Raw genomic sequence first — 72,089 nt, 5'->3', positions numbered from 1 at the left:
GCAGGAAGAGGAGGAACCAACTCCAGTATTTGATTAAGTGGAAGGGGTATGGTCCTGAAGACAATTCTTGGGAGCTGGTGTCTAACATCCATGCCAAAGAGTTGATCAAAGCATTTAAATGCAGGCATCCAGAGAGGTTGGCCTGGTTGGGCATCCGGAGGCTGCCCTTAGGGAGGGGGCACTGTCAGGGATCCCGAGTCGCGGCGGTGCGAGTGCGCAGACACGGGAGCGTGCCGCCGCGCCTGCGCGGTAGTGCGGAAGGTAGCGCACACGTCACGTCTGGCGGGCTGTTTAAATCTGCTTCATATGGAAATCATTGCCTTCTGGTCTACAGACGTTCCTGCACACATTTCCTGATTCTGATACCGGCATTCTGTTTACCCGTCTAAGAAAGAACTCCGCCTGCACCGACCCCGACTATCCCTGACCATTCTCCTGCCTGCTCCTTTTGTACTTATCTGCCCGCTTGTTACCAACCCGGCCTGCCTGACTCAGCTGTATGATTCTGCCTGCACCTGCACCTGACCTGTATCCTGTCAGCAACCATACGTACCTACCGCTGCACCCACGGCTCTGCATCTGGCCTACCGCCATACCTGTCTGTCACCGCATTCACGCACTGGTGCTCGGTCCCAAGACCCACACCCTGACCACCGCCACACCTGCCTGCTGCTGCACCCACGTTCCTGCAACTGCACCTGGCTTGTGTCTGGAGCTCCTGGGTTACCAGCTACATACTAACAATTGCAAGATCTACACGGCACTCCTGCCCCTCCTGGCTCTGCGCCCCTGTTCCCACTTTCAGGAGCTCCGAGCGGGAGTTATAAGAGGACGCTCTCTCTCCACTTCAGGCTCCCCAATCCGGTACGTGATAGTCACATTGTGCCCTGCTTCCGCTAGCGGTCTCTTCTACCTCAGCTGGGTGTACCGGGGGGGCCGCGACTTGGTTCCAACCTGCTCCAAGTCCATCCCCACCATCAGGGGCCCTGGTGAATAAGCAGACTGGGGCTTAGACCCCGCGCCCTGGGGAACCCCAAGCTGTGGATCTATAGAGCTACCCGCCATATTCGTGACACCTGCCACCTGCCATCACTTAAAAGTGCCTCTGATTAACCCCAAATAAAGTTCAGCTGTTCTAAAAGGTCTTTCCTGACATTTTCTTAGTCATATCCTACAGCAAAAACCATGGCCCGCAGACCACTTCCAAAGCATCAGAGGGATCTCATTGTTAAAAGGTATCAGTCAAGAGAAGAGTACAAAAGAATTTCCAAGGCATTAGATATACCATGGAACACAGTGAAGACAGTCATCATCAAGTGGAGAATATATGGCACAACAGTGACATTACCAAGAACTGGATGTCCCTCCACAATTGATGAAAAGACGAGAAGAAAACTGGTCTGGGAGGCTGCCAAGAGGCCTACAGCAACATTAAAGGAGCTGCAGGAATATCTGGCAAGTACTGACTGTGTGGTACATGTGACAACAATCTCTCATATTCTCCATATGTCTTGGCTATGGGGTAGAGTGGCAAGACGGAAGCCTTTTCTTCTTACGAAGAAAAACATCCAAGCCCGTCTAAATTTAGCAAAAACATATCTGAAGTCTCCCAAAAGCATGTGGGAAAATGTGTTATGGTCTGGTGAAACCAAGGTTGAACTTTCTGGCCATAATTCCAAAAGATATGTTTGGTGCAAAAACAATACTGCACATCACCAAAAGAACACCATACCCACAGTGAAGCATGGTGGTGGCAGCATCATGCTTTGGGGCTGTTTTTCTTCAGCTTGAACTGGGGCCTTAGTCAAGGTAAAGGGAGTTATTAACAGTTCCAAATACCAGTCAATACTGACACAAAACTTTCAGGCTTCTGCTTGAAAGCTGAACACGAAGAGGAACTTCATCTGTCAGCATGACAACAACCCAAAGCATACATCCAAATCAACAAAAGAATGGCTTCACCAGAAGAGGAATAAAGTTTTGTAATGGCCCAGACCTGAACCCAATCGAAAATCTGTGGGGTGATCTGAAGAGGGCTGTTCACAGGAGACTCTCTCACCATCTGACAGATGAAGAGTGGGCAAGATGTGCCATGCTAGACTCATCCCCAAAAAGACTGAGTGCTGTAATAAAATCAAAAGGTGCTTCAACAAAGTATTAGTTTAAGGGTGTGCACACTTATGCAACCTTAATATTTGTTTTTTATTTTTACTTTCCTCCACCTAAAAGATTTCAGTTTGTTGTACAGTTTATAGGTTACAATAAAGATAGAAAAAGGACTGAAATTCTGTCTAATTTTTTTACATCACAGAAACCTGAAATTATAACAGGGGCGTGCAGACTTTTTATATCCACTGTAAATACACTAGACCACTTAACCCATTAATATTCTAATTACTTATGTATTAAACATGCTACCTAATTCTCCTTGCCTGGGATTTAAGCTCACATACTCCTGCTTTTTCAAAATTACGTTGAATTCACTACTTTAAACGTATATTGACCTTTATTAATGAATAATATAGAAATTATATAAAACATTTTTTTTTATGTATTTGGATCCTTTTATCTTTATTTTAATAAAAAAGCAGGATTACACTATTTGCGGACTCTCCCTATCTCACTTTGTGACTGTTTAGCATTACAGATGAAGTAGAGGAGAATGGAGGAATTTAACCATTTGGGTAAAATAAATGTCTGATCTGATGATTTATGAGGTCTCTGGTCTAGAGGAGGGGTTGAAACAAAGAGACCCAGGATGAACCAAAGAAAGCGCTTGCAGACCCACTTATTAATTTAAAGGGTCTGCAATTTTGGTGACTGTTTTAGACATAGGGGTGGTAGAAGAGCACAATGGAGGAGGTGTACTGAAGCAGCAATAGAAGCAAGAGGGGAGACAATCAACAGTGCATGAAGGAACATCACTTCACTATGGAACTTTGAAAATTCACAGATTGTGAAGTAGGGAGGAGGGGTATTATAGTGCTAGTCTAAGAAAGTGTTGGTGTATCAATGGAATAACAGTATTAATGGACACTTAAATTGGGAATCACAAATGGAATGTTCCTAAACACAATTTGATCACTGATATTAATAAAAAAATTGGTTTTCGTTTAGTATACAAGGTGATGTAAGCATGGCTATCTATATACTAAAAAACTAAAACTAAAAACTAAAACTAAATTTTGATTTGATTTAAAGGTCTATGTTTGCGCTGTTTATTTATATTTATCACATTTTGTGTTCACCACATTGCACAGCAGCAGGATAGATCCTGTAGTAGGGTGTTTAACTTGGCGCAGGAAGAATTTTTTAGTTTTTTTGTTTGCAGGGGTTATATCATTTATATTTCGCCTGTTAATTTGATCCTGCAGCCATGGATTTATTAAGTTTTGTTTCTCAAAAAAGGGTGAATGTAGAAGACATTTTTTCACAAAATATAGAGAACACTGATTTGTCTAAGGATTTTAGAATATTAAAAAATTCTTTGGACAAACAGGTGAGAGCGTGGTGGGATGTAGTGACACTTGAAAAATATATTAAAGAAGGAATTACCCCAAGGAGGCTCAGATGGGAAGTTGCTCCCAGTGATGGTCTTGTGGGTAAAGAGTTGGATGAAGAGTGGTTTTCATTTTTCAACCATGTTGAGAAAAAACTTATGGAATTAATTGTACAAAGAAGAAAAAGGAAACTTAAAATTTTGGAAGAAATAATTTATAATCTAAAGGAGAAAATGGCCCCTTTTAGTGAATCGATGGATTTTAAAGAAAAGGCGAAACAAACTCAAGAATATATAAACAAAGTAGATGAGGGTACAAAAAAGAAGAAAATTAAGAAATATGGCAGAGATATACAAGATTATAAATCCCAAAATGTTTATAAGTGGCAGGATGATAATAGTAAGGGAACTGATGATTCTAGAAATTCTTCAGTTGAGGGGGATACTAAAGATCAAGGTTCTAATTTGGGACCATCTGGAGTAAAGACTAAAGCAGCTACAGCTGTTTTTTCTAAAAATGTCCAAAAGAATTCTTCCCCCAGAAAGAACATAGATGAGAATCCATCTTCTAACTATGGGGTGCCCACATATAATAGATTTGGACCTTTAATGGGATCCCCATATAATTATCAAAATGAGGGAAAGGTTTTTCCAAGAGGAGGTTTTGTGGGACCGCCATGGAGAGGGGGGAACCAAAGGGGAGCTTACAATTGGAGAGGGAGAGGGGGCCAGTATCACCCAAACAGAGGGGGGAGGGGTGGATGGAAACCACCTCCAAATTATCAGAATTATCAAAACTACCAGGACCCAAACTATCAGGATCCCTATTGGGGAGGAAGAAATACAGGGGATGTAGAGGAGGTAAAAGGAAAAAGGAAAAGGTCAATGTAAATAAAGGAATTTTCAATTTAAGTGATTATATTTGAAAAGAGGAAGAATTGAGGGTCTTAGCATTAGGTTTGAAGTATGCACCCGATAAAAAATTAAATAAATTGGAGACGTATATAGATCTTCATAGATTTATTAGAAAATTAAATTTAAAAAAGTATTGGAGTAAAAATTCGAAACAAAATGTTATTGATTCTCATAAGGGTGGAATAATGAGTAATGAAGGGAATGAAGGGGTTTATAAGCACACCAATTTGAGAAACAAGTCTGTGTTCAACCCAAAAGTGGGAAATAATTGCTGTATAGATGCATTCAAAAAGATGGTAGAATATGATTTAGAGGTACTATCCGTTCCAAATAAGAGGATGAAGCATGATTTAATCAGAGGAATCCAACAATTAGAAAAAAATAATAATATTGTAATAAGATCAGCGGATAAAGGGGGAGGGGTGGTGGTGTTGAATAGGAATGATTATTATGAAGAACTAAATAGATTGGTGGGTGATGAAAATACCTATGAGAAATTGAGGGGTAACCCTATAAAAAGCTATAAAAATAAATTAATGAAATTAGTGAAAAGAGGTGAAAAAGAAGGTTTTTTAAATAAAAAAGAAGCGAGATATTTTGTACCAAAAGCACCTGTTACACCTGTTATATACCAACTACCCAAGATTCATAAAAGTTTATTAAAACCACCTGGAAGACCCATTGTCAATGGGATTGACTCACTGTTTTCGAGACTAGGGGAATATGTGGACGAATTCCTACAACCCCTGGTATCAGGTTTTCCATCTTATTTGAAGGATAGTGGTGATTTGATTTCAGTTTTGAAAAAAATAAGGATTAAAGAGAACTGTGTTTTGGCCAGTGTTGATGTTAATGCATTATATACTAACATTAGACATGAGGATGCTTTAAGAGCAGTGAGGTGGGCATTGGAGAAAAAATCGGGTTTAAAAGGTGATCAAATTGATTTTTTGCTAGATTGTCTTGACCTAGCAATGTCAAATAATTATTTTTGGCATTCTAACAATTATTATAGGCAGTGTACTGGAGTTGCGATGGGAGCGAAGTATGCTCCATCAGTAGCCAACCTTTTTATGAGCATGTGGGAAGATAAGGCTATATTTGAAAAGATGAATGAGAAATTATTACTCTTTAGAAGGTTTATAGATGACATCGTGATAATCTGGAAGGGAACTAGGAATGATCTAGAGGAATACATCCGTGAAATGGAGTGTAATCCTTATAATATCACTATCACAAACCATATCGGTATGGAATCTATAGATTTTCTGGATTTAGTCATCTATAGACAGGGGGATTATCTTCACACAAAAACATATTTTAAAGAAGTGGACAGGAATGCTTACATCCCAATCCACAGCTGTCATCATAGGAACTGGTTGAGGTCCATTCCTAAAAGTCAATTGATAAGACTTAAACGGAATTGTGATGATAATAAGACATTTCAAGAGCAAGCAAATATTCTGTTAGAAAGGTTTAGAGAAAAAGGCTATGAAGAAAAAATTTTAACAGGTATATTAATATTTAACAGGTATATTAATATTTTTTTATTTTTTTATTTTTATTTTTTATTTTTATTTTTATTTTATTTTTATTTTTACTTTTATTTTATTTTTATTTTAATTTTATCTTTATTTTTATTTCTATTTTTATTTTTATTTGTATTTATTTTTATTTATTATTTTTTATTATATTTTATATTTTTTATTTTTTATTTTTATTTTATTATATTATTTTTTTATTTTATTTTATTTTTATTTTATAATATATTTTTTTATTTTTATTTTTATTTTATTTTAATTTTAATTCTAACTTTATTTTTATTTTATAACCATTATTATTTTTATATTTATTTTTATCACTATTCAGTAGTGATGTCATTCATTACTCATTTAATAAAGAATGTTTTTTGTAATATGTAGGCAATTTTTAAATTATATTTATATATATGTTTTTCCCACTAAGGACATGTGGTAATATACATGTTGTTGCTGGGAGAAAATTAAGTGGTGATGGGAATAATTTAAAAAGGTTTTTAAGTTGTGTAGGTATATGCCTCATTTGTAAAGGACTCTCACGTCACATAACAGGAGGAGTGGTTTTTTGATAATCCTGGGGATGTGTTTTGACCAATTGTAACGGAGGGGTGGGTCCCTGTTGGGTATGTAAGGGAGCTTCAGACAGGAAATGGACGTCTTGAGAACGCCCGATGGGAGGGGCGAAACGCGTTGACGCATTTCCGGTTGTTACCCCGTACGTCTGACATCACTTCCGGTGAGTGGAGCGCACGCTGAGCGGTGCGTTCCAGCGGCCATCTTTTGGGATCTGTGTATGTTTGGTCTCTGTGGAACTTCTGCTGTATCCTGGAGCTGTGATGTGAGATTCCATGGGAGGTTGTCTTACATTCATTGTCCATCTGGAAGAAGCTTGTCCTAATAAATATGCCTTTTTAAAGTGATTTAAATGTGAGTGGCCTTAATCCTTGATTTTATTCATAAATGGTATTTTGCAATATTACACTATCTGAGATTTTTCTCTCCCCGGTTGTATGGTGGAGCCTACACTGAAGGTGAGGATTCCTATAGAGTGGATACGAAAGAGGGTTTAGGATCCCATATAAATTCCTAAAAGGCGTTTCATTCACCTAAATCTGGTGAGTGCATTTGATGTTGGTTTGCACGGGTGGAAGGTGGAAGTTTTTTTCTTTACATTAGAAGAAGAATTTGAAAAATTTTTTTTGCACAAAATATTTTTTTGAGATTTCTGAACTTTTGTTGTCTATTAACCATGATGGACTTCACTATTAATATAATTTTTTATATATGTTTGCACTTTGTATATTGATTTGATTTAAAGGTCTATGGTTGCGCTGTTTATTTATATTTATGGCTATCTATATGTTATTCACACTATTATTTTTACATAAGTTTATGTTACACAGTATATATATATATATATATATATATATATATATATATATATATGCATTGAATGGGGGGGGTATATACAGTGGTACTGATTTACTGAAACCAGAGAGTGAAAAATCTGTTGCAGCTGTGCACGGTAGCCAATCTGCTTCTAACCTCAGTGTAATGCACCGCCTGGCGGTACCTTTAGCAACCCATGGGATAGGATTCCCCAGAGCGCGGAGTCTAAGTCCCAGTCTGCTTGTTCACCAGGGCCCCTGATGGTGGGGATGGACTTGGAGCAGACAGAGACCAGGTCACGGCCCCTGAGTACACCCACCTGTGGTAGAGGGGTCCGCCAGAGGTATATTCTGGAGAAGAGCCTGACGTGAAGAGGCGGATGGATCTGTGCAGGACGGATGGATGGATCGCTGAGAAGCGTGGTCAGACAGTCCGTGTCGGTAACGGTGGGGACAGCGCGGTACAAGGCAGCAGGCACAGAATAGTCGGGTCACTCGCCGGGTCAGTAACAGGAGGTCAGATCCAATGAGGGCATCCAAAAGGGAAGTCAAACAGGCCAGGGATCAGGGCAGGAGAAGTCAGCAAGGTCAGGATCAAGCAGGGTCGGCAGCAATCAAATAACAGGTACACAGAAGCAGGAGCAGGTAGATTAGACCATACGGCAACCAGTGTCAGTGCAGAGCGGATTTAAATAGCGCGCCCTGCACTATCATTGGTGCCAGGCGTGCGCCCGTGATCCGGGGTGCGCATACGCGAGTGCTGCCGTCGTCGCGGCCACCCAGGACCTAGTGCCCGCACGCTAGTTCGAATTGGCACACTGCGCCTGCGCAGAGCCGTGCGCCGCGATGGATACTGACATTGCCCCCCCCCTACGGGCAACCTCCGGATGCCCACCTGATCTCTCCTCTGTGGGTGGTTACAATAAAACTCCCGGACAAGTCTGGGGGCATGAACATTTTGGGCTGGTTCCCATGAGTTCTCCTCAGGACCATAACCCTTCCATTTATTCAGGAACTGTGTCTGGCCACCTCTCTTCCTGCAATCCAGGATTGCTTCTACCTCAAATTCCTCTTGTTCGTTAATGGTTACAGCCTCCGGGGGTCTGGACCTCCGATCCGGGAAGGGATAGTAGCGACACATGAAAGACTGGGTTAATCTTAAACATTTCCGGAAGTGTAAGTTCATACGCCACTTCATTGATTTTTCGTTTCACCCGAAATGGACCCATAAACTTCGGCCCCAGTTTCTTAGAAGGGCATGACATCTTTAAATTTGTCATCGCTAACCAGACCTGATCCCCGGTTGCAGGATTAGTTTGCCTCTTCTTTTGTCGAAAGCCCTTTTACTGTCCTCCTGGGCCTTCGCAATTGCTTCTTGTAGCACCTTGTTGTTAGTAGAAAAAAAATCCAGCATATCTTGTGTAGCAGAAACTGAGCTTTCTGAAATCAGGCCAGGCAAAAACGTGGGATGGAACCCATAGTTCGCAAAAAATGGGGATTGCCCCGTAGCAGAATGATTTGCGATATTGTACGCAAATTCGGCTAGTGGCAAGAGCGCCAGCCAATCGTCCTGGAGAAAAGACGTATAGCATCTTAGGTACTGTTCCAGCATCTGGTTCATCCTTTCCGTTTGCCCATTTGTCTGAGGGTGGTATGTGGACGAGAAGGACAGTCTGATCCCTAAGGCCTCGCATAAAGCCCTCCAGAATTTCGATGTAAACTGGACCCCCCGGTCTGAGACAATGTCTTCTGGGATCCCATGAAGCCTTACCACTTCCTTTACAAAAATTTGTGCTGTTTCCAGAGCCGAGGGCGTGCCTCTCAATGGTAGGAAATGGGCCATCTTCAACAAGCGATCTACAATTACAAAGATTGCTGAGTGATCTTGCGAAGGTGGGAGCTCCACTATAAAATCTATAGAGATCATTTGCCACGGTCGGTCCAGTATGGGCAATGGTCGTAGTAAACCCCAGGCCTTGCTTCTGGTGGGTTTGTTCCTCTGACAAGTGGCACAGGTCTTTACGTACAGTTCACAATCCTTGCTCATGCTCGGCCACCAGAATGTACACTGGAGTAATTCTAGAGTTTTAGAAACTCCAAAATGACCTGCCAGTGGATGGTCATGGCAGTATCTCAGAACTAAGGTACGGGCCTCCTCGGGTACCGCGATCTGTCCTTCTTTCCAAGACCCCGGGGGGTTGGCATCCCTATGGATGCGGTCTGTAACCTGGAGCGTAGCTCAGTTTGGAGGGCGAGGAAGTTTCCTGAGGACAGAATAGTATCTGGTTTAGGGGCTTCGGATCCTCGAACATGCGCGAGAGGGCGTCGGGCTTTGTGTTCTTGGACCCAGGTCTATAGGTGATATGAAACACGAATCTGGAAAAGAAAAGTGCCCATCTAGCTTGGCGTGGTCTCAGGCGCTTGGCTGTCCTCAAGTACTCTAGGTTCTTGTGATCTGTTATTATCAAGATGGGGTGCGTAGCCCCCTCAAGCAGATACCTCCATTCTTCCAGCGCCGTCTTGATAGTCAAGAGCTCCTGGTCCCCTATGTCGTAATTCCTTTCTGCTGATGTAAGCTTCCTTGAAAAGAACGCCACTGGGTGCATAAGTTCCTTGGTACCCTTCCTCTGGGACAGGATTGCCCCTACTGCGTTCTAAGAGGCATCGACTTCCAAAATATATGGCAGAGAGGAATCTGGGTGGCTGAGAATAGGGGCTGTAGTAAATAGTTCCTTCAGGGCCTCAAATGCTGCTTGAGCCTCGGGTGTCCACCGGAAACAGACCCCCTGCTTGGTGAGCTAGGTATTGGGGGACACAAGACCCGAAAAGTTTTTAATGAACGTCCTGTAGAAGTTAGCGAACCCAATGAAACGTTGCACGCCCTTCTTGTCCGAACGTACTGGCCACTCCAGAATGGCGGAGATTTTCTGGGGATCCATCGCAACCCCCTGTGGTGGAGATGATCAGCCCCAAAAAAGCGATGCTATGCTGCTCAAAGCTGCATTTGTCTGCTTTAGCATACAGTCCGTGCTGACGTAAACGCTCCAGCACGCACTTGACATGACCCCTATGGGCCTCCAGGGAAGAGGAAGATGAGAATATCATCTAGGTAGATGACCACAAAAATATCAAGATAGTCCCTAAATACATCATTTATGAAATGTTGGAACGTGGCTGGGGCATTGCAAAGTCCGAAAGGCATGACCAAGTATTCAAAATCCCCGAACCTAGTGTGAAATGCGGTTTTCCACTCATCCCCCTCCCTTATGCGGACCAGGTTATACGCACTCCTCAAGTCTAACTTAGTGAACACTACTGCGGATTGTAACCTTTGGAACAGCTCTGGGACCAAAGGGAGTGGGTAGCGATTTTTTACCGCGATCTTATTTAACTCACGGTAGTCTATACAGGGCCTTAGGGACTTGTCTTTTTTCTCAACGAAAAAGATTCCAGCTCTGGCTGGAGATGTAGAGGGGCGAATGAACCCTTTTTGGAGGTTTTCGTCAATGTACTCCTTGAGTACCCCCAGTTCCCGCTCAGATAGAGGGAATATCCGTCCGAAAGGGATCTCAGATCCTGGTAACAGGTCAATGGGACAGTCGTATGTCCGATGTGGGGGAAGGATGTCTGCCTGCCTTTTACTAAATACGTCAAGGAAGCTATGGTAGGCTGAGGGAATGACCTGAACCAGCTCGGCGTCCCTGTCCATACATAGGAGGGACTGGGGAGCCGGGGAGGTCTGGGCGTAACAATGTTCCTGGCATTACGGTGATCGAAACTGGATAGACCCGGTTTTCCAATCAATCTGGGGATTGTGTGCCCGCATCCAGGGGAGCCCCAGAATAATTGGAAACAGAGGGGATGCAATGGCATCCAGACGGAGGAACTCTCGATGGTGGCCAGCCACCGTAGTGCAGATAGCTGGGGTCTCCTGGTCCACTAACCCTGATTTAATGCGTGACCCATCAGCTAGGAAGATGTTTAACCCACGTTCCCTGGTCTGGAGGGGAATCTTCTGTTGGGTTGCAAAGTCTATGTCCACAAAACAACTACACGCCCCAGAATCAACGATTGCTGTCGCTGACACGGTTCTTCCTTGAAGCTGGAAAGAGACAGGTATGGCTAAGTAGTTTGAATGATTAGACCAGTTAGAGGACACAGTGGAAAAAACAGAAGTATACTTACTAATTTTTGCTGGACACAAACGTACCACATGACCTGCTTCCCCGAAATAGAGACAAAGGTTGTTCACCCGTCGTCTCTGGCGTTCCTTGGCTGACAGTGATGGTCGTGCCAATCCAAGCTGCATGGGTTCTGGTACATCATCAGACTCCGGATTCCGGCTTCCCCCTGGTACGGACTGGAACGGAGCATGAGGGAGTACCCATGTTGGTTTTTGACCCTGGCTGGACCTCTCTAATCTGCGTTCCTGCAGTCTGCGGTCAATCTGTATGGCCAGAGCGATGAGATTCTCTAAAGAGTCGGGTAGGCCCACTCTGGCTAACTCGTTCTTAAGGGACTCGGACAAGCCCATGCGGAATTGGTTGCGTGGAGCAGCATCGTTCCATTGTGTGTCTCCCATCTGAACTCTGGCGCGTATTCCTCCGCTGCCCGGCGACCCTTTCTGAGCGAATACAGGGCCGTTTCGGCTGAAGCTGCCCGCTGCGGATCATCATATAGAACGGCCATTGCATTGAAGAAATCCGTTACTGTCTCCAGATGAGGGTCGTGGGTCTCAATTAATCGGTGAGCCCAGCACTGGGGCTCGTCTTGTAGTAACGAGACAATGAACCCCACCTTCACAGCCTCGGAGGAGAATGTCTGTGGTTGCAGACTAAAGTAAAGCTGGCACGCGTTACGAAAGGCCCGGAATTTCCCTAATGGTACGCGGGGTTTCGGTGGGGGTAACGAGATCACTGCTCTGGAAGAGATTCTGAAGGTTCTCCGGCCGCAGGAGTATCCGGGTTCTGGGACATGGCGGCTGGTGAGGCTGTTTGTAGGCGGTTCTCACGGTGCGTGTACCCCTCCTGTAATGTTTTGACGGCTTGGGTCAGAGCTGCCAGGTGTTGACATATATCATCCAGTGGGGATGGTCCTCTTCCAGGCTCAGTCATGGCCGTATGGTTCTGAAATGCACCACCTGGCAGTACCTCTAGCAACCCACGGGATAGGATTCCCCAGAGCGTGGAGTCTAAGTCCCAGTCTGCTTGTTCACCAGGGCCCCTGATGGTGGGGATGGACTTGGAGCAGACAGAGACCAGGTCGCAGCCCCTGAGTACACCCACCCGTGGTAGAGGGGTCCGCCAGAGAAGAGCCTGGCCAGGGATCAGGGCAGAAGTCAGCAAGGTCAGGATCAAGCAGGGTCGGCAGCAATCAAATAACAGGTACACAGAAGCAGGAGCAGGTAGATTAGACCATACGGCAACCAGTGTCAGTGCAGAGCGGATTTAAATAGCGCACCCTGCACTGTCATTGGTGCCAGGCGCGCACCCGCGATCCCGAGTGCGCATGCGCGAGTGCCGCCATCGTTGCAGCCGCCCAGGACCTAGTGCCTGCACGCTAGTGCGAAACGGCACATTGCACCCGTGCAGAGCCGCGCGCCACGATGGATACTGACGCTCAGCTTGTTCAGATAAGCTTTGACAAAAACAGATGGAAGCGGATTGGTTTCTGTGCAGAGCTGCACCAGATTTTGCGCTCTTCAGTTTTAGTATATCAACCCTAATATGTTATACCACCATATGCGTTATTTATTATTGATCAGTATCTAGGGGGATAGTGTTTTCAGCTGCTCATGGGACCATTATTGAACTTCAAGCACAGAAATCATTATTACAACAGAATGTTGCATTGAAGAGGCTTTGAATGGAACTAGGCAAAAGGAACAGCCTTGAATGAGGTTTCCATAAGGTCCAGGAACCTCATGGAGAATTTCAGAGGGATGCCGTTTTGATCTTAAGGTCAAAGCATGAGATCTTTGAAAGACAAATTTGTTTATTTGTTCACCTAAGTGCACCAGATGAGGTGTGGGCTGGACAGCAAACCCTTGAAGGTTGATTACCCAGTTGAAGGCCTGAAGAATCTGGATAGTCGTTTTGAATTTTGCAGATATCGATGGAAATATTCCAAAAGAATGTCTAGGTATCCCAAGACCTGATCCTATCTGCAGAGCTCCTAGGCAGGATGTAGGGGTGCAAGCACCTTTGTAAATTCAATTACTACCTCTATGCTGACGACACCCAAATTTACCTCTCCACCCCTCTCCTCACCCCCACTATCTCCACCCGCATCACTCACCTCCTAAACGACATCTCAGACTGGATGTCGCTCCATTTCCTCAAGCTTAACCTCTCCAAAACCGAACTCCTCGTCTTTCCCCCTGCCCACACACCCCCCCCCCCAGCCTATCCATCACCACCACCAACACCACTATCACTCCCGCCCCGCAAGCCAAAGTCCTTGGCGTCATTCTTGACTCAAACCTCTCCTTCCTCCCTCATGTCAAATCACTTGCAAACACCTGCAGGCTCCATTTCCGTAATATTGGCAAGATACGTGCCTTCCTCACCCCAGACACCACCAAACTTCTTGTACACTCCCTCATCATCTCACGCCTTGACTACTGCAACTCTCTTCTCACTGGCCTACCCAAGTGCAGGCTCTCCCCGCTCCAGACCATCCTGAACTCAGCGGCCAGACTCATCCACCTCACCACCCGCTCCACCTCTGCCACCCCCCTCTGCCTCTCCCTCCACTGGCTCCCGATTGTCCAACGCATCAAATTTAAACTTCTAATCCTGACCTACAAAGCCGTTCATAACTCTGCCCCCGACTACCTCACCAACCTGATCCCCAAGTACCACCCTACCCGTACCCTTCGCTCCTCACAGGACCTCCTTCTATCCTGCTCCCTGGTCTCCTCCTCCCATGCACGACTGCAGGACTTCTCCAGGTCCTCCCCTATCCTCTGGAACTCACTGCCCCAATCCATCTGACTGTCGCCTTCCCTTCCCACATTCAGGCGCTCCCTCAAAACCCATCTTTTCAGGGAAGCCTACCCCACCCTCACCTAACGGCCTTTCTCCCTCATTCCTCCCACCACTTCATCCCCCTCAGCCACTTCCTATTGTTCCACTACCCCCTCCCTCCTAGATTGTAAGCTTGAAAGAGTAGGGCCCTCTTATCCCTTGTACGCTGTCTGTCTTTATTGTACTGTGCCATGTATTGTCCCCCCTATTGTACAGCGCTGAGCAAACCCTTTGGCGCTATATAAACTCGATGTAATAATAATAATAAATACTCAAGGCTGAAGATAGGCCAAACTAATAAGGTTTGTCTCCTACCCTGAAGAGCAGAAAGCACTGATGTGCTGTGTAACTTAGAATGTCTAGGTAGGCATCTTGGATGTCTATTGATGCAAGATATCCCTCTTATCTCAGAAAGAAAATTACGGATTCAATGTGAAACTTTGGAACACAAAAGTACTTGTTTAAGGATTTTAAGTCCAAAAGAGAACAAATACCATCATTGGGTTTTGGTACCGTGAACAGGTATGACTAGAATTTACATTTGTTCTCTAGAGCAGGGGTACTGCAACTCTCAAGAGGCCTTGCAAGACTCTGACAGCAACAGGCAAGACTTCCAGAGGCATGATGGCACTTGCAGTAATTCAACAACTGTATGGCCATTGTTTGGAGACCCCTGCTCTAGAGAGACCAGAATGACCACTCCATGGGATAAGAGATGGTTGAAGGCAGTCTGCAAATCTGACCTTTCTATTGGAAGGTTTGAGAAAAAAAAAAAAAGGATGAAGGGGTAGAGTCTGAAACTCTATTTTGTACCCCTTTGAAACCACTGATTAAACCCATAGGTCTGGAACATCGGTGAGGACATCCCTTAATTGGAGAGGTTTTTTGGCAGATTCAGTGAGCTTTGTGTTACAAGTCTTGTATCCAAAGAAAGGGATGAATTGTGGCTTTGAAGATGAAGTCTGGGGGAAGGGATGGGACACTCTTCATTCAGAGGAGGTAAAATCCCTCAAGGAGGGGGTTTTGAAACCTTGTACCTTTCCCTCTTGTGACCTCATTAAGAGACATGTCAAATGGATCACCAAAGAGATGTCCTCCTTCAAGGAGGAAAATGAATGAGATGTCTTTTACAAGTAACTTCAACTGTTCAGGCTTTTAGCCATAATATTCTGAACATATGGACAGAAATTAGTCATACTTGAAATTTGTGTCATGACTTGTTCTAGTGCATCAACACTGAAAATGAAGGTGGTAGACAATGTTTGCAAGTGTTCTACCAGAATAAGGTAATGGAATACAGGATCTTGTTGATTAATTTCTCTAGTCAAATTAGCTGCAGTTTTACAAACAGAGATTGTAGCACTAGCTGGTTGGAAAGCTGGGTCTGCAAGAACAAACAGAGCATCTCAAATGTATCTGCAGAATTTTTAAATTAAGGAACATCTTCTATAGGCACATAAGGATGTTTATTTAAGATTAGTAGGATCTACTACTGCAACAGTCAACTTTTCAGTGAATTATATAACTGAATATAATAGCTTGGCAATTATTTTCAGAGGAGTGAAAACATCTTCAAAAGTATACCAATTGTCAAGAGTTGCTCATTCTATTTGCTCATGAATGGGGAATGTCGTTTGAGACTTTCCATGTCTCTTATTACACTGTTCAACAAATTTTTATTTTTTGCCAGTTTTGGAAACAAAAGGATCCATTTCTTAATGAATTTCACATTCTGAGTTCAAATATAACAATTAAATTTGTCAATTGGCTCTAGTTTTTCTGTAAACGGAAAGTTTTCTACTATAGGCGTAATGACTACATAATGCACATTAATTATATAGATAGATGTCTTTCCACAAATATAAAGCAAGTGATATTGACTACATAACAAAGCCTAAATGGCATAATATATTGCATAGGATTACCAAGAAAAATTATAGCCATAAGCTAAGTTGAATCATTTTAATACTTAGGATTCTCACTAGTTTTGTCTTCAGTTTGTGTCGGTTTTGCTTCTCTTGGCTTTTCTCTTGTATTCGAGGAAAGGGCTATCTCTTACAACTGTCCAGCAATAGTCAGCAAGCATTGATGGGCTCCATTTACCTTGATATCTTCTTTCCATAGCTGCAATGTCTTGATGGAAGCGCTCTCCGTGTTCATCACTCACTGCTCCCCAGTTTGGTGGGAAAAAATCCAGATGCGAATGTAGAAAATTAATTTTTAGAGACATGTTGCAACCCAGATTTCTGTAAGTCTGGATGAGTTTTTCTACCACTTTCTTGTAGTCTGGTGTTTTATTGTTTCCAAGAAAATGTGATGTCACTGATACAAATGCTGTCCAGGCAGCCTTTTCCTTTCCACGCAACAGAGAAAGAAACTCATCATCATGAATAAGTTTACGAATCTGTGGCCCAACAAAGACTCCTTCATTTATTTTTGCAGCACTAAGTGCTGGAAATTTGCTAATCAGGTACTTGAAACCTGCTTTATTCTTGTCCATTGCCTTAACAAAGTTTTTCATTAATCCCAACTTGATGTGTAATGGAGGTAATAAGATCTTATTGCTGTCTACAAGTGCTGGATAGTTAACATTTTTTTCTCCAGGCTGCAATGACTGGCTTAATGGCCAGTCTCTTTTGTGCATTTCTCTCGCACGACTGTCCCACTCACAGAGGAAGCAGCAGTACTTCGTATATCCACCTTGAAGTCCAAGTAGGATAGCAATCACCTTCAGGTCACCACAAATCGACCATTGATGTTCATCATAGTTGATGCACCTTAAAAGCTCTTTCAAGTTTTCATACGTTTCTTTCATTGAAACTGCGTAAGCAACTGGAACTGACGGTAGCTGATTGCCATTATGGAGCAAAACAGCTTTAAGACTTGCCTTTGAAGCATCAATGAACAGCCTCCACTCATCGGGATCATAGCATACGCCGATGGCTGAGATTAAACCATGAACATTGTTACATACAGCAATATCACCTTCCTGGACGAAGAATGGGATCAGATCTTTCTGACGATGACGGTAGAAAGACGTACGAACATCACTTGCTAGGAGATTCCACTGTTGTAGTCTTGACCCCAAAAGCTCTGCCTTGTTCTTGGGAAGATCCAGGTTTCTGATAAGATCGCTCAATTCCACTTGTGTAATGAGGTGTGGTTCAGTGGGTGTGGATGGAAGAAAGTCTGGGTCATGTGAGGTTGACGGTTGATGACTACACGCTTCAGGTTCTTCCTCACTTGACTCAACCACGAAGGATTCTGGTGCTTTAGGAATTGGTAGCCCCTCTCCATGAGGAACTGGACGTATTGCCGATGGAATATTTGGATAGTGCACAGATAACTTTTTCTTCTTATTTAGCCCTTTTGTTGGAGGCACCATACAAAAGTAACAATTACTAACATGATCTGTTGGCTCTCTCCAAATCATTGGCACAGCGAAAGGCATAGATGCCTTTTTTCCATTCAACCATTGCTCCAGTGCCGTCCCACAAGAATTGCAGCATATATGTGGTGCCCAGCTCTTGTCCTGGTCTCCTATCTTGCAGCCAAAATACAAGTTGTAGGCTTTCTTAATCATTCCTGTTATCCTCCTTTTTTGTGAGATAAAAGTTATTTCACCGCAGATATAGCAGAAATTATCTGCTTTATTCACACAAGTTCGAGGCATTACTGAGTAGCCTATATAAGCATAAAACGAAATGTAAAGACGCTGTCGAACTACAATCAGCTACAGATACTGCAGCTTTTATGCAGTGAAGTGATGCAATTACAGGCTAATATTGCATCATCTCAGTATACATGCAATTTTCTATTGGTCACCAGTATCAATTGCGCAATATGCAGCTGAAGTTGCATCATAATTTTGAATGGCTTACGTTATTAGATGGGTGAATATATCATGGAAACTAGAGCCAATCAACATTTTTTAGGGTCATTTTCGTTTTCAGCACCCCAAAATTATGTAAGATTAGCTAATTTTATGCCCAAAACTTTTTACCTGTTGAACAGTGTTACCAAAATGGGAGCCTGGGTAAGAAATCTGATGCAGCCTCCTCTAGCATGGACTGTAGGTCCTCTTCAGTCTCCTGTGTCTACAACTTGCAGAGTGGCAGTAACCTGTTGAATGAGCGAGACTCACATAGAAAAGGTAGAGATGGAGAAGTACCTTTGCATTTTGAGCTCTGGGCAGTGATGGCTATTTTAAGGCTGTTAACTCTCCGAGATAGTCTGACATACACTATATTGCCAAAAGTGTTGGGACTCCCCTCCAAATCATTGGATTCAGGTGTTCCACTCACCTCCATGGCCACAGGTGTATAAAAGTCAAGCACCTAGGCATGCAGACTGCTTCTACAAACATTTGTGAAAGAATGTATTGCTCTCAGGATCTCAGTGAATTCAAGTGCTGTACTGTGATAGGTTGCCACCTGTGCAATAAGCCAATCTGTGAAATTTTCTTACTACCAAATATTCCACGGTCAACTGTTAGTGGTAGCAACTGGGAACAACAGCAACGCCACTACGAAAAATGACAGAGCGGGGTCAGTGCATGCTGAAGCGCAGTACGCAGCAGTCACCAACTATCTGCAGAGTCAATAGCTAAAGACCTTGAAACTTCATGTTGCCTTCAGATTAGCACAACAGCGCGTGAAGAGCTTCATGGAATGTGTTTCCATGGCCGAGCAGCTGCATACAAGCCTTACATCACCAAGTGCAATGCAAAGAGTCTGATGCAGTGGTGTAAAGCACGCCGCCACTGGACTCTAGAGCAGTGGAGACAAGTTCTCTGGAGTGACGAATCTGTCTGGCAATCCGATGGACATGTCTGAGTTTGGCAGCTGCCAGGAGAACGGTTCTTTGTAAGTGTAAAGTCTGATTAAGGGGGGATTATGGTGCAAGGTTGTTTTTCAGGGGTTGGGCTTGGCCCCTTAGTTCCAGTGGTAGGGAACTCTTAAGGCATACCAAGATATTTTGGACAATTTCATGCTCCCAAAAGTTTAGGGATGGCCCCTTCCTGTTCCAACATGACTGATCACCAGTGCACAAAGCAAGGTCTATAAAGACATGGATGAGTGAGTTTGGGGCGAAGAAACTTGACTGGCCTGTCCTAACCTCAACCCCTTTGGGATTTATTAGAGTGGAGACTACGAGCCAGTCCTTCTCGTCCGACATCAGTGCCTGACCTCACAAATGCGCTTCTGGAAGAATGGTCAAACCTTCCCATAGACACACTCCTAAACCTTGTGGATAGCCTTCCCAGAAGAGTTGAAGCTGTTATAGCTGCAAAAGGTGGATCAACTCAAAATTGAACCCTACTAAGACTGGAATACCATTGAAGTTCATGTGTGTGTAAAGGCAGGCGTCCCAATACTTTTGTCAATATAGTGTAGTTAGAGACATCTGCCTTGCTCAGATAAGCCGCTTCTAGAGCTAGAATCAGATGTAAAAAGCAGTGTTACAATAGGCTCCTGCTTCAGTGCAAAGGAAGCATAGTCACTCTTGGTGTTTTGCAAACCTTTGACAGTGTCTGCCTGAACATTTGCTGCAGCTCCCTTGTGCCTGGTTTCCGCCACTGCTATCAGTGAGGGTATTCCTCTGAGGGTAGCTGAGTAGGGTGCAGAAATAAGGTCAAAGCTTGCCTGGAGAAGAATACACAGGAACCCAGATGTAGACCGTCCTTTAGCCACGTTCTCATGTCTAAAGTGCGGGAGGAAGTGCCTGAGTACCTTATAAGGGCTCTGGGTGAAGCTGGTGGTACTAGTGTGACCTATGGTGTGATGCAACTTCTAATCATCCACCTCAGAATAAGCTCTGAATGGTGGAATTTTACCTCCAAGCTGGAAAGCTTAAACATTCATTAAGCGAATAAACTCATTTAAGATTCCCGATTTCCTAACAGTTTTTTGCACAAGGCGAATCCTATTCGGGAGATACTTAGGCTGATCTTCACATTTACAGTCCCTTTAAAGAGTTTGTTAGGCCAAGCTGGACCAAACTAATTACTACTCTGCTTGCTGGGCACACAGCATTAAGTGTATGTAGCCTCAGCTACATACAGTATATAGGACTGTAAAGTGGCATTGAGACGCGAACGTCCCATCTTACTCGCATTTTAAAATAGCGTTGAGCTGAGCAACATTCATCCAGTCTTGGGAAGCTTGGTATTCTATGAATGAATGGCTGAGGTATAGAAGAAGAGGGTGACGTTACGATTCCCATCTTAGCTAGAGGAAACCTTGTATGCTTTCATAGAATACAAAGCTTCGCATGAATGGCTGATCGCTGCTCAGCCTGACTTGATTTTGTTCTGGGAGTAGATGGGAAAGTACCCATCCCACTGCTGAAACACAGATCTGTATATGGTATGTAGCTGAAACTACACAAAGTTAATGCAGCATGCTCAGCAAGTGCACCTTTTAGTGCAGTAAATAGTTAATTTGGGCCAGCTTGGCCCAAACTATTTAAAACGGGACATTAAACATGGAGAACAACTTTAAATAAGTGTACCACAAGTAATAAAAGTATTCATTCTCATACTTGCAGTAAGGCCGTTGTATTGGTGTAATTACAGGGTAAACCCGTCTTGCCTTTCCATGTCCCTATATGGGTGCAGGCTTCGCCCACCATAGCAAACATACCCCCAAATGGGTTTTCAGGGTCTGGAAACCACAGGAATGGACCACAGCCCTGGACTTGTATAACACCCTATGGCTAACTACACACACTGCACTAAGTGCCAAGTGTCCACGCAGGATCCAGTGCCCAACACAAAATTACAAAGTGTGGGGTCCAAGTATCATTCCCAACTTACTAACAAAGTGACAACAATCAGGATGCACTGCTTCTAATGTTATAGTAGAATGCAGCAAAGAGTTGACTGAAGAATCAGAAATACAGGAGTTGGGTGAGGTATCCAAAAAAATGAAAGCTGGTATAGCACAGCAATACCTCTTCATAGGAAGAAGAGGTCCATTACCCAAGGACACTAGAAAAAAAACGTATGTCTCACGAAATGGAGAAGGGTTATAGGGGTACGCCCATGCAGAGTGTCCAACAAAGCTTTGCCAGCTTTCAATAATCTCAGGTAGCAGCCTACATAACCCAGGGTCTATGAATATCCAGCCTGTGCCCTGTACTTTATGATTAGGATAACTTTTTTGGTTTTGAAAAGAACAAGGAATAGTTAAAACCCCTGCCAAATTTTATTTTGTTCTCTGTGTTCTGTTGAGATTACCCTTAAGACAGAGAGCTGCCACCTGAACTGGTTTCCCCACTGGAAGACGTACCCTCACCTACTCTCCTATTGAAAAGTGGAAAACTTTATTGGGGGGGGGGGCATGGAAGGTGAAATTTAAGCAGCTCCAGCTTAAAAAAAAAAAGTTTAAAATAATTAGTCCATTCAAAATTGATTGAGAAAATAAAGTATACAAAGTAGGACTTTCTGTATTTCAACAGGCAAATGTAGGGCTCATTATTGACTTGAGGGGACACCATCATTTTGGAGTTGTTGCAGCTAGATTTGAAAAGTGTCTGTTCAACAAAAAAAAGTCTAACAGTAGCAAATACACACTTGAGTTTGATATTCTTTTACAGCTGTCTTTCCATTTCGTAAAGTTCCATTTTCCGTAGCAACCATGAAATCACAAACATTGTTTTACTACATTTGTTTGAAGGAACATCACTTGCATCTGCAAATCCTTAACTCAAGGATAAATGGAAAACTTATTTTGAGCATGGTATCACTGAAAAGAAATGAACTGCAGATTAGACCACTATTATAAAAATGTTTAATCTTCCAGCAAAATACAAATCAAAGGAAAAATGTCTTGCAATACCCCAATCTATTCTTCGTCAAAAAACTATGTAAACAGGTTTTTGGAAACGTAGATGGACTCTGAATCAGTGCCACATACAAGGTATTCACCTAAAACATCCAGGCTATTTACAGATAGTGTGTAGGAGGGCATTAGATTGGTAATTTCTAGACGTCCTTTTGTGGGATCACTGCTGAGCCAAGGTGTCATTAATGACTGGTTAACAGACTGTCCTAAAGTACTACGGGACAAATGTGAAGTTCCTCTTCCTCCTGTAAAAACAGATTTAAAAATAAATAAATAAAAAAATGCATGAGTATGGTTGAGTAGACAACATGCAAAGATCAATTTAAAAAATGTTTTCACATTAATGCATACAACTTTCAGCCAGGATTCACACATTTTATCCATTTATTCCGGTCAACACAAGGTATGAATTCTGAAAGTCATTTAAATCCTTTGAAAACCACTAGGTGTGCAATTTATGTTGATTCAGTTTAACCTCGTGACGCAAAGAGTACACATATATACGGAGTACGGGGTCCCCACTGGACCTAAACTAAAGATCGGCAGCCAGAACTCCCGGTTCCGGGTCACCTGATCACTGTGATCAGTCTCCGATTGGCCATCACAGTGGTCAGTCACTGTGAAGACCACCCCTGTGTTTCTCTCTCTGTGGATGGAGAGAAAAGATATCTCTCTCCTTGCAGAGAGAAAAATAAACAATGTGTAAAAAAAAAAAAAAAAAAAAAAAAATACTAAAATATAAACAAAAAAATAAAGAGAAAACACCTAGATCAAGGTTTGATCTAGGTCAGTGCCAGGGTCATGGTCAGTATATATTGGGCAGGATGTAAATTGGTATCAGTGTGTTTTAGGAAGGGAAAAAAAAAAAAAAGCAAAATGTGCACTATTGATTATGGGCTGTACAACGGGTACATATACATATCTCGCTGTGAGCGGGAGTATTTATATTGGGTTGTTCTTTGGTGGTAGGTTATGGTAACAATAAATATACAGCTAAATTTAAAAAAAAACACTTTTTTTTTTTTTTTTTTAAACTATTTTGGGTCAGAGATGTCCATTACCATTTACCACCAAACGAAAAAAAAAAATGTCAAAGTTGCAAAATTGTGCTTAGGCATTAACATTTGTTTTACCCTTAGGCTGAAAGGGGTTAAGATTTCTGTTGGTAGTAAATAATGATATGCGTGTGTGCAATAAACACAATAATAAATGTTTTACTTAAAACCTATGTGTAAGCAAAATTGAAAAAAATATTTAATACAGCACTCTGATACATGCACTTTTCTCCATTTATGTCTCATAAAAAATGTAGCAAGTGCTGAAAAACCTAACACTGCCAGAAATGCAGGTAGCTTCTAACTTCCTGTAGTGGGTTGACAGCACTGCCATGCTAAAATTGTAAAAGGGGAAGAAAAAGCAGGCAGCTGGTATTGGAGGGGACATACACTCACCTGCCACTCTATTAGGTACACTTGTTTAATTGCTTGGTAATACAAATTGCTAATCAGCCAATCACATGGCAGCAACTCAATGGATTTAGGCAATTAGATGTGGTGAAGACAACTTGCTGAAGTTCAAACCAAGCATCAGAATGGGAAAGAAAGAAAATTTAAGTGACTTTAAACATGGAATGGTGGTTGGTGCCAGATGGGCTGGTCTGAGTACATAAACTGCTGATCTACTGGAATTTTCATGCACCATCATCTCTAGGCTTTACAGAGAATGGTCCAAAAAAGAGAAAATATCTAGTGAGCAGCAGTTGTGAGGACAAAAATGCCTTGTTGATGTCAGAGGAGAATGGGCAGACTAGTTCTAGATGATAGAAAGGCAAAAGTAACTCAAATAACCACTCGTTACAACCAAGGTATGCAGAATAACATCTCAGAGCAAACAACATGTTGAACCTTGAAGCAGATAGGCTACAGCAGGAGAATACTTTTGTTGAATGGTGGAAAGTTAGTACACAATTGTATAATTACTGATTGATTTAATGTGCCCTTTACAAAAAAGAACATAAAACCAAAAATGAAACTGACTCCATAACAAAATACTATGTACTCTCTCACTTTAAAATTAACAACATTACATATATTAAAATATATGCTGTAGCTTTACACACACATATACAGTATTATATACACACACTCTAATAGATTGTCATGAGCCAGTTTGCTGGTTTTATCTCATACAAAAGAGAATTTATATTGCTTACCAAGAAGAAAGGAAGGTCGATCAGCAGCATCAGTTGATGCATCCCAATGCCATAGAGAGCCATCTTCAGAACATGTGAATATATGATCTGGTTTTGAAGGGTGAAAATGGACCTCCCACACTATAAGAAAACACATTGACAGAAATATTACACAATCTAGCCAATGGATGGAAAGTGGTAGGTTACATAACTGACACCCATTTTAGCACTTCATTTTCTGTATTTAAAATGAGTACAGAAGCTAAAGGTGCAAGCCTACTACCAACTTACTTTCTGCGTTGTGAGCACTAAGCAAAGATACTGGAATTTTGCTCTGTCTAACATCCCAAATACATAGCATGCCATCTTGACCACCTGTTGCTACAACATGCTGTTGACTTGGATGCCTGTCCAAGCAGTGTAAAGGGACCCTCTCATTTGCTCTGATAAAAATGGAAAACAGAAAAGATTATTTGTTACATAATTTTTAAGACACACTAATTAAAAAGGTGGACTCAAAGCACAAAAAACCTTCTTCTAAATATATTCCTCAAAAGCCACAAATATAACTACACTTTGTGTGCACTAAATGCCTTACAAACCCAGACGTTACCGAATACGCACCTCAGTGCAGTATTTTGTCAATGCCAATTGACTGAACTCCCATTCATGAGCAGGAGCGACGTTATCTTGGGCCAACCAATTAAAACAGTTGAGGATTGTTTTGGGTGCAAAGCTCCAGGGAAGCATAGGGCTAGAGAACAAGAGAGCATAGTTCCACTTCAAAATCCTTTTGCCTGGAATTCAGCTTACAATATACACTCACTGGCCTCTTTATTAGGTACACCTGTTCAATTGCTTGGCAACACAAATTGCTAATCAGCCAATCGCCTGGCAGCAACTCATTACATTTAGGCATCTAGACATTGTGAAGACGACTTGCTGAAACCGAGCATCAGAATGGGGAAGAAGAGGATTTAAGTAACTTTGAATATGGCATGGTTGTTGGAAAATGCCTTGTTGATATCAAAGCTCAGAGGAAAATGAGCAGACTGGATCAAGATGATAGAAAGGCAACAATCCCGCAAACAACCACTCGTTACAACCAAGGTATGCAAAATACCATCTCTGAACACACAACACTTTGAACCTTGAAGAAGATCAAGACCACACTGGGTGCCACTCCTGTCGGCTAAGAACAGGAAATGGAGGCTACAATTCCCACAGTCTCACCAAAATAGGACAACAGAAGATTGGAAAAATGTTGCCTGGTCTGGCGAATCTCTATTTCAGCTGCAACATTCAGATGGTAGGGTCAGAATTTGGCATAAACAACATAAAAGCATGAATCCATCCTGCATTATATCAACGGTTCAGGCTGGTGTTGGGGGTGTAATGGTGTAGGGGTGTTTTCTTGGAAACTCATACAAATGAGCGCAGAGAGGCCACTCCAGGTGGAAACATGTGAACAGTTAATCATGAGCTCACCACTGCTGCCTTGTTAATCATTTGCATGATGAAGAGAACTGGTAAAAGTAGGCGCTGTGGAAAATGCGCTCAAACAAGCACCTTAGTGAAGGTGCGTCTTTATTGGGTGAGACAAAGTAGCAAATATAATAAAATTGACCAGCCTGAAGTGGACGAAGTGACTCCAATAGACGGCCCGTCCGCTTTGAGGGGAGCCGAGATCAGAGAATGCTCCTGTCGACTTCAAAATCACGTAGTGTCTGCGTACCGGCGTCTTCTTGGCACACTTTGGGCCCCAATTGAGCATCATTTAAGTGCCACTGCCTACTTGAGCATTGTTACTGACCATGTCCATCCCTTTGAGACTACAGTGTACCATCTTCTGATGCCCACTTCGAGGAAAGATAATGCACCATGTCACAAAGCTCAAATCCTCTCAAGCTGGTTTCTTGAACATAACAAATGAGTTCAGTGTATTCCAATGGTCTACACAGTCACCAGATCTCAATCTAAAAGAGCACCTTTGGGATGTAGTGAAACAGAAGATTCGCATCATGGATGTGCAGCCAACAAATCTGCAGCAACTGCATAATGATATCATGTCAATATGGACCGAAATCTCTGAAGAATGTTTTGCAACACTATTATTATTATTATTGAATCTGCCACAAAGAATTAAGCCAGTTCTGAAGGCAAAAGGGGGTCCAACCCGGTACTAGCAAGGTGTACCTCATAAAGTAGCTGGTGAGTATATATTTCCAATGCTGCATTACCAAAGCACTTCTACAAAAAGATATTGCTGCTTTTTGGATACTACTGCACAATTTACAGGGAGGAGCAGGAAGGAGGGCTTATACAAAACCAGTCACCCTTCAGAGTAAGAGCAGCAGTAACGTTTTTTTTTTCTTCTACTTTGGCAGTGTGATATCAGCCAGAGATAGATTAATGTAATTTCCTTATTTTCATTTCACTCCTGACGATTTAAAGCCTAAGCCTACCTAAAACAAACAAAAAAAAAAATAGCACAAAGGACGTTACTTCCTTTCAGCAAGATGTGTCCCTTATGCTGCTGTGTCCTCCTTTCACCAAAATCTTCCTCCTCCAATGCCCTCCCACCCCTGCAATCTTCCATTGTGGCATGGCTTGAGAGAACTAAGGGGGTGTGACAGACACTCAAAGGTGCCAAACTATACCTGCCCTTTCTGCCCAGCTGCTCTGTTCACAGACTCCGCACTACAGTTTTTATAAATGAAACACGATCTCTGAATGGAGGGAAAGAACCTATCAATCGTTTGCCTGTCCTCCATTCCAAGAAGAGTATTACTTGTCAGATCATCATGAAAAAAAAGGAAAAAAAAAAAAAAACTAGAATAAATACAGCCAACACATTTAACAATTGGTAAGCTGCAATATACATTTAATTTTTGTTCAATTAAACTTTAAATAATGGCTCTGCAGTCTGAATGTGGCAGGGTTCACTGGCAGGTTGAAGGCTTCAATATTTGTCAATGGAGACTCCATCCCGCATGTGATCTGCTGATCAGAAACTACTCAGATCGGTTTCTGCCCTTAAGTGAAACCCCAGCTGTCACTGAAAGCAGAGAATGAAAACTCACTACATCAAGCGTCTGCTGCTGGTATTAATAGTGAAGAACATTCAGCAATATTTCTCCTCCAGGGGCCACGCCAGTACTGTATAGGGTTAGCTGCTCACACAGCCCTACACTGACATGAGGATGCTGAGGGACAGTCCACCACTGGAACAAGATGGATCACTGTCTGCCAAGGAAGCAGATTAGTAAAGTAAAATAGTTTTATGCTCTCCTAGACCTAAATGAGCAGCTAAAGCTAACCCTTGCATTGCAGGAACAGAACACTGCAAAGAAGAATTTTGATTTTTTAGTTTAAAATGGCAGAAATGTCAGATTTTTTTCTGGTGACCTGGGTTACTTCAAGGGATTTTCTTAATTTGCAGAGATTTCCTCTCACTTCTTGTTTTGTCTACGGGACAGGAAGTGAATTGTAAATTTCCCCAATGGAAGACAGATGGCAACCCCCCCCCTTCTCCCCCCAAAAAAACAAAAAAATGAAATGAAAAAATAAAAATAAATAAAGCAATACACAACATTTTGCCCAAACCGTTATCACCTTTTGCATCACTTGCCCATCAATTTTAGATTATAAACGGTCACAAGCAGGGTCCTCCCTAACCTCTTGTCTTGAATTGCTTTGTAACTGTGTGGTCTCCCTTTATTTGGGGAAGCCTTGAGCAAACTGTTGGCGCTACATAAATCCTATAGAATAATAATTAATGGAGTTATAGCTCCATTAAGTAGAATCACCAAGAACACAAAATGTAGTGTAGTTTACATACTTCACTCACCGCCAAACTTAATACTTAAAAATTGGTGGTGCACTTTATTATTACCCCCTTCAACTCTTAAAATAAATACTCACACAGAGAATATTTGTGTAGGATCATTGCCTTGTTGTCTAAGATCCCACATCTTCAGCTGCCCAATGGAATTGACAGTCAAAATCTCAGTGGTACGGAGAAAAGTAACTGCATGCATGGCACTGCTGTCTGCATCATCTAAAGTAATGAAGTGAATATAAAAGATGCTTAAATCAATTTCTGGTAGCAACATTTATCACACATTTGGGTGAATATTGTTAGCCGAGTGCAACATATTCTCTTATCCTAGTTATCTATATCAGCGTGAAGAGAGACAAATAAAAAAAAGTAAAGTAATGGAACTGCACAATGAAGAAAAGGGGTGTATAGAAAACTTCAATAAAGTTCATCACAGTTATCTTTATAAAAGGACCACTATATAAATGAGGAAAATATAAAAATATCTGGGAAATAAATGAAACACATTTTGCGCTACATTATCTGTACATCGATTTTAATAAATTTGAGCTTCATATAGGAGATTGCCTGAATAACACTTAACTTTGTTCCTTGGAAAGCAAACTCTCATCAGGGCTATAAAAAAAAAAAAAAAAGGACTGAGCTGCCTTTTACTAAACTGTATATCAGATTTGTGGTGAAAGAAAAGAAAAAGTTGAGATCCCCTTAAAAAGGATGAGCAATGTTTAATACTAAAATGCATGGTTGCAACAAACAATTGAATTTTAAAATAAATCAATGGAACAAACTATGCTGATAGGCATAAGTCCCAATGCTCCACTGTCTCCAAACTGCCCAGTGTGTACACAAGGTTTGTGCAGCATTTACATCAGCTCCAATTCTTAAAGATCAGGAAAAGTTAAGCCTATAGAGAGAGGAATGAAAAGGTGGGGTATGTGCCAGGATGGCTCATATGTCATTTTGGCACAGACCAAGCTTTCCTACATCCATCCCTACATAGCCCCTCCCTCTCTCCCCATACTAAAGCAATATCATCTCTGCCCAGCCCTGCACAGCTTTGACAGCATGAAAGAATTTTTTTTTACATTTATCAGAAATAGAGTATTTGATTGAGATTTTCTACAGAAATGTCATGATTGTTGCACCCCTACATTTATTTGCACTTATCTTCCAAGTTAACCTGCCTCAAACTTAGCCAATTAAAGCTAAGCATATGGTAAAAAAGGCATAAAGAAGAAAATGACCTTTAATGAAACAGTATGCCCAAGCTGAAGCTAATTACATAATCAAAGTTCGGTCATATCATACAAACATACCTATTGTTCTGACTAGGTCTTTGCTGTCAGCTCTGAAAACATTTATTCGGCCATCCTCTCCAACAGAGACAATTTCTGGACTGTTGCAAACAATACCAGTGCAGGGTGCTCCTATACCATTTGAGCCAACATGGCGATGAGCGTGCTCCCACTTCTGCTTTTCCGATAATGTCTTGAGAGAAAAAAAAGCCACAAAATTTTGAATATACAAATGAAATGTTTCATTACTAATAAAATTTAGTCTACCATACCAAAAACATCAAATATATTTCAATAGAAGCTGTCTAATTCTGACAGTTTCTGACATTTGAACTGTCTTAAAGAACTCAAGACCAGCGTAAATTTGAATGAGCATAACTCATGACTACAGGTGGAAAGGGACATGTACTCTAGGACCACCTGTACATTCAAGTAATGGGAACTGAAGTGGCTGATAAAGAAATCCCTAAATGGATCGTTAGGAGACTGATAGTATAAAAGAACTAAAGGCAAAAGTTTTTTTCCCCAATTTTGGAAAGAGTAAGGGAGGGTATAACCCCGTCAGCAAAAAAACAAAAACAAAAAGGATTTGTGTCTCATTGGGGAGATTTCATCTACAACTAAAAAAATTATTTATACTTTAACAGAGACAAATGTAATAATACATCGAGATCACTTGCCGAGGCACAAGCTTTAAAGTGGTTATAAACTTCAGACATGAAATACACACAAAGCATATCCCTCTATAGTGTGTATTTGTCTCAATCCAGATCACCAAGTGTCATTTCTGTCCGCTGCCATGTTCCTTTGCTATCTGTATGAGTCACTTCTGACAAGTTTTCCTGACATCAAGAGAAAAAAGGTGACGGGACACAGTTATTGACAGCCTCAGCTCTGTTCCTGTGAGCTGTGTGGAGGGGGGGGGTCTCTTCCTTCCAATCAGCTCTCAGAGCTCTCCTCACTGAGCTCTGCAGAGTGCAATTTCAGCTCTTCGCCTCCTTTTTTTTCCCCCCCGACAGCTCAGACAAGCTTTATAAAATTCTGGACTTTGAATGTCTGTAGAGAAAAGAACACTGCAAATGAACAGGTACAACTTACGTAGGAGGATTTGTTTCATCAGTCATTTCACTGGGTATATGTAAGGGTTTACAACCACTTTAAGTCCCACACTTTATCTGAGGAGTGGCTCAATAAGAAGCACATTAAGGTCATGGAGTGGCCTAGCCAGTCTCCAGACCTTAATCCTATAGAAAATTTATGGAGGGAGCTGAAACTTCGAGTTGCCAAGCAACAGCCAAGAAACCTTAAGGATTTAGAGAAGATCTGTAAAGAAGAGTAGACCTAAATCCCTCCTGAGATGTGTGCAAGCCTGGTAACCAACTACAAGAAACGTCTTACCTCTGTGCTTGACAACAAGGGTTTCTTCAAAAGTACTAAGTCATGTTTTGCTTGGGGATTAAATACTTATTTTACTCACTGAACTGCGATTCAATTTATAACATTTGTTTTTTTTTCTTGATTTTTGGTCGATAGTCTGTCTCTACCAATTAAGATACACCTTTGATAAAAATTATAGACCCTTCATTTCTCTGTAAGTGGGCAAACCTACAAAATCTGCAGGGATCAAATATGGCGCTTGGACACCCGTCAGCTATCTCCCACCCCATGTCCTCGGCGGGCATCTGTGCCCCGCCCCAGAGTGAAACCCAGCATTCCATGCACCGGTAGAAAACAGAGCTGCACAACTCCAGGAAAGCAAGCCCCCTAGAGAACACTGCAGGACCCCCCTCCCTGGGCCCAGAAAGTGGAGGACGCGGCCTCCCGCACCGTCCATACCACAGAGCCCATCAATGCCACTTTCAACTGAGGCGGTGCTCCCTACCAGAGGACCGGAGTCACCGGGGCCCCCAAGTCCCGCCACCTGTGCGATAGTGGACAACCCCAGTACAGTGCCGACCCCCCCAACCAACCACAACAACCAGGCGGACATCTGGACGAGCCACTGCTGGACAGGAGAGAGCTGTCCCACTGCCCCCTCTGGTGACGCTCCCCCCCCCCCCCATGACAATTCCCCCTCCTGTCCCACTGTCTCCCACAAGTCTTGCTGCCCCCATCCTGTCACCTGACCTAGATTCAAAAGCAAATTTGTCAAGACACACACTCAAAAAAATTAAAGGGACACTTTGAAAACACATCAGATCTCAATGGAGAAAAATATCATGCTGGATATCTATACTGATATGGACTGGGTAATGCATTAGGTACGTAAGGATGCCCCATTGTTTGATGGAAATGAAAGTGATAAACCTACAGAGGACTTAATTCAAAGACACCCCAAAAATCAAAGTGAAAAAAATGATGCAGCAAACGAGTCCATTCTGCTGAAATGTCATTACAGCAACTCAAAACGGTACTCAGTAGTTTGTATGGCCCCCATGTGGTTGTATGCATGCCTGACAACATCGGGCCATGCTCCTAATGAGACGGATGGTGTCCTGGAGTATTTCCTCCCAAAGATGGACCAGTGCATCATTGAGCTCCTTTACAGTCAGAAGTGCAACCTGGCTGCGCCGGATGGACCAGCCCATATTATCCCAGAGGTGTTCTATTGGATTTAGGTCAGGTGAGCGTGGGGGCCATTCAATGCTATCAATTCCTTCATCCTTCAGAAACTGCCTGTATACTCTCGCCACGAGGCCGGGCATTGTTGTGCACCAGCGTACGGTCTGAGAATGGGTCCAAGGTTTTCATCCTGATACCTAATGGCAGTCAGGGTGCCATTCTCTAGCCTGTAGAAGTCTGTGTGTTCCTCTATGGATAGGCCTCCCCAGACCATCACTGACCCACCACCAAAACGGTCAAGCTGAACAATGTTACAGGCAGCATAACGTTTGCCATGGCTTCTCCAGACCCTTCCATGTCTGTCACATGTACTCAAGGTGAACCTATTGCACTGCTCCCCTCTTGTGACGCCTGTCCCCTCCCATGACAATTCCCCCTCCTGTCCCGCTGGCTCCCATCGGTCTTGCTGACCCCCCTCCTGTGACACTGCCCCCTCACCTGGCTCTTAACTTTTTTTTAGCTGGCTCCTAGATTCAAAGCAAATTTGTCAAGCCCTGTCTCCAATGCTCTGGAGTGTGGTGGCAACATGCTTTACACCACTGCATCTGATGCTTTGAATTGCACTTGGTGATGTAAGGCTTGGATGCAGCTGCTCAGCCATGAAAACCCATTCGTGAAGCTCTCTACGCACTGTTGTGTTAATCTGAAGGCCACATGAAGTTTGGAGGTCTTTAGCTATTGACTCTGCAAACAGTTGGCGACTTCTGCGCTTGAGCATGCGCTGACCCTGCTCTGTCATTATATGTGGCCTACCACATATGGCCAACAGAGTTGCTGTTTTTTCCAGTTGCCTCCACTTTGTTATAATAGCACTAACAGTTGACCATGAAATATTTAGTAGTAAGGAAATTTCAAGGATGGACTTTCTGCACAGGTGGCAACCTATCACGGTACCCATTCTTCCACAAATGTTTGTAGAAGCAGTCTGCATGCCTCGGTGCTTGATTGTATACACCTGTTGCCATGGAGGTGATAGGAACACCAGAATCTAATGATTTGGAGGGGTGTCCAAATACTTTTGGAAATATAGTGTATATCTTGCCCTGAACAGTTCTTGAGAAAAGTATTACATTCTTCCTTCAAAACACAAGCCATTATATTATATTTTTAAAAAAGGTGACACAGGCCCGCTAATATGACCTTTGCACTAGCAGGTTTTTTTTTCATTCCAAAGTTTCAATTAGTTTAATTAGATTTTTATTAGCTCTGTAAGATACAAAAAGGTTACAACAGTTGTAAATTAAAATGAGCATTTCAAAGAATACAGTATAAAAGAGTAAAATGGAAGAGAAGAAAAAAAAAAAGGAAACAAAAACAGCAAAACTACTTTTAGGAGGAGGTTACCTCATTTGTCTGATGGTGACGAAAGATTGATACTTTTCCAGTTGATGATGCCGTCACAATTCTTTCTTGATCTAAAAACTTTAAGACAAATGAGGTCAGGTTTAATCTCGCAGCAACTATGAGAAACACTGTATAGGCATTGTCTGTGATTAGAAGTGAGCTTGGGCATCCTCTGAATTCATCACTAATCAGAAACGGGGGTTGTAGGCCAGGAATGACCTGCTCAGTTTATGAGAGTAGTTACATGCAAATATAGCCTCCGATTACCCTGGATGAAGCTAATGTGGGTTCAGGGTTGGTGTTTCTGTGGAATTTCAGCCGTGCCACAGAGTGTTACTATGACCAGAGGCAGTGTTAAGCTGCCTTTGAACACGGAAAACTATCTGCAGCTAAACTGCCATGTAAATGCATCCATACTGATTGTTTGCCCAGCCATCATCTTATATCTAATGAACTACTGGGATCTTGAAAGTGCCTGCAACCATCAGATGGTGATCAGACATGCAAGCACAGTCTAAACAACCAAAGTTCTTCAGAAACATTTATGCCAACAATGAACAAGTATGCAAGCTAATGCCTATGGAAAAAGGAAATGCATAAAGACATTTTCTGCACTACCTTTTCTTAGAAAATCCCAATACATTCTTTCCTTTGAGAGAGGTTTACCAGCAGATGTAGGAAGAGATCAGACAATCTCTGCTAACATATTGAGATACAAAGATTATTTTTTTGTTTGCCAGAATATCTATATTCCAATACTTCTGAGATCTGCTACACTGACTCTGAGGGCCCTTTCACACTGCTGCATACTGAGACACAATTTCCATGTAGTTTGACCATGCAGGAGGGAGCTGCATCTAAAATATCGGCTATTACTGTGATAGGTGTCATTCATACAACAAGTAAATGTTATTCTCAATATCAACAAGGAAAACGCATCCTTAAGCAGATGCCTAGGCACGACTTCAGTATCATTCACTAGATTGTAAAAATGACCTATATTACATTTAATAATCTGGTTTTGTTCTATTTACGAATATATTACTGTTTCGTTGACATAGTTCATACTGAAGTGTACATCTGAGGGAGACTATGTTTACCTGCATGGGGATGGAGAGGTATACCGTGCATTTCTGTGTAGGTAGTCCCACTGATGCCAACTGGCACGCTACAGCTACACAGACGAGGCTCCCAATCTGACATCTGTGTGGGTTCATGACCCAGTGTGCATTTGGGGCTGTGCACTGGCCCCCGCATGGATATCAGATTGGGAGCAGTGTCTGTGCTGATGTGGCGTCCCAATTGAAATCAATGTAACTGCCTACACGGGGATGCAAGGAACCCCTTGAGCATCCCCGTGCAAGTAAACCTGAACCCTCCACAAACGCATGTCCCGTGTGAACGAGACATAATATGACAGAAACTTTTGCTATGATTTATCATCTGATACAGAACTGTGTGGTCATGGTTTCAAATGTTTTCCTGTGATGAGGTATGTTTTTATCTGTGCCACAAGCTGGTATGTTTTATGTTAGATATAAAAACTTTTCTGGCAACTCTGATACAAATATAACTACTGTAGGAATTAATCAGTTCAGTTGCTTTCATAAATTTTGTTATGAATATAGCTTTTGCAGTGGCTGCTTTTCCTCTATATGCAAAAATATTAATATGTGCCAAATGCCAAATAGTCTTGCTTTACATTTATGTACAATTTATTTTTGATCAAATTTTATCTTCAGAACTATTTTTATCTTTACACTTATTTACATCTAATTTTATGAGATATTTAAAATTTATGTGATAATCTTGGTGTCATCTGAGATGAATGAAAAAATTAATTCCTTCACCTATGCTATACAAAGCAAAGGAACACATCTCCCGCTGCAGCTCTTGTAGTTTTGCCAGCTGTAAAAATTGGATGCAGCCGTTGTTCAACCAAAATGTTTTCCAAAAGGCTCCTTTAACAAAAATCAATTGTTCACACAGAACCTGGCAGACAGGGCAACTCACTAGACAAACTTCGCACAGCATATGGCCAGCTTTCAATTTGTATAACACCACAATAGCAAATGATGAGAAATGCCTATAGCAGAGCCTTGGATAGCAGTAAAAAAGACTATCCAGTCCCAATCTATCCAAAACAAAGTTTTTGGTTTGGCAACCTTTAAACCCAAATCAATATAGTTTCTCTATAAAGTAAAACTATCAATAAAATCAAACTATCTACTTTTAAAAAATACACAAAGGGAACCTATCAGGGCAGGACAGCTCTTATATGTTAGAATATACAGTCTTTCAAAGCTGCAAGCCCCATTTCTTGAATGGATGATTATTTTACAGCAAGTGTGCACCTCTACAATGCATTGATTGGGCAATGACAGGCTGAAGCACTGTGCAGCCATCCTGACGTGCGCAATAGGGAGCTCAGGGACAACAAAAAGTTAAAGCACACGGGCTATAGAATCTGCACATCTACAGATACAAAAAGTCAAGAGTTCATTTCAGTGCTGCTTATCAGTGAATTGATAAGGCTTTACAAAAGCAGTTTTTCAATATTTGACAATTTAAAGAAGAACTTCGGGATGATAATTAATTCTGTACAATAGCCCTGTATAGACTGTTAAGCAAAACTGCTGACATGATTTTGATCAACACTGCACATTTTGTTTAATACTTACTGTTTAAAAAGCGGTGATGTCATCATTTTACACAGAAGCTTCCTCAATCCCCAGGAGGAGATATTTTAGAAGTGGTGACATCACTTCGTGTTAGTGTTTATTGCAGCTTACGCAGACTAAACATCCCATCATGCCCTGGGATTTAGAGTCTGAGTGGGCGGGACTGTGGGTGTGTGAAGTAGATTAAGAAGTGTGCTATTCGTAGGCTTGTGACTCCACCCACCTACATCGCTGTGCCCTGCTCTGCAGTCTCTTACTATTTTAGGTTAGCACATTGTACATTGTCTCCTCACAGAGTATTATTGGATTTGGGTGTGATGAAGGGCACTTTCTGTGAGCTGAACACATCTTAGTGTTTGTAAATGTGTGAGGTCACAGGAGGCGGGACAGACCAGCTAACTACACAGCCCAGTGGGTGGATCAGAATGGGAGTCTGAGACTCCTGGGTCCACCCACTGCACCGTGCAGCAACATGATTACATCTCCACCGACTTCACAAAGAACTACAGTGGGGATTGTACAAGACCAGTGGCTGAGGAGATAGAGGGCATATCAGCCACGGGTCTTGTAAACAGGATATGAGAGGGGCAGAGGGTTCTTCACTGAACAAAGAAGGCTGGGTATCTGACAGGCAAGAGAACTATGCACTGTAAGACCAACAAATTATTTAAAGGTACAGAAGCATTTGTACATATATGTAAAATAATACAGTTTCTGCCCGGTGCTCAGCAATAAAGTCAAGTTAGTTTTTTTTGCATTTGGTTTTTGTCACCTCCTGTAAACCTGAGCAGCACTAAATTGTACTTTATATTTCCCCAATACAGATGATCTGAACACAGTGTAGAAGTGATGATACCTGCAGGTCTGTTACATCGCCTTTGTGTCTGATCTCACACAGCAATTTTATATCTGCTACGTAATCTTCATCCATATTAATTGCTCCAAATTCTCCAGTGGACCATATGGACACTTTGTTTTCCTAAAACACATAATTGAGAAACGTTATGACCATAGAATCATATTAGAACAGGGGGATCAATAGTAGATTCAGAATTTCTTTATGGAAAATATATTCCCTATTAACATGCATATGGCATAAATATTACTCTTCTTTAACTATAATCAACTGCATTTCTGGACTTGTCACTCTACAGCAGCCTTTCCCAATGAAAGTTCTATGGAACCCTAGGGTTTCTCCATAAGCTGCTAGGGGTTCTTTGAGCAATGAGCAAATTCCATCTCTCAGATAAGTAATCACGACCAACAAGGACCTTTTTAGCTAAATGTAAGGCCTCATGCACACAGGTATGCTTCCAGAAGTTGGCAGACAAAATACCTCCAATCTTGCAAATTTGCCATGCTTGTATTTGTGTGTCTTTATCTGCATTTACAGGCACATGGCATTTTTAAGTGTATGAGCCATTCTATTGGCTAGAATATTTGTTTATTCTAGTCACTAGAATTTAAGTATGTGTACATGTAGATGCATTTATGAATGTATGTGTGTAAATTATGCTTCTCTAAATGCAACTTTTGGGAATTTTTTTCTATGCCCCTGAATGCTGTGCATAAATACACACAAACACCTGCACATGCATGGCCACATTAAATAATTTGCAGTTCTGTTTATGGGCAAAAAAAAAAAAGCCAGACACCCCTGGCAGTGGCATTTTTTTCGGCTCATGTGCATGAGCCCTAAAGAGGGAAATCTTCACAATGACAGCCACTTCAAGGAGCATTCTTCTAACTGACCATTACACTAATGTACTGTAAACTGATATAGCAAGGCTTCAGTCACACAGCCGGGAAAAAAAAAAAAAAAAAGACCCCAATGCAGCTGCATTGTTTTCAATGGAGTCATTCACACAGGTGCATAAACATGAGCGGCTTTCAGATCCGTAACATAGAATCCAAAAATCTGCATCTAAGAAAATGTGCTTATGCGTATAAATGCATGTATATGTGTTTGTAGGAGCATAAATTAAATCTAAACAAAGGATTAAAATATCATTAACATAAAAACAAATTATGCACATATATGCGTCTTTATGTGCAAGTATTTTACTGATCATTACGGAAGAACTTTTCTCTTAGAAAACATGTAATAACATCAGTAACATTTATATAGCCGTGTGAATGAGACCTAATTATTAGTAGGGGGTCCCTGAGCCTTAAAAGTTAGTTCCAGGGTTCCTTCGTGTAAAAAGGTTGAGGAAGAAAACTGTTCTACAGTGCACACCAACTAGTAGGTTGATGGCACTATACAGGAAATCTCAATCACCCAAGCAGGACAACAATGTCCAGAAGTAGATCTTCTAAATGTTAAAAGTGACAATAAAACGGTAAAATCATTTTTAATTAAAAATAAAAATTTTATGCTCACCTGCTCTGTGCAATGGTTTTGCATAGAGCAGCCCCGAACCTCCTCTTCTGGGGTCTCCTACTGGTGATCTTGGCTCCTACTTTTCTTCATATGCCCCCATAACAAGCTGTTTGCTATGGAGTCACGCAGTGCATACACTCTCCCAAGCTGTGTGTCTATGGAGCCGCGCTCCATAAACATACCCAGGGGTTTAGCTCCACCCCCTCCTCATTGCAATTGATTGACAGCAGCAGGAGCCAATGACCATGTCTTATGTGCGGCAGTACAGTGGCTTTCACTTTCACCTGGCAGTACTAGGGTCAAATCCCAACGACAGCACCACCTGCCTGGAGTTTGCGTGTTCTCCCTGTGCCTGCATGAGATTCCTCTGGGTACTCCGGTTTCCACCCACACTTAAAAGACTGGTGGGTAGGTTAATTGAATCCTGTCTAAATTGGCCCTAGTATGTGTATGTATGAATGTAAGTTAGGGACTTTAGATTGTACGCCCCTTGAGGGTTAGGGACTGATGTGAATGTACAATACATACATAAAGCGCTGCGCAAATTGACAGTGCTATATAAGCACCTGTAATAAATAAGTAAATAAAGAGGAAGAGAGTTGATGAGATGCAGCCATACACAGTGCTGGATATCTTCTCCCCCCTCAGACAGCAATAAAACGTTTTTTTTTTTTACTTTAATGCAGTGAATGCATCAAGGTAAAAAATGTTTTGGCTTTAGAAAGACATTAAAGTATAACTAAAGGCAAAACACTTTTTTGCTTTGGATGGAGTGAAGAAGAGGGATTAGTACCCCTGCCAGTTTTTATTGCTGTCTATGTCCCAGTTTGGAAGATTCACCCTCTCTGTTTGTCCTGTTTACCTTTACCATCAAACATGAAAGCAAAAGAAAATCCCAAATTTTTGGTTGTCCCCAGAACAAGAGTAGAGGGGAAATCTCCCAACGGGGTCACTAGATCTGGTTACAACCAGGGATATCCTCAAGTTAGAGGGATTTCCTCTCATCTTATGTTTAGGCTATGGGACAGGAAGTGAAGAGAAATCTCAATGGAACAAGGATGGCAAAAAAAAACTGACAGTGGTTATAACCCTCCCTTACTCTATCCAAAATGAAAAAAAAAAACAAATAGTTTTCTATGTGCCATGTTTACGCCAGAAGGTTATGCTTCTCTGTGTCAACCGGTAAACACGTCAAAACACGGCTATTACCCACAACAATAGGTCAGAGGAAACAAGTCTTAAAAAAAAAAAAAAAAACCATACACAGAAAAAATGTCCATAACATGCACATGGAAATGTGCAAAAAGGCAATGCACTGGAGGCTCTTATTTATGTGCAATGTAGTGTGAATGGGCCCTAAGCCAGCATCATACAGAATGGGAGTATGGCCTGAGTGGATCTTCCATAAGCAGTAGTATGTTATATTAACAATAGGAGGAAAGTGAATCTACAGTGCCTTGAAAAAGTATTCATACTCCTTAAAATTTTCCTCATTTTGTCATGTTACAACCAAAAACATAAATGTATTTTATTGGGATTTGATGTGATAGACCAACACAGAGTGGCACATAATTGTGAAGTGGAAGGAAAATGATAAATTACATAATTACAAATAACTATCTGAAAAGTGTGGCATGCATTTGTATTCAGTCTCCTTAAGGGTACCGTGGTTGCCACGTTTTCCCACGGTTGATGGTCAAAACATTCCTATACTGAACGCGATTCTTTCGAGTTCAGGAGAGGGAGGTTTAACCTCACAAAAACATGCCAAAAGCTCCTAAACTTGAGTTTAGGAGCTGCTCATGTACATGAAGCCTTACTCTGATACCCCTAACTAAAATCTAGTGGAACCAATTGCCTTCAGAAGTCACCTAAATTAGTAAATAGAGTCCACCTGTGTGCAATTTAATATCAATATAAATACGGCTGTTCTGTGAAGCCCTCAGAGGTTTGTTAGAGAACATTAGTGAACAAACAGCATGAAGAAGGCCAAGGAATACACTAGATAGGTCAGGGATAACGTTGTGAAAAAGTTTAAAGCAGGGTTAGGTTAGAAAAAAATTATCCCAAGCTTTGAACATCTCATGCAGCACTGTTCAATCCATCATCCCAAAATGGAAAGAGTATGGCACAACTGCAAACCTACCAAGACATGGCTGTCTACCTAAACTGACAAGCTGGGTAAGGAGAACATTAATCAGAGAAGCAACCAAGAGGCCCATGTTACTCTGGAGGAGCTGCAGAGATCCAAAGCTCAGGATAGAGAATCTGTCCATACGATGACTACTAGTCGTGCTCTCCACAAATCTGGCATTTATGGAAGAGTGGCAAGGAGAAAGCCATAAGAAGTCCCATTGCAGTTTGAGAGAAGCCATGTGGCTTCTATTCTGGTCAGATGAGGCCAAAATTGAACTTTTTGGTCTAAAAGCAAAATGCTAAACTGCACTTCACCCTGAACACACTATCCCCACTGTGAAACATGGTAATGGCAGCATCATGTTATGGGGATGCTTTTCTTCAGCAGGGACAGGGAAGCTGGTCAGAGTTGATCGGAAAATGGATGGAGCCAAATACAGTGCAGTCTTAGAAAAAAACCTGTTGAAGTCTGCAAAAGACTTGAGACTGGGGCGGAGGTTCACCTTCCAGCAGGACAACAAATCTAAACATACAGCCAGAGCTACAATGGAATGCTTTAGATCAAAGCATATTCATGTGTTAGAATGGCCCAGTCAAAGTCCAGACCTAAATCCAATTGTGAATCTGTGGTAAGACTTGACAATTGCTGTTCACAGATGCTCTCCAACCAATCTGACAGAGCTTGAGCTATTTTGCAAAGAAGAATGGGCAAAAATGTCACTCTAGATGTGCAAAGCCGGTAGAGACATCCCCAAAAAAGACTTGCAGCTGTAATTGCAGTGAAAGGTGGTTCTACGAAGTATTGACTCGGGGGCTGAATACAAATGTATGGCACACTTTTCAGATATTTATTCCATTTCACAATTATGTGCCACTTTGTGTCAGCCTATCACATACAATCCCAATAAAATACATTGACGTTTTTGGTTGTAACATGACAAAATGTGGAACATTTCAAGGGGTATGAATACTTTTTCAAGGCACTGTATAGGGCGATGCTTTTTGCTGGCTGGTCCCCAATGTCTGTCAGGGTAAAACTGGAGAATCCATTGCTGTCTATATCAGGCGCCCAGTTTTCTGTGCAGCTCTCCCCAGTCACTGTGTCCAGTCTCCGGCCATACTCACCTCATTGTCCCAGGAACCAGCAGCGAACAGGTCCGGCTGCTGCAGAGAGGAGGCCGGCTCCGGGCGCCAGCGGGTCTTACTGATCTTCTGAGACACGAACTTGGCTTTGATATTCTCCATGATGACAGGAATCCCAGATCTCCTCAGCGCCAGCACATGGGGCGCCAAATCTTCCCACAACTATGACAGGCGGGCTTCTCTCTGTAATGTCTTCATTGGTGAAGCCATTCCCCACCTAGCGTCTGTCATACACTTGGGGGCAAGATGGCTGGGAATTGGCAGCAACTTGTGTCTCCATTCCATAGTGTAAAACGACCTGAACGGCGGCCATTTTTCTATGGCTAAAGCCTATCCTTATAATAGTATAAGGCTTCTAGAAGATGGCTCCTGTACTAGGGACAGGAAGAGAAAGTTCGCATAGCCTAGCGAGTAGAGAGGCCTTTCAAATAGGTCGCGGTATAATTACATATTGATGAATTCCCCATTCAGGAAAGAGCATGTTTTAGTAACGGGGTTAAGACAGGGAGTGAAGTGGACTGTATATATACATTTGTCATCAATTGTGTGAATGTCTTACAATCTTCTGGGAGAAAGGGAAGGGGTGGGCACCTTTAGTAAACTATGTGGTCAAGGAACACCCTCCCCAATAATATACACCATAAAGAATGAACACACAAAAAATAGTTATATCAACCACTTGCTCTCCTGAGGATTTACCCCCCTTCCTGACCAGGCCATTTTTTGTGATACAGCGCTGAGTTACTTTAACTGACAATTGCGCGGTCATGCAACACTGCACCCAAATTAAATTTACTTCCTTTTTTTCCCACAAATAGAGCTTTCTTTATGGTATTTGATCATCTGTGCGGTTTTTATTTTTTGTGCTATAAACAAAAAAAACCCGACAATGTTGAGAAAAAAACAATATTTTTTACTTTTTGCTATTAAACATGTCCAGTACAGCAATTTTAAAAATCTAATTTTGTCATAAATGTAGGCCACAATGTATTCTGCTACATGTCTTTGCTAAAAAAAAAATCCCAATATGTGTAAATAATTGGTTTACATGAAAGTTATAGCATCTAAAAATGGTGGTATAGATAATGGAATTTAAAAAACTTTTTTTACTAGTAATGACCGCGATCAGCGACTTATAGTGGGACTGCGGCGGGAATTCTGACACTGGGGGGAACTAACTTGGTGTCACTGACATCCACAGTGACACCAATACAGTGATCAGTGCTAAAAAGAAGCACTGAAACTGTTCTAATGTCACGAAGGGGTTAACATCTGGGGTGATCAAAGGGTTAACTGTGTGCTGTGTGTGTGCTTCATTGTAAACACACTGCTTTGTATGGGTCTTCTATGCAAAGCCATACAAAGCAGTGTGCAGGAGCTGACGGGAGAGATTTGTGTTGTTTATGCACAGGTCTCTCCCCCATCGGAGATACTTGGCGATCACCGGATGCCGGCGAGCAATCACCGGCCGGGACCCGGTTATTGAGAGCCGAGGCCGCGAATGGTGGCACAGGTAGGGCCCCCTACCCGGAACTGAAAAATCACGTATATATACCTGATTTTGCACAACCGTGCCACACTGTAGCAGTATTTCTGCTATAGGGTGGCGCTGAAGCGGTTAACCCACACATATTTACCCAGAATGACAATATACATTCACTTAGGGGTTGCATAAGAGGTTTAGTTAATTCTAAGACTTTTGATTTTGGGTGTATTTGTTCTGTGTGAATGGGACCACATTGAATGTTATTGGACTATTTTCTCTCTGGGTCAAATATTATTCATTCATAGAGCGAATCAAGAAAATACCTCATTATGGCCACTAGATGGAGCTGACAATTATATTAAATAATATTATGATCATCAGCTCCATCTAGTGGCCATAATGCAGTATTTTCCTGATTCAATTTATTCTTTGGGAATGAATAACATTCAACCTGAAGAGAAAATAGCTTAGTAACATTTGATTTTGTTTCTATTCACACAGGACAAATGTACATGCAGTTTCACCTGAAATATATCGCTATTGTGTATTTTTTTATAGGTCTTTACCTCAGACCAGGAAGAGGGACATTTGAGGGGTAACAAGGGACAGAGGGATTTGGTTCCAATATATAGAGATAGTTCCTCCAAATCAGGGACAGCTGAGAGGTAAGTGTATGTGCTGACAGTTTCCCTTTCTAGGACATTTACTGTATACAGCTCTGTAATTAGGATCTCTGAGTACTATACCTTCCCAAAACTTCAGCAACATTGGAGAATTTCAGCAAAGTTCATTGACGTCAGTAGGAAATGCAAAATGTAAAGAAAAGTGTAGGATATGAAAAAACAAACATTCATACTCACCTAGGTTTATTCAGTATCAGTTCAATGCTGCATATGTCCCCTGCCACTTCTACACTGAGAACTGAGCGATCAAAGACTACTGATTGCTCAGTTCCCAGTCTTCAGTGAGCAGAGAGTTGGTGGCTGTCAGTCACCGGCTCTCTGCTCTGCCCCTCCAGCAATCACCTTTGCACGGGGCTGTGAAGGCGGTGGGGGCAGCTGGTTCTGCACACTGAAACAGCTGCCGGTCAGGCATCTGGGTAGAGCCTGACATTAACCACTTGCCCTCCTGAGGATTTACCCCCCTTCCTGACCAGGCCATTTTATGTGTTAAGACGCTGTGTTACTTTAACTGATGACTGCGCAGTCATGCAATGCTGCACCCAAATGAAATTTACGTCCTTTTTTCCCACAAATTGAGCTTTTTTTCGGTAGTATTTGATCGCCTTTGCGTTTTTTATTTTTTGTGCTATAAAAATACCAATAAACGACAATTATGAGAAAAAACTATTTATTTTCTTTTTGCTATTAAACATGTCCAGTAGAAAAAAATGTAAAAATCAAATTTCATTATAAATTTAGGCCAAAATGTATTCTGCTACATGTCTTGGTTCAAAAAAATCCCAATACTATAATAGTATAAATTAATTGGTTTACATAAAAGTTATAGTGTTTACAAATGGTGGTATAGTGGAATTATTTTTTTTCTACTAGTAATGGCGGTGATCAGCGACTTCCAGCGGGACTGCGGCAGACATTCTGACAATGGGGGGAACTGACTTGGTGCCACTGAAATCCCTAGTGACACCAATACAGTGATCAGTGCTAAAAAAAAGCACTGACACTGTACTAATGACACTGAGCAGGAAGGGGTTAACATGAGGGTCGATCAAAGGGTTAACTATTTGCAGGTTTTACTATGGGGCGGTGTCAGTGTGCTTCACTGTAATCACACTGCTCCGGATGGCTGTGCTGTGCACAGCCATCCAGAACAGTGTGCCCAAGCTGACAGGGAGGAGAACTGTTAGTAAACAAAACAGTTCTCCTCTTTGTCGGAGAAGCTCGGCAATCACTGGCTGGGACCCGGTAATTGGTGGCCACAAATGGCAGCGCGGGTAGGGCGTGCGCCCCCTACCCGGAAATGCGAAATCACGTGTATATATATATATATGTGATTTTGCGCACTCCTGCCGCCCTGTAGCAATATATCTGCTATAGGGTGGCGGGAAAGCCTGAGAGTCTGAACCGGCTCAGTGATGTCAGCCGACAGCGGGCTTTAGCCCACTGTTGACTGAATCCGGATCACACACAGGTAACAGGACTGCAGAACAAAGTGCTCTTCTGTGATCCCCAGTTTTTTTTTTGTGTGTTTTGGAGAACTAAACTTAACAATTAACCCCTTCATGCCTGAAGGTAAACAAATCTGAAAGTCCAACTCCAGGAAACATGAACATTATCCCTTGCAGTGCAGACACTGCTTGTTTAGTTCTATCAGACTTGTTAATATAAATTTACTTACTTTATGCTCGGTGCTGATGGACCAGTCCTCATAGCGTCTTCTTCATTATGCTCCCGCAGTCCAAGGGGGGGACAGTCCATGGAACATGGGGGGAGCGCCATGTTCCAGGGGAGCAGAGGATCAGGTAAGTAAAAGCACTTTTACCCCCCCCCCCCCAGACTAAACAAGCAATTATTAAAATTTCAAGTTTCCTCAACGCAGTTTTGCAAATTGGCATGCCTTGGTAAAATTGTATGTATCATCACAGCTTCATAGTGTATCGGGTGAATTGTACTGTATCTGTTTGTTTTTTTAAGGACAAACTGAACTTTCATTTTGGTGAAGTAGTAATCTCCTAACTTTTTCTTTAACTGCTTACCGACCGCCCTATAGCAGAACTACTGCTACAGGGCAGCAGCAGGGCTGCGCAAAATCACATATATATATATATATATATATATATATATATATATATACAGTTGCAAGAAAAAGTATGTGAACCCCTTGGGATTACGTGGAGTTTTGCATGAATTGGGCATAAAATGTGCTCTGAACGTCATCTAAGTCATAACAATAGAAGAACACAGTCTGCTGAACATAATACTACACAAACATTAGATGTTGCCATGGTTTAATTGCACATTACACGTAAACATTCACAGTGCAGGGAGGAAAAAGTATGTGAATCTTTGGACTTAATAATTGGTTGACCCTCCTTTGGCAGCAATAACCTCAACCAAACGTTTCCTGTAGTTGCAGATCAGACCTGCACAATGATCTGGAGTAATTTTGGACCACTCCTCTTCACAAAACTGTTTCAGTGTAGCAATATTCTTGGGATGTCTGGTGTGAATCGCTCTCTTAAGGTCATGCCACAGCATTTAAATCAGTTTGAGGTCAGGACTCTGACTGGGCCACTCCAGAAAGCGTATTCTGTGCTGTTGCAGCCATTGTTTTGTTGAATTACTTGTATGCTTTGGGTCATTGTCCTGTTGCATCACTCATCCTCTGCAGAGCTTCAGTTGGCGGACAGATGGTCGTACGTTTTCCTGCAAAATGTCTTGATAAACTCTGGAATTCATTTTCCCATCAATGACAACAATCTGTCCAGGCCCCGAGGCAGGAAAGCAGCCCCAAACCATGATGCTCCCTCCGCCATGTTTTACAGTTGGGATGAGGTTTTGATGTTGGTGTGCTGTGCCTTTTTTTCTCCACACATAGTGTTGTGTGTTCTTCCCAAACAACTCAATCTTGGTTTCATCTGTTCACAGTATATTTTGCCAGTAGTGCTGTGGAACATCCAGGTGCTCTTTTGCAAACTTCAAACATGCTGCAATATTCTTTTTGGACAGCAATGGCTTCCTCCATGGTGTCCTCCCATGTACTCCATTCTTGTTTAATGTTTTCCTTATTGTAGATGTGTCAACAAAAATGTTAGCATGTGTCAGAGATTTCTGTAGGTCTTTAGCTGACACTCTGGGATTCTTCTTTACCTCATGCAGCATTCTGCGCTGTGCTCTTGCAGTCATTTTTACAGGACGACCACGCCTAGGGAGAGTAGCAACAGTGCTAAACTTTCTCTATTTGTAGACAGTCTGTCTTACCGTGGACACATGAACATCAAGGCTTTTGGAGATACTTTTGTAACCCTTTCCAGCTTCATGCAAGTCAACAATTCTTGATCGTAGGTCTTCTGAGAGCTCTTTTCTGCGAGGCATGGTTCACATCAGACAGTGCTTCTTGAAACCAGTCAACCCAAAACAGGTGTGTGTTTTTTAAGGGCAGGACAGCTGTCAGCAACACATCCAATATCATCACACTGATTGGAGTCAAGGTTGGCTCACTCCTGGCTCCAATTAGCTCTGGGAGAAGTCATTAAGCTAGGGCCTCACATACTTTTTCCTCCCTGCACTGTGAATGTTTACATGTTATGTGCAATTAAACCATGGCAACATCTAATGTTTGTGTAGTATTATGTTCAGCAGACTGTGTTCTTCTATTGTTGTGACTTAGATGACGTTCAGAGCACATTTTATGCCCAATTCATGCAAAACTCCACGTAATCCCAAGGGGTTCACATACTTTTTCTTGCAACTGTATATATATATGATTTTGTATTTCCAGGTAAGGGACACGCACGTGTGCCACCCTACCCGCGTCGCCATTGGCGGCTACAGCTGTTGATCACTGGGTCCCAGCCAGAGTTTCCCTGCTGGCAAACAGCGATTGTCGAGGAACACTGGCAGGGGAGAGGTCTGTGTGTAAACAATACAGATCTCTCCCCTGTCAGCACCAGCATGCTGCTTTGTGTTGCTCTGAATAGCAATTGCAGTTCCCATATTTTCTCATGACAGGTATATTTTAAGGCTAAGTTTAGAAGTGTGGCTATCATTGCTCAACCACTTGTGTTTGCCACCCCAACTGCAAGTGTAAACAAGACCTAAATTGCTCTTTCTTTGCTCATGTAGGAAAAAGTGACCATTCCTTGCTCCTGTGCTTTTCTGTTCATTCACTGGAACCAAAAGGAAAGAAAGCCCAAAGTTAGTTCCAAGCCTTATTGTCAGAGCTTACATATAGTCCCTCAATGGTCCCTATGTGACAACTCTGGATCAGTCATTAGGCACCAGTGCTGCCACATGGGAGATGACTGATTCACCTGCTCACCCATGTCCAGAAATACTGGTATTTCAATTTTCACCCATCCGCAAAAAACAGCAGTTTGCTAGCAAGGTAAGGTGAGTACAGGGGCGGACTGACAACTCATGGGGCCCCCGAGCAATTGGGAATCATGGGGCCTCTGTGTCCTTGCCCACACTCAAAACACACCCAAAAAAGCCTATAAAAGGTACCAGGGGCATTTTATGGGGCCCCCTACTGGCCCCGGGCCCTCGGGCAGTGCCCGAGTGCTCGAATGGTCAGTCTGCCCCTGGGTGAGTATATGCTGCTTGGAAGAGGGGGGAGAAGTATCTGGCATGGGCATTTGGTCCTGCTGCTACTTAATAGAAAATGAAAGTCAACAACTGTAGCAAAACAAAAAAGAAGGCACACAGACCTAGTGCCTTATCTAAGATGCATTTAATAAAGTAAAACCAATATTACACTCACAATAATGAACTGGAAGAAATGTTTTAAGAGTAGTCTTAGGATCCTGTATCATCAGCAATAACTGTGGCTATGTAATGTTAGGTATATGTAGGTGCTGGACTACAGAAACATGGAGAAGGAGACTTTGTCCTCTTTACAGTCAGTTTTACTTTACTTTATACTGCTATTCTGGATGTTATGTTGAACTCCTCCAGTCAGCAAGGGGAGAGCTATAGCCAGGAAAGCCTATGCACTTCTATGCAGAACGCTGTGGATAATAGGAATTGAAGTCTGGGACATCAACCATAGAATGGGACTCATGGACTCTTACACTACAGTTCCCATAGGACACTGATGGAGAGGGGGAGTGGTGATGGAATAGCTTTTACCAAACTGTACAAAGAACTTCTTTTGGCAGGACAGAAGGCAGTGCACACATCTCTGCGGGAGACCAGATTGGTGGGGACTGAAGTTTCAAGCCTGAGAGTGGTGACACTGGAACTGCAGCAATTACATCAGTCTTGCCCTTGCTGCAGAAAGACTGAAGAAATCTTTCACTGTCCCCTTCTTCACTTTTGATCACCGGAGCCATCTGTGCAGAAACAAAAGGTCCCCTTTGCTACAGTGGGAGTCTACAGCTGCACCACGGGGACTGGAGAGAGGCGCACTGCCCAATACTTGATAGTGGAGACTGAGTCACTGGAGGCTGGAAACTTAGTACACAGCACCTACACTGTAGGCTGGTTCACCAAGAATGTCGTTAAGTGCATCAATGTTGCTTATGGGCCCCAACAATAACCAGCATAAAATACAACAAAGGACTGCCCTGTTATAAAGCCATTCTACAAGCCCCCCTATTTACTATTCAGATAAAAAGTATCTCTATCCAGTTAGCCTAGACCAAGCATAGCCACTTTTAAAGTGGTCATGAAATCTGATCAAAGCAGATACAGTCATGGCCGAAATTGTTGGCACCCTTGATATTTTTCCTGAAAATCAAGTATTTCACACAAAAAAGGTATTGCATTAACACATGTTTTGCTATACACATGTTTATTCCCTTTGTATGTATTGGAACAAATATAAAACAGAGGCAGAAAAGCAAATATGACATAATGTCACACAAAACCCCAAAAATGGGCTGGACAAAAGTATTGGCACCCTTAACTTAATATTTGGTTGCACACCCTTTGGAAAACATAACTGAAATCAGTCGCTTCCTATAACCATCAATAAGCTTCTGACACCTCTCACCCGGAATTTTGGACCACTCTTCCTTTGCAAACAGCTCCAGGTCTCTCTTATTGGAAGGACACCTTTTCCCAACAGCAATTTTAAGATCTCTCCACAGGTGTTCAATGGGATTTAGATCTGGGCTCATTGCTGGCCACTTCAGAACTCTCCAGCGCTTCTTTGCCATCCATTTCTGAGTGCTTTTTGACGTATGTTTGGGGTCATTGTCCTGCTGGAAGACCCAGGATCTTGGACGCAAACCCAGCTTTCTGACACTGGGCCCTACAGTGCGACCCAAAATCCTTTGGTAATCCTCAGATTTCATGATGCCTTGCACACAGTCAAGGCACCCAGTGCCAGAGGCAGCAAAACAACCCCAAAACATCATTGAACCTCCACCATATTTTACCGTAGGTACTGTGTTTTGTTCTTTGTAGGCCTCATTCCGTTTTCGGTAAACAGTAGAATGATGTGCTTTACCGAAAAGCTCTATCTTGGTCTCATCTGTCCACAAGACGTTTTCCCAGAAGGCTTTTGGCTTACTCAAGTACATTTTGGCAAACTGTAGTCTTGCTTTTTTATGTCTCTGTGTCAGCAGTGGGGTCCTCCTGGGTCTCCTGCCATAGCGTTTCATTTCATTTAAATGTCGACGGATAGTTCGCGCTGACACTGATGCTCCCTGAGCCTGCAGGACAGCTTGAATGTCTTTGGAACATGTTTGGGGCTGCTTATCCACCATCCGGACTATTCTGCGTTGCAATCTTTCATCAATTTTCCTCATCCGTCCACGACCAGGGAGATTAGCTACAGTGCCATGGGTTGCAAACTTCTTGATAATGTTGCGCACTGTGGACAAAGGCAAATCTAGTTCTCTGGAGATGGACTTGTAACCTTGAGATTGTTGATATTTTGCCACAATTTTGGTTCTCAGGTCCTCAGACAGTTCTCGTCTCCTCTTTCTGTTGTCCATGCTTAGTGTGGCACAGACAGACACACAATGCAAAGGTTAAGTGAACGTCTCTCCTTTTTATCTGCTTTCAGGTGTGATTTCTATATTGCCCACACCTGTTACTTGCCCCAGGTGAGTTTACAGGAGCATCACATGCTTGTAACATTCTTATTTATCCGCAGTTGTGAAAGGGTGCCAATACTTTTGTCCAGCCCATTTTTGGAGGTTTGTGTGACATTATGTCGAATTTGCTTTCTTTCCTCCCTTTTTTTGTTTTGTCCCAATACACACAAAGGGAATAAACATGTGTATAGCAAAACATGTGTTAATGCAATACGTTTCGTGAGAAATACATGATTTCCTGGAGAAATATCAAGGGTGCCAACAATTTCGGCCATGACTGTATATCCGTAGTGTCAATTTATCTTTCTCCAAAGCTCCCAGTGTCATTTCTCTCTGATGCTTCGTTCCTCTGTTATCAACATGTGTCACTTTTGAGAAGTTTTTCCAACACCCAAGAAAACAATTATGATGGAGAAGGAGCTCAGCACACAGTTTATCTACTCACAACCAGGGGCGGACTGACCATTTGGAAACTCGGGCACTGCCCAAGGGCCGGGGTCAGTAGGGGGCCCCATGAGATGCCCCTGGTACCTTTTTCATAGGCTTTTTTGAGTTTGGGCAAGGACACAGGGGCCCCATGATCCCCTATTGCCCGGGAGCCCCATGAGTTGTCAGTCCGCCCCTGGTCACAACACAGCTCGGCATGTTCCTTTGTTCCTGTGCAGTTTGTGAAGGGGGGGTGTGGTGTCCCTTTCCTCCAATCAGCTCACACACAGTTTAAAAGAGCTCTGACTGCAGCTGCCTTCCCCCTCCTCTGTGATACTGACAGACTAAGAAGGATTTCATCTAAAATCAGCCCTTTTGAAAGGATGTAGAAAAGTGAAGTCTGCAGATAAACAAATAAAACTTTTATAGGAAGATTTGTTTCACCTTTGTGTATTTCTGTGTATCAACTGAGGCCAGTCATTTCACTGGGTATATGTAAGAGTTTTTAACCACTTTAATGCACTTTGGCAGTATAGTCACCTGAACACAATAAAATTTACCCACATTCCTGTCAATTGCTGCACTTGTGGTGATCTTACTACTGTTTATGCTGATTTTGGTGCATATTGTTATCCTACTTCTGACTACAGTTCCTACCATATGTTGAGCTGTACTATTGCTACTGCTACCCCACTTTCATACCTTTATCGTTACCAGTCATACTGTGTGACAATATATTGAGACTTGCCTTTACTAATTGGCTTGGTGTCTGTTTCCTGACCCAGCATCATTATTGTGTACCAGGTGTTGCCTTCGGTAATTTCTGTGATATGGCAAGCTTTGTTCACTTAACCTAGTGTGTCAGAGGAGCTGAAGTCATTGGGGACATCAAGGCAAAAAAACAGGGAACCCTTCCTATCAAGCTGCTCCTGCGGGGATAGCGCTACATATAAAAATGGTATGATATCACATACAGTCTATTCTCTCAATTCAGTGATATTTAAGACATTTTATTATTTGGTAATTACCAGGTGAGACAAATGTTTGCTGTTTGGAATTTCAAAGGGTAGCAGCAGCCTGGGGTTCAAGGAACTAACATCCACATGTTAGTAACCCTCTGAAAAGTTCCATAGACTTGTGTGCAGGTGAGTGTGGAAAACTGTAGACTTGTCAGCTGCAAACCAAACGAGCGCAAATAAATATGTACAGTACACACTGGGCTCCATCATTGTCTATAAAGTGTTCTTAAGTTTCATTGCTAATAAAGTCCAAAAATATTAGTAACAGAGGGATGGAACTAATTCTATCTGATAGTACATGTAAAAGGCTACATACATATGCGAAACAGTATGTCTTGGTTATAGACAACCCTCTTGGGAACAATAAAGCAGTTATATGGGACCTGCTCTCAGTGCCATTCAGTGTGCGGCAAGGCTGAAGCGCTGATGTTGGAAATCCTACCCAATCATTAAAATTGTCTGGACCATATTACCTATGGCCACTTTAGAAGGCCAGAACCTCTCCTCCCAGCAGGTGAAGTGACACCACCAGAGTTGATTGGCTATGGGTTACCCTAGGTTCACACCATGCGTTTTCTGCAGTGTTTTGCAGTACAAAAAATGCAGTATAGTCCATTTAACATGATTTCCTATGGGACAGGTTCACATCTTCGTGTTTTCGTTATTTCAATGAAATATTAACAGGAAGTATGTATCAATCTAAAGCTAAAAACAATTCTTAAACATGGTAACAGATTACCAAATTATTACAAAACAAGACAAAAAAGACATAATAAGGTTATACAATGTGACAAATAAGTAAATAATAGGTAACAAAATGTCAATTTATGTAACAGTTTGCACATATGTTTTTATGATAAAAACAAAAAATATGATTTCTCAGAACTAAGAAACTCAAGCTCTTCATGAAGATATATTGGAGATAGTGTATTCAATGCATAAAGACAATAGGTGTTTTCATTACATAGGTTACAAAACCTTTTTGACAGGAAACAACTGGATGGTTTCTATAGCTAACACTGTTAGACCCTTAAAGAGGAGCTCCAGGCTCCCCCCCAAAAAATACTGTAGCTGCTAACTTTTAATATAAGGACACTTACCTGTCCTTCACCATCCTCAGGCTCAATCTTCACTAGCCTACGGGTTCCCGGCACCAGCATAGCAAGTACATTTGTGAATGGTCCCGTAGTCTTCTGGGACCTGTGAAATGTCCCAGAAGACTGCGGGGGGAAGGAGGGGGGGGGGGGGCGAACTGAGCCAGAAGTGGGAGTGGGTACCTGTCAAAGCCAGGTAATTGCTCTCACCGCAAAAAGTGCCAAATGTGGCAGTGGAGGGTGCAAACAAGTGGAGCTTCCCCTTTTGGGTGGAGCTCTGCTTTAATAGGTTGATATCTATGATATTATTAGATTTTCATAAAATGGAGGCAAACAATGTGACAACACACATAGTTCAATAAACAACACAAAATAGATAATAGATAATTATCCTTATGTAGCATTACCCCCATAGGAGCCTTTGGCATTTTGCCCAGGCCTTTCCCCAAATCTTAAACTGCAGCCAAGCACACAGTATTTCCTATAGCCAGGTGCACACAACTTCCACTTGTTACTCCAATGATCAGCTTGAGGTTGTAGTTTTTGTTGTTTTCATTTTTTGTAGAACTGGGAAAGGGAAGGGATATAATGGGATTCTCCAAATTAAATAATTCCCAATTGAGGACAGCTTTCTCTAGGTGAATCTGTGGGTTTTCTTAGAAGAACTGTGTAGCAGACTACAAACAATGGAGCAAAGTCCTTTTGTAAAAATGTAGAAACAAAATGGACAGTTGCTCTTTGGGACACCAGTCGGTGTCTCCTCTAGCTTACACCCAGCAGCTGCCTAAGTAGGTCCCGAGGGGGTTAAACAGCACAAGTCCCAGGATCCCTTTTTGGATGGTCTGTACTTAGGCCCTTGCCGCAGGTCATCTTCCTCTGTGATACCAGACAGGATCTGTACACATCCCCTTCAGCCACCTCTCCGAAGCACCCTTGCTTTCAGCATTTCCCTCGGGTTGCCCACCTGAGGCCTCTTGGCAGCAAGTGCCAGAGGAGACAGTCGCCTCAACCCTGGCTGGAACTCCCTTCTCAGGAGAAGAGGAAGAAGAACTCAGATACCATGTGTTCACTGAATATATATACCAGCACCCAGAATGCTTAGGGGCACCACTTCCTCTAATTGGCTGAAGTTGCATCCATATTCATACTTCTAATTTGCATGGTTCCATACTGTCAATCTTCCCTTGTTTACCTGGATACAGATGAACCTTCACCCAGATGCAGCAGCACTGTGAGTCACGCAGAATGAACTAAACTATAGTAGCTCTCTGTTAGGCAGAGAGAGCAGCATCTAGGAGGGTGCTACACAAACAGTAACATACAGCACATGGCTGCAAGTGCTGATCAGTGTTTGTGCCCACAGGGCAATCCCCCCGTTAGAACACAATAGCTCAACGGGGAGAGTGCTGTACTAACATTGCATAGTAAGTACAGTGAGCTGCTCAGTTTTTTTTCGTTCAGCCCACTGGATGGTACGAAAAAAACCTGTCTGTGTATACCTGGCTTTTGAAGCACTGTATGGTGTGCTTGGACTTTTTCAGTATATATGGACCTATATTCACAGATGAAATTGGAAGTCACCATTGTGATTGCACGATATGTGTTTGATTTTTGGTTTATGTATTATTAGATATATTTATTTTGGGTAGAGTTGTACACGTTTATATATAGATTTAAAGGGAATATGGTGTCTGTGGGACCATTCCATGTGACAATATTGTCATTGAAGTAGCGACTGTAAACAAGCATTTTGGATATGAAAAGATTATTTTTCCAAATGTAGTTTTCCTCCCACAAGCCCACAGTAAGATTGCTTGGGGCATAATTTGCATCCATTGCTGTTCCACATACCCAAAAGGAAAGAAGAACTAATCCAAAAAGTAATAAAGAAAATAATGTCAATCTAAAGCTGTAAACCTAAAGTAATGCCTGTTTAAAGTTGATATCAGTGGTGGTAGGTGATAATTCAAAGCACTCAGTCCCATTTCACAGGACTAGAATAATGAACTGACATCTAAAGTGAGCCAGGTATAAGTTGATTTCTGTGAATAATGTTATAAAGTTTCCAGTAAGTATGCAGAACCTCTTATGAAATGATAGAGAAGACTGCTTGTGAGACTGTTGCTTCTAGAAATATTAGGTCTACCAGGTGGAATTTCTAAATTTTTGTGTTCTTTAGGCAAATTCTAGCAGTATGGGGTGTTTTAATGATCTCTATAGGAATATGCCCATTGCTTTCGTTATAATGTTATTCTGAAATGCACCCCATTTTTTAAACCTGTTCTTATATTCTGATCTAGGATCTTTGGGTAGACATTGTAGTATGGCTACATGGCCACAGGTGTATAAAATTAAGCACATAGGCATGCAGACTGCTACTACAAACATTTGTGAAAGAATGGGTCGCTCTCAGGAGCTGAGTGAATTCAAGTGTGGCACCGTGATAGGTTGTCATCTATGCAATAAGTCCATCCATGAAATTTCCTTGCTACTAAATATTCCATGGTTTACTGTTAGTGGTAGGCCACGAAAAGTGATAGAGTCGGGTCAGCGCATGCTGAAGTGCACAGTGCTCAAAAGTCGTCAACTGTCTGCAGGCAATAGCTAAAGACCTCCAAACTTCATGTGGCCTTCAGATTAGCACAACTACAGTGCACAGAGAGCTTCATGGAATGGGTTTCTGTCAGGGCAGGAGCTGAGGAATGGACAGGCAGGCCTAAACAATGTAACGCACTGGCTGACGACAACCACCACCCACAGACCGAAGTCCCTCAGGGTGCGGAGTCTAAGTCCCAGGCTGCCCTTCACCAGGGCCCCTGATGGTGGGGATGGACTTGACGCAGCCAGGAACCAGGTCGCGGTCCCCGAGACACCTCAGTTGCGGTAATAGAATGGTCAGGCAGGCCGGGTCAACAACAACAGGACAAAACGGTAAAGGACAGCAGATGAGAATCACAGGTCAGAAGCCGGGTTCAGCAACAGAGGGTCAGATCAAAGGAGAATACAAAGAATAATCGAGTCACGAGCCGAGTCAGATACCAGGAGAGTCACGAGAGTTAGAACAGAGTAATAACAATACAAAGACACAAGACACAAGTGCAAAGAGCATGTGCAGACCACAGGCTTATATGTCATCAGCCACACCCCTCTGGGGGATAGACCTCAGAGACCTGAAGGCATAAAAGATTCCCAACATGCTCAGCAGAAATCCAAGATGGATGCCAGCACATGGAGTAACATAACCTCTGGGAAAAGGTAGGACCTTGACAGTTTCCATGGCTGAGCAGCTGTATCCAAGCCTTAGGTCAGCAATGCAAAGTGTCGGATGCAGTGGTGTAAAGCACGCTGACACTGGACTCTAGAGCAGTGGAGACATGCTCTCTGGAGTGACAAATCACGCTTCTCTGTCTGGAATTCCGATGGATGTGTCTGGGTTTGGGGGTTGCCAGGAGAATGGTACTTGTCTGACTGCATTGTGCCAAGTGTAAAGTTTGGTGGAGGGGGAATTATGGTGTGGGGTTGTTTTTCAGGGGTTGGGCTTGGCCCCATGACTGTGAGCTAGGCCTTCTCATCCAACATCAGTGCTGGACCTCTCAAATACGCTTCTGGAGAATGGTCAAACATTCCCATAAACATTCCTAAATCTTGTGGACAGCCTTTCCAAAAGAGTTGAAGCTGTTATAGCTGCAAAGGGTGGGCCAACCCAATATTGAACCCTACGGACTAAGACTGGGATGCCATTAAAGGCAGGCATCCCAATACTTTTGGCAACATAGTGTATGTGCACTCCCTATATATCTATATTGCTTTCTATCTTAAGAGGAAGGGGTTCAAGAACTAATGGAAATAACAATGGAGACAGAGAAAACCCTTGCCTTGTACCGTTATTAACAGGGAAAGATTTGGAAAGAGTGCTGTTAACCCTCACCTTAGCCTCTGGCTTCTGATGGGGGAAAACAGATCTAACACAACATTCTAGTGTACAGGCCAAGAGTTTTGAGTGTTTTAATAATACAATCCTCTAATTAGTGATGACTCAATAATATATAGGTGATAATATGGAAATCCTATCAATATATGTGTCACAAATGGATAACTGCATACAACACAACTGTTACGATATGCACAGAAAATAGGAAATCATTACAATTCCAAGCCAGCAAACTGCCAATTGTGGCACTATATGAGCAATACATGGGTATTTGTGACAATATGTGCATAACAAACTTACAATTGTGGGCAACTTCCTGTGGGCAACAAAACTAACATTTGTGACAACACATGGCCAGCAAGTGGGCAGTTGTGGCAATATGTGGGCAACAAGTGAGCAATTGGCAATTGTCAGACTACATAGAAACCAATGGATAATTGTGACACTAAACAGGCAACAAACAAAAAATGTTTACAGTTTGCAAACAGATGGGCAATTGTGACAATATGTGGCCAAAAACTCCTTACCCGTTATGGAACCACCTCCTCCTCATCAAACCTCCCTCCCAATCTTGCAGCAAAAGATTTCCTCCCCCAGAACTCCCCTCTTCCTACAAATCGCATACATGTCTGGAAATTGTAATGGTGCCTTGACATGGGCTTTCCTGAGGTGTGGAGTTTAAGTGAGAGTTGGTCTTTGCCAGAGCTTCTAAAGTTGGAATTGGACCAGGAGCCCTAGTGGCCTTGGTTTTCTTTGCTGAAAACTGGCATCCAGCTGTGACCCTCGGACTCTCCTCACTAAGAGTGTCTGAGACAGAGAGACTAATAAGCAGAGACCGTTCGACTGTAAAAGGCTGAGGCATGCAGAAGAGTGGTCAGGTCCAGGCAGGGATCAAAGCAGGCAGCAGGCAAGAGGGTAGTCAGGTCAATCGAGGATATTAACAGACAGGCAGCTAAGAAGTATTATGGTACTTTACCTCAAAGGTAGCTGATGATAAAACACTGCACCAGCCACTTCAAAGGTTGGTGCCTAAATATCATCCTGGCCAGGAAGCATACCCTGCATTGGCAATGCATGCTGATGCACACCAACACACATTGAATGGAAATGTTGGGCATTCTGGAAATAATGGAGGTCTTGGGAGTTCTGGAAATATGGTGAGTATTTTAACAGCAGTAGACAAGACTTTTGCTTTTCAGTCCTGTGGTTGCACTCTTGACTCTTCACTTGACTGTTGCCATTAAACATCTATAACATTGCCTTTCATCTATCTACCCCATCCACGTTTGGCCCCCTCAGTTGTCTCCTTCTGTCTGTGCTTACCTGTGGATGCAACATCCCATACTATCTTCCTTCTAGTGGCTGCCACAATTCCTGTCCTTTGCGTTGAACCTCACACCATTTGCCCATCACACTATTTGATGCCCCGTGTTTACTACTATATACTGTACCTCCTGTACTGTGCTTCCCCATGTATAAAACATCAAACCCTATTACAAGATTTGTGTACATTATCAACCAAGTCCATAACCTTCTGCCTAAAACCTGATCTGATCTCACACTACTGCTAGCCACTGCAAAGAACATGGCCCCTTGCGAGATCCCTTCACAATATCTTTCCTTCTCCCTAATGCCCTAACCACTACAAACTGCCTGAAAATATAACACTCTGGTTCACCACCATTGTCTTGCTTAGCCACCATGCTTGTTGTCTGCAGGAAAAACACATTAGATACATTCCTTTGTTTTTCGAAAACATTATTGACCACCAGGGTGGTTACAAGATGGTTACATCTGGGATACAATGTGATATACAAATTCATACTTTTTACAGTCAAAAAATTTACAAATAAATAGATAAATATTCCCAAATCCCCAATAGTGCCAAATATATAGTACTTGTGTTATACATACTGTGTGTTCTTATTTATATACATATGTTCCCGATTATATCCAAACTTTAAAATTGCTTATATACAGTTCACAAGCTTAGTAGTCTCAGCCCAGCCAGTATATCCACACCAGGACATTCCTATGCCATCACGTTTACATTGATTTTAGCTTCATAGTTTTATTTGTAAAGTTCTGTTCTCTGTGGAGTATATCAGTGCCATATAAATTTACAGGAATAAACTAACTTTGATTTTAGGGTTATATATATTTTTAAGATTTGTGTCCAGGACATTTCTGTTTCTTGAAAGTTTTGTGATTGTGAATACTGATTTCCTTGACTATAGTTTGTTTTTTTAGATTGTAAGCTTCAAGGAGCAGGGCCCTCAAATCCCTCTTGTATTGAACTGTATTGTCTCCCATTATATTGTAAAGCGCTGAGCAAACTGTTGGGGCTATATAAATCCTGTATAATAATAATAATAATATATAATAATACATTGATTGTTTAATGTTAATTATTTATTTATTTTTTTTATTAATTTTATCGCTTTAATGCACAATGTCTTTGTAAACTATTTTGACAAGGACAACGCTTTCACTAACTGTACTGTTGGGCTATGAGTAAATGCAGTTAAATTTTCCTTTCAGCTTTGCTGACCTAGTAATTGCAGATGCAGCAGTGTTAAGCTTCTTTCTGTCACTAGGGGGTACTACTGCTTTACAGTTTGGATTTGCATGTCTCAGAAAGCATTGTAATTTGTTCTAATGGTTGCTTCTTCCATGTGTTTACTGCTTCAGTATATCAGTTTGCATTAGTCACAGGTTTTAAGCAGGAGTATACACCGACTAGCCATAACATTATGACCACTGACAGGTAAAGTGAATAACATTTAATATCTCATTACAATGACACTTGTAAGTGGGTGGGATATATTAGGCAACAAGTGAGCATGTCCCTGAAGTTGATGTGTTGAAAGCAGAAAAAATTAGCATGTGTAAGAATATAAGTGACTTTGAAAATTGTAATGGCTAGACAACTGGGTCAGAGCAACTCCAAAACTGCAACTCTTGTGGGATGTTCCCAGGCTGCAGTGGTCAAGACAAAATGGTCCATGAAAGGAGAGCTAGTTACAGGGTCATGCACGGCCAAGGCTATGATGCATGTGGGGAGCGAAGGCTGGCCCATGTAGAACACATACTGCATTGCATTTTGCTGTGTATGGGGCTGTGTAGCTGCAGACTGGTCAGGCTGCCCATGATGAGCTGTGTCCACAGTCAAAAGTGCCTACAATGGGCATGTGAGCATCAGAACTGAACCAGGGAAGAGATGGCACCAGGATGCTCTATGGGAAGATGGCAAGTTGGTGGAGGTAGTATTATACTTTGGGCAATGTTCTGCTGGGAAACTCTGGATCCTGTCATTTATGTGGATGTTACCTTGACAAGTATCACCTACCTGAACATTGTCGCTGAAAAAGTAAACCTCTTCATGGAAATGGTATTCTCTGATGACAGTGACCTATTTCGGTAGAATAATGTGCCATTCCACACTGCAAAAAAAGGTTAAAAAATTATTGGAGGAGCACAGCAATGAGTTTGAGGTGTTGACTTGGCCTCAAAATTCTCCAAATGTCAATCCAATCGAGCATCTATGCAATGTTCTGAAAAAACAAGTCCTATCCATGGAGGCCCCACCTCGCAACTTAAAGGATTTAAAGTGGAAGTAAAGGCAAAACCTAACCAACCCTTAATCTACTCTCAGCCACATTCTAACCCTAACCTATCTAGCACTATAAGAATTTAAGTGACTTTGAAAATTGTAATGGCTAGACAACTGGGTCAGAGCAACTCCAAACCCTAACCTATCTAGCACTATAAAAAAAAAATTGCTATATAGTAATTCCTTGGTTTACGAATTTAATTCCTTCTGCAGGACTTTTCGAATAGCGAAAAAGTTGTAAACCAAAACACTGTTCTCATAGGAATGCATTGAAAACCAAATTATCTGTTCCAGAGATCAGAAAAAAATAAATGCTACTAAAATACCAAAAAACTAAAAAAACATGTGTTAATGTTTCAGCTGTCAGCGGGGTTCCCCACTGACAGCTGAATGTAGAAGAATTGCCGGCAATTAAAAAAATAATTTAAAAAACAGTGTGGGGTCCCCCCTCCCATCCATACCAAGCCTTTCGGGTCTGGTATGGGTTTTGAGGGGAACTCCCACTCCTAAATTTAAAAAAAAATCCACACTAGACCCTTATCTGAGCATGCAGTCCAGCAGGTCAGGAAAGGGGGGGGACGAGCGAGCGGCCACCCGGGGACATCACCCGAGTGTCCCCGCCCCATGTGACATCATTGATGTCACAAGGGGTGGGGTCACATGCATGATATCCTCGGGTGGCCCTGCCCCTTACGTATTTAAGAACTGTCAAACCACCGGAGCAGGCAGAAGGCTGGAAGCCATCGTCGGAAGCGGAGCCTTTTTTAAAATTCTTTTTTCGGGTCGGCGGCAGCAGCTACAGTGACGGTGGGCGTTGTGATTGACATTGGATCTACTGCGGAGGACATTCTTTTAGTTTTTTCTATTAATAAAGGAATTGTCAAGACCGTGTCCTGTCTTTTTTCACACTACACTGTTTTTTGTGAATGAGTATCGGGACCATGTACCCCATACTCACTCAACTGGGGGGGGGCTGGGATCTGGGGGCCTGCTTGTTAAAAGGGGCTTCCAGATTCCGATAAGCCTCCTGACCGCAAGGAGCCCCCCTGTCCCAAAGCACCCCCCTATGTTGAGGATATGTGGCCTGGTATGGTTCAAGAGGGGGGATATGGTTCAGGAATGGCTCCCCTTTTCCTGACCTGCATGCTCGGATAAGGGTCTGGTATGGGTTTTTGGGGGGACCTTCACGCCATTTTTTAAAAAATTTTGGCATGGGAGTTACCCTCAAAATCCATACCGCAATTACAGCTTTTTTTTTCTTCACTATAGCTCAGATATTCAGCTGTCACTTCCCCCCCAGCTAAAAGAAAGAACGTTTTCTTTTAGTTTATTTCCCCAGTTAATAGAAACAGTTTCTTAAAAGAGACAAAGTTTCCAGGGGCATCTCATGGGGCCCCTTACTGACCCCGGGCCCTACTGCAGTGCCCGAGTTTCCAAATGGTCAGTCTGCCCCTGGGTGAGAGTAGGTTTAGAGTTAGTTAGGTTTTGCCTTTACTTCCACTTTAAAGGACCTGGTATTGGCAGTGCCAGTTACCACAGCATACCTTTAAAGGTCTAATAGAGTCCATACCTCTATAGGTCAGGGCTGTTTTGGCAGGGGACATACTTGTAGGTGGGTGCACCGTGGTGCGGTGGCAGTAAATACACTGAGTATGGATGCAATTAACAAAACGTATTAAAGAAATAGCTCTAAGACACAAACAGCCCAGCGGGAAGCTACCCAGCTGGGAACACACACAGTTCTATATAGAGTGGGGCAGTTTCTGATGTACTGACAGCATCTGTCTTTAAGGGTAGAATGTGGCCTGGCAAGTCTGAGCCCAATGGGGAGGATTCCTAGGAAGGATAGCGTGCCCCTATCCTGTCCTTACTCGTCTGGAACCTTTCCCTACTGCTATGCACTTTCCCTGACATACGGGTGACCTATCCCTATGCTGTCCTCATGCAAAATGCGCACCAAGCCCAGGAGCCAGGGTCTTAAATAGACCCTGCCTAACCCAAGATGGCCACCAGAGTCTCATGGGACAGAGACATCCAACTAAATCGCTTCCCAGTGAATCATGAAACCATAAAGTAACAGGTTCCTCCTCACTTCCTCTCTCTCTGCAATGCAGCTACAATTTGGCAATTTGAGTGCTACCTGCAGTGGAAAAAAAAAGACTGCACCTGCCTACATATTCAACATTAGATAGGTGGTCATAATGTTATGGTTGATCGGTGTTGGGTCAATGTCCCAACCTAGATGAATTTATTCTGTTCAACAGTTTGATGGATTACAGTCCTTTTTTATGGCTCCAATAACAGTACTGTCCAGAAATAGTAAAAATAATAGTATCCAGAAATATTTGCTATGTTATCTGTCTTACAGAAGACGACTTCCACAGGAACAGTGGCAGTATCCTGTGCACCAGAGGTTGCAGCATTTCTGCTGTATGAGGAGACTTCATGCTCCTATTTCAAGCACTGGACAGTATTCCAAACTGCAGGGGACCTCACTGATCTAGGCCTACTCGTCAGGAACCTTCCTCCACTCTAAACACTTTGCCTAGCCAGTGGTTATCTGTCCCTGACCTTCCACTCCCTTCAGGTGTGCCCAAAGGACACCCTATTCATCAGGTCCCTGGTTAAGATGGCCGCCTAAGATATTGTGGGATGTCAGTGTCCAATTGGACAATTGTCTCCCCCGAGATGGCCACTGAAGTCCATAACGGAAGACAATTTCCCTTATCAACTCCTGTAACAGAAGCATGATACTACCTACAGGTTGGAAGAGAGCCTGCGCCTGCCTTCAGACATGCTCAGACAGTTGAACTTTGACAGGAAGGCACCAAACAATATAGTCTCCTTAAGGTCATTAGAACTTGCTTATTTTTAGGTATTCAGTTAACAGAAAATAAAGCTTAATTTCAGCAGTGAAACAAAGCAAAGCTGTGCTTACTTCAGCAAAGGTCTCAAGGTTCATACAACAGGCTTTTGCCGACCCTCACCAAATCACAGTTCTGTTTGGTGAACCATCCAAGTGAACTTGCATAGCCAAATACTTTTCCTTACCAAGCTTGCCTGGAGCCCACAACTACCCCAATCCACATTCTGGGCAACAAATATCTCTCATCCACCACCTTGTCTGCCATTTTATCCCAGACTCTAAACATACAAACAATATTTAAAAAATAGGAAAAAAAGGGTTCACAGTTAAAAGTATTCTGTGTTCAATACAGTGCAGTTCAGGCTCAGCCTACAGTCTGTTAGGTGAGCTTTATTAATTCTCTGTGATTTATGCTGTAGAGATTGGCAACCAAACAGAATGCCGAAAGCTATTTCCTGACTTTTGATGAAACAATAAAGACTGTGTTACTTTTAAAAATGGCTGACTGGTGATCTCAAGTTCCCTGTATGACACTGTATAAACAGTATGCATTGGAATCCATCCTCATGTAGAAGTTTATATTATTTGCTCTACACCAGATGGAGATTTCAGTGGCTGCTCTACTGCTAAATGATTTCTGACTTCATGGTAATGCACATGGACTCTATGCTTATGCTCTACTGGCTTTTATGTATGTTCAATGATCTTTAAGCTGATTCTGTGCCAGTGAGTGATACAGCACTGTTTGAGGCCTTTGCTTTATCTCATGCGTTTATTTCACACAAGGAGCAATCTGGCTGATGAATGAGAAAATTTTATCTCAAATCTATGACAGTTGACATGTGCTGCTCATACTAATTTAAGCCTGCGGATTGATAAATCTAAGCAGTATTAACCAAGTATCTCTAACAATTATCAGCACTAAACTTTATCCACCACCATGGCTCTATGTATTTATAACTTACTACGTTTATAAATAATTTTCTACATAGTATACATAGTTTTTACATTTATATAGAGATATAAAGATATATGTATTTTTTATATTAAATGTGTTTTGTGGGATACAAGCAGTAGAATCCGAAGCCTTTTTCTTATGATCCCATGTTACACATAATTCCTGATTTAGATTATAATTGCTTAATGTGGTTTATTGAGCTTTGACCTTTAATGGATCACAGAGTGTTATAGTTACATTTTTCTGTTCCCTCTGTCAATATATACCACGATTCTGTAGTTGATATGTAATCTGTTCCAAATGTTTGACCAGGACGCCTATGTTGTATGGCAGTGATAGATTATATACATTGCATAGACTTTTGTACCAAAACTTAAGTGTGGCAATCCTTGTAGAAGTAATCATAACCTTCTGGCAGCACATAATCCAATAAATGAAGAAAAACACATATAGAGTGCTTTAATAACAAGAACAAAAAAAGACAGAAAAAGAAAAAAAAATGTGAGCAATGCTTAGTCACTGAAGCTTCGGAAAGTTTTTCCCCCTTCATGACCAGGCCGTTTTTTATATTTAGCTCTGCTCTACCGCTACTTTACACTGGTATTTGCGCTGTCATGCAATGCTATACCCAAACCAAATTTCTGGGATTTTTCACACAAATAGAGCTTTCTTTTAGTGGTATTTGATCAAAACTGTTCTTTATATTTTTTATTATATAAACATAAAATTGCAGAAAATTAAAATAAAACAATTTTTTTTAGTTTCTGCTGTACATCTTATCCAATAAAAAAAATCAAATTTCTTCAAAAATGTAGGCAAAAATGTATTCTGCTACATGTCTTTTGGTAAAACCCCCCCAATAAATGTATATTGATTGGTTTGCATGAAAGTTATAGCATCTACAAACTATGGTATATATACTGAATTTTTTTTTTTTAATGATACTAATGGCGGTGATCAGCGACTCATAGTGGGATAGTGTCTGACACTAACTGACACTGAGTGGGAACTGACTAACTGACACTGACATCACAAGTGACACTAATACAGTGATCAGTGATAATACTATATATACACTGTCCCTGTACAAATGAAACTGGCTGGGAAGGGGTTAACATCTCAGGTAATTAAGGGGTTAACTGTGTGCCTAATAAGTGTTAATTTGTGCAATGTGTGCTGTTTTTTTTACCCTGCTTTGCAGGGAGAAGAAACAAAGAGATCATTTCCTCTGTACAGAGCCCTGTGTTGATTGCCAACACAGGGCCCCGGGCTGTCATTGGTCACAGCCGATCAGCAGGTGCATGAATCATTGGCAAGGACCTTCTGCCAAACTCCTGCTGTGTACAATTATGTGCCCTGTACCCGGAAGAGGCCAGTGACATACAGATACATTGCTGTGCCTGTATGGGCTGCCCATCTGCAGTACATTTCGGACGGGCGATCCTCAAGTGGTTAAAGGCTCTCTATATCCAAAACCGATATTTCAGTGTTTGGTAAATGCTGGAGAGTTAAGCTACATGACAATTCTTATATCTCCAGAGGACTTTGCTGGTGGAATATTTGTGTTTGAGTTCTTGGGTCTGCACCCCTGCTCTGTTCACTATAAGGTACCAATCTTTGCTAGATTTTTTACAATACAATGCAACAGATGGTGCTGGCATAGACAAAAATGGTCAGGAACATACAAAACACAAAAGAAGAAAGTTCAGTTATTCTGGCAGAGGGATCTTACTCATCTCTAGCTATTTCTTGGCATGAGTGATGGTATGACTGTGGTAAAGCCTCCCTAACTGGCCAAAAATCGCAAGAAACCAGCCAACTTTTGGCCTGTGTGTGCAGCAGTTTGTTCTACAGAAGCTGGTCTTAAGGAAAACCAGCATCTGATCAGCGCTGTCAGCCAATGGCTGTGAGAGCTGATCAGTGTGTTCTGGCTGTGGTAGACTCCCCGTCAGAACACAATGGCACATTGGGGGAGATCAAAATCACTTGTGTCAGTACGGCGATCTCTCCATTTTTTTTCTATAGCTCACCGGGTCAGTGTGATCAGTGTGTACCACGATTAAGGCTTTAGTTTTCAAATTATTTTAGCTGTGGTACTAATGAACTATAAGTGGCCAATGTGCTTCTCAAGGAGCTGTGGAATTTGCTGCCAATATACGTCTAAATTAATTAAACAAGGAATAGTAAATTAATGTTTATAACTCTTTTTATTGTTTAACAACACATACCAAACATTGGTAAATGAATGTAAGCAAAATACAGACTGTTGTAATCAGTAGCAGAACGCATCTAATATTTACATGTCAAAGATTAAAGGGATAGTTTGGTAAACTTTTCTGTAGATTTCATAACATCCTGCCAGGATTCCACAGTTATACTTAGCCGTGAATTGAGAGGTGGAGGTGATCTTAAAATAATACAGAAATACTAGGATATTGTTCTATTTATTGTAATTTGTACTTGTCACTAAACAATTTACTAATGAATAATGTATGTATCAAACACTAATTAATTGTCATACTAACAATTTGTTCTGGCAGTAATAACCTATTTAGTTATTTCTTTGTCTACCCCTCCTATTTTCATTTTTCTTGTGTAGTTGTTGACCTTGACTTTACAGTTTTTTTTAGTCAGGATGAAAATTACTAGTATGTGTTTAATATAAGATTATATCCTAGCTATCAGTTCTCTTTTTTACTTGAAACTGAAGAAATATTTGTATTGAAGTTAATACATAATATTAACATAATAAAACATAACATAATACATACATTTTCCCAGCCATACTCCAGGACAGTTGACTGAGGAGAGATGGCTCTGCCCAGCTGCATGAAACAAAAGACTGGAAGGTTTAAAAGGTCACCCAGGAGCCAAAGATCTCAGTTAATGTGTTTCCTGTCTACCTGCACAGACCATGTCTAGCCCCTGGTTTGTTATTTTGTGCCAGCCTAGAGCTGTTGCCACAGGCCAGAAGATCCCGTGGTCTGGAACTGAATCTGCCCCAGAGGAGAATGTTTGGCTAAGGTCACAGCAGCTACACCCTCCCTTCTTCTTATTGACTCCTTTTCTACTTGGGTTACTGGGTCTCTATCAAGGTACCTGATCTTGTGCTTCCAAGCTAATCCCATTCCATTTCTGGCCTGGGGAATCCTGGACTCCTCAGGCGGAGGTCAGGTGTGTGGTGAAGGCTTTGCTCTGCAGAGAGAAAGCTCAGTTTCTGGGCTGCATGCAATTGTGGTTCAGAGCACTGGGCAGAAACAGGGACAGTGGGTGTATTCGATCCAGAAGATTAGCACACTAAACCTTTGTCTGTGGAGAATTCCAATTCTTCAGCTGATGCAGAGTTGTGCACCAGTTCAATGGCAGTTAACAGGCTGCCCTATGCTATGTATTGCAAAGGGGGTTGAAGTTCTATCTTGTTAGCTTCGTCTTTTTCCCCTCACTGCCACCGCTTTCCCTTACTTTTAGATGGCAGGGTCTGTACTCTAGTGTAGGGGATCACATGTGGTGCCCCGAATCCCTCTTTTTCTTGCCTGAGAAGAGCTGTGTCTGTTACTTAGATCGTGGTATGGCTCTTTTTGACGTGTGTCTTGTAAGCCAAAACTATGTACATGGTGGAATCCAGAATAAAGCATGGGAGTTGCAGAGCCAAGCTATCAAGTTTCTGGCAGAAGCTTCTGTATCAACAATAACAAGGCTTTGGGGTCAGAAACACCCTAGCTAGTGAAAGATCTGATTGTTACAAAAAAATATGACAAGGTAATTTTTACCCTCCTGTAATGTGGGAAACCAGTTACTGGAGCAGTGTACAGGAGATCTGGACATTTTTCATTTGAACCAGGCACAAGATAAACCCAGCAAATACCACTTCACTCCTAGATTTCCTTCAAGGAGGAACATATAAAGAACTTCCTAAAGGTACCCTCAAAGTGCACATAACAATATACCTTGACAGATCCTTGGCTAGGGACATTCCTGGTTTAAAAGGTTCTTCAACATTCTTCTTAGACCAGGGGTGGGCAATTAACTTTCCTAAGGGGCATGAGAAACAGAGACTGTTTGGAAGGCCAAACTCAACTGCTCAATAATAATCTTGGACCTGGGAAGGTCCATAAATATGTAACTATATAGAAAACAAACACCTGGTACTAAGAACAATAGGTATGAAACAGGTAATTAAATAGGTATCTTTAGACGGGTGGTCAGGGGGTGGTAAAAACAGGTGCCTGAGCTGCAATTTTAGCCCACCCCCATTCTTCCCACAAGAACTGTAAAATAACAGCTGGATGGGACTGTTCACATACCGTAGCCAGAGCATTTTTAACTCAGGATGCAAAGTTTGACAAGCGGCACTACTTATCAAACTTGCCCATTGAATTCAATGGGGCTGTGCCACAACTGTGTGCATTGCAGCATGGTAGTGCAGACTTATATGGTTAAATCAACTGGTGAGGAGGCAATATAACAACTCCTCAAATGCCCTCTGAATAGCACTGTGACTGGAAGGAGAGAGCTAGAGACCAGTACAGCGGGGATTTCTGCAGATTCTGACCTTAAGTGAAGAACAGATACACAGCTCCTGGGGTTTGCAGCATGCAGGCATTAAAGCTGGGTATACACAGATGTTTTTTTTTTTTTCATTCAACCAGAAGGTTCAATAAAAAAAACAGATCCCTGCATCAACACAATGTTGTGTGGTGCAGGGATCTCTCTATTGATTTCAGACAGGGGGGCTCACCCCCCCCCCCTCAACTAGAATATACTGATCAGTGCTGGCGGGCATTGGCTGCACATACTGAAAGACCGTTCAACAGAAGCCCAGTCGTTAGATCAGCTTCTGTTGAACAGACAGCGTCAAGCAAGTACCAACAGACGGTTACTGCCAAACTGATTTTTGATACGTGTGTACCGGGCTTAGCACAGGAAGAACTTGGACAGGTAGCAGAATGGCGGGAGAACACCAGGACATCTCTTAGGACTGCTCTTCCTACAGAACTGAGCCTCCCTGTTGTACCAATTAGCGCGTTAGGCTCTCCCTTCCAATTTGTCAGCATGACTCTCTAAGCCTTTCAGCTTCCTCAATGAATTGCTCGTAATGACTGAAATATATACTGAAAGTAAGCCTGTCCAATGTACAGACAAAATGTGTGCAACAACAAGAGAGGAGAAAAAAGGACTTTGAATTTAATGCTAAAGTCCATGCCAGCCTTTGCTGCATGTTTATATTAATTGCACAGTGCACGTTACACAAACAACTTACATTATATATTGCAGAACTGAAGGGCTTGTATGAGTTCTGGCCTTTGCAGCAAGGAGCACATGAAAGGGCAACGCATGTCAAACAACAACAAAGAAAAATTCCCAGTTTAACTTACCTGCCAGCCTACAACAAACCGAATAGTCATGTTTAACAGTTTGCGTATTTACAAATCTGTGCTAAATAAACCCCTGTTTTTAACGCAAACTCTTAGACAGGACAATTGAGTTTGTTGGAGGCTGGCTGGTAAGTTGAGTTAGGAATTCTATTTTGTTGTTTGGCATGTGTCGCCCTTCCATGTGTTCCTTGCTGCGAAAGCCAGTTATAGGTTGGGGCAGTTGCTATTTGTTTGTACCATTGGTAAAGTTTGAGGGGGTGCACTGGACACTTTTGCTGTATTGTGCTAAATGCTGGGTGTCCAGCGCACCCCTGTGCTTTTTAGGAGGGGTGGACTCCCTCCATGCATAACTGCCCTCAATCTATCCATTATTATATCTGTTCTCCTACTATGGAGTTTCTCAAAATTAATAGAGTTAGGACTGCACATAATTCTTGGGGGGCTGTGAAGTGGCTCTGCAGCTTACGCATGTGTTTGCAAATGTGTGCTAACTAAACCCCTGTTTTTAATGTGAACTGTTAGATGGAAGAATTCAGTTTGTTGCAGGCTGGCTGGTAAATTGAGCTGGGAACTTTTCTATGTTATATTAGTTCTCTCTGGATGCTAGAGACAAATTTTTTTTTAACTAGAGTATTTTGTCTTAAGCAAGTTAGATCCTGTATGGTTAAAGCAGAACTCCGGGCAGAAACTCTTTTACATGTTCTTGTTGCTGATCTCTTCCTTTCACTAAATATGTTATCCAACTTCTGGTTCACTCAGTAGTTGCTGTGAAATAACCCTTTCATTTTCAAATCAAACTGTTAATTCTCTTTAGTTTTCTGTTTGTAAGACCTATGGCTGCTATGCCTCCTATTCCCCGAGCCACTGGTCTTGGCACATCCCTTCTTCCTCCTGGAAGCAGTGATGTAAGTCAGCCCCACTTGTTGTGGTGGGTGGACTGAGACTCTCAGACACATCCAGCAAGTACCCACCCATAGTGTACCCTCCCACATTCACTACAATTCCCTGTGGTTGATGGGAACTATAGTTTCCTTTTACTGCAGAGACAAAAGAGAGGATATGATGTAATCCCTGCTGGTACACCTCCTCCTAGGCAGAGCAGATGCTGTTATCTTTTGAATTATAGAGATGAGGTCTTGAAAATTCAATTATACTTTTCTCCTAAATGGTAAGGATTTTCAAAATGATATTAACTGTTTAATGTTTTGTGTACTAATGGGTGATTTTTTTGCCTATCCTGGAGTTCTTCTTTAACCATGAATGGATACTATACACATATAGCACTATTTATTGGCTGATTTTTAGTACCATTAGAAACTGTTGATATAGTTTTCCAGCAGGAGGTCAGAGTCAAAGGGATATAGTGTGTGTAAGATTTGCTGTTTTATTGGAGGGATGGAGAGGCGTGTTTTATAAAATATAATTTTGTTTGTGATCTCCTCTCTATTGCATTTAATAAAGTACAGAATATTTTAGAGGAAATATTTGTTGTGGTGCCTTAATCACTATTCCTATTCACTGTTTGTATTGCAAAGCATCCTTTGAATACTTGACTCTTAAGCTCGCTTTTCTTGTGCCCATCACCTCGGCTTGCCGGGTCTCCAAACTCCAGGATATTTCAGTGAAAGAACGTTTTGTTTCCCTGTTTGAAGATAAAGTCATCATTAGAACAGACCCAGCTTTACTTCCTTTCCTTCTTCCTGTAATTCCATATACAGAATAAATTACACTGGGAGAAGGAATG

General features: G+C 42.1%; 1 protein-coding gene across 1 annotated transcript; it reads right to left on the bottom strand.

The window, feature by feature from the left end:
* Positions 1-22,138: 22,138 nt before the first annotated feature.
* Positions 22,139-42,092, bottom strand: NUP43 (nucleoporin 43). The gene is made up of 8 exons (XM_089668613.1): positions 41,834-42,092; positions 37,046-37,168; positions 33,509-33,586; positions 29,564-29,735; positions 28,331-28,466; positions 24,698-24,849; positions 24,428-24,547; positions 22,139-22,460 (listed from the first exon to the last, which is right to left on the bottom strand). The coding sequence occupies exons 1-8, from the start codon at positions 41,951-41,953 to the stop codon at positions 22,234-22,236; spliced, it is 1,128 nt and encodes a 375-aa protein (XP_089524739.1). The 5' UTR covers positions 41,954-42,092; the 3' UTR covers positions 22,139-22,233.
* Between the last annotated feature and the right edge of the window lie 29,997 nt (positions 42,093-72,089).

Source organism: Staurois parvus, unplaced genomic scaffold (genome assembly GCF_062004578.1).
Source record: "Staurois parvus isolate SC_StPar_1 unplaced genomic scaffold, SC_StPar_1.0 ptg000059l, whole genome shotgun sequence".
In the NCBI taxonomy this organism is placed as follows: Eukaryota; Metazoa; Chordata; class Amphibia; order Anura; family Ranidae; genus Staurois; species Staurois parvus.
This window is presented reverse-complemented; position numbering and strand designations above follow the sequence as displayed.

Excerpts from the sequence above, each read along its gene's own strand:
- NUP43 (XM_089668613.1), bottom strand. The coding sequence starts at position 41,953 with ATGGAGAATATCAAAGCCAAGTTCGTGTCTCAGAAGATCAGTAAGACC. Across the intron at positions 28,467-29,563 it reads AGACCTAGTCAGAACAATAG|ATGATGCAGACAGCAGTGCC; the intron begins GTATGTTTGTAT and ends TCATTACTTTAG. Across the intron at positions 22,461-24,427 it reads TCGACCTTCCTTTCTTCTTG|GAGGAAGAGGAACTTCACAT; the intron begins GTAAGCAATATA and ends CTGTTTTTACAG.